Genomic DNA, 70,520 nt, shown 5'->3' on the forward strand with positions numbered 1-70,520 from the left:
GAGTCCTGCACTTTGGCCACAATAACCCCTGCAGTGCTCTAGGCTGGGGATGGTGTGGCTGGACAGTGCCCAGGCAGAAAGGGACCTGGGGGTTCTGGTCATCAGTGGCTGAACATGAGCCTGCAGTGTGCCCAGGTGGCCAAGAGGGCCAATGGCCCCTGGCCTGGATCAGGAATGGTGTGGCCAGCAGGAGCAGGGAGCTCATTCTTCCCCTGGACTCAGCACTGGTGAGGCCACACCTTGAGTGCTGTGTCCAGTTCTGGCCCCTCAGTTTAGGAAGGACCTTGAGACGCTTGAACGTGTCCAGAGGAGGCAACGAGGCTGGTGAGGGGCTTGGAAAACAAGCCAGAGGAAGAACGACTGAGGGAGCTGGGGCTGTTTAGCCTGGAGAAAAGGAGACTCAGAGGTGACCTTATCACTCTCTACAACTTCCTGAAGGGGGGTTGGAGACAGCTGGGGGTCGGTCTCTTTGTCCAGGCAGCAACTGACAGAAGGACAGGACACAGTCTTCAGCTGTGACAAGGGAAATATAGGTTGGATAGTAGGAAGAAGTTTTTCACAGAAAGAGTGATTAAATACTGGAATAGTCTGCCCGGGGAGGTGGTGGAGTCACCATCCCTGGATGTGTTTAAGAAGAGACTGGATGTGGCACTCGATGCCATGATCCAGTTGAGGTGTCAGGGCTGGGTTGGACTTGATGATCTTGAAGGTCTCTTCCAACCTACACATTCTGTGATTCTGTGATGGGACCCTGACTGGGGTTACTGGGAGCTACCAGAGCCACACAGGAAACCAGCTGTGCACACACTGGGATGAATTGGAAAAAACTGGGAATGACAGGATGCATACTGGTGACAACTGGGAGGTTCTGGCAGGGACTGGGATAAAACTGGGGGCAACTGAACCATGCTGAGGGAACTGGGAGTGCCAGGCAATGACTAAAAGAAGACTACAAAACCTCCTTCCCCCCAAAAAAACCCCAAAAAACAAAACCAAAACCAAAACCAAAACAAAACAAAACAAAAATTCACCACAAACCAAAACAAAAAACAAAACAAAACAAAACAACCTCCAAAAAACAACAACCACAAAAAAAACCCCCAACAAACCAAACAACCACAGGGAACCAAAAATCCCAAAAAACCAAACAAAAACCACCAAAAACCAAACCAAAACACTTTAGACTGACACAAGTACTGCTGTACAGCATTTACTTCTACTATATGTTAACCTCATTCCTCAAAATCATTCCTTTCTTTTCCAAGAAATACCTGTGGGAACAGAAATCTCTCCTTCTCTGTAGGACATTCTGTATTAAGGATGAGTTAATGCGATTAAAGATTTATTGGCTTCTTTTTCTCTCAAACATACCAAAGGAGGGAGAAATATGAAAACAAAGCTCTAGTAATGTCATTTTGTAATTCTGACACAATTAAGGATTTTTTTTTTAAATTTACCCCATCCACTCTGCAAAGCACCATTCTCAGGCTAAGCCTAAGGGATCCATCTTTTTTAATTTGCTGCTAATGCTATTTGTACAGCTCCCAGCCCTTGTTATGGCCATGGGGGGCCCAGGGCTGATCCTGGGAGCCGCCACTGCCGGCCCCGGGACCCCCGAACCCCTTTCCCGGCCATCCCACCCCTCCAGCCCCAGCGCCCCCCAACGGGGTCCCGGCAATCCCAGGGTTCCCCCCCTCTCGGGCTCCCCGCTTTGGGCTCCTGGGGCTCTCCTGTCTCTGGGCTCCCGCTCAGGGGCTCCCCAAACCCCGGCCCTCTCCCGGGCTCCCCAAACCCGGGGTCCCCCCGGCCCCGCCGGGGCTCTGCCCACACCGGGACCCCCCAAAACCACCTCCCGGGGACCCCCCCATGTCCCCCCGAGGGCCATCTGCGCCTCGCCTTTGGAGCCCTGCCAGCTCCAAACATCCCCCCAAAAACCCCAAGCCCAGGGAGCCCAAACCCGGGATATTTGGGGCGAGCTCCCCCTCCCCGGGCACCTGCGGGATGGGGCCGATGGTCCCGGGGCTGCTGCGGCTTCAGGGAGCGCTGGAGCCGCCCGCTCCCTCCTCTGCTCTTCTTCCTCCCGCTTCCCGCGGCCGCTCCGCCTCTTCCTCCCTCCCTCCTCCTCCTGCCCCGTTCCCGAACCCCTCGCAGCCCGCGGGACGAGCGGGGATGGAGCCGGGAAAGGTCGGAAGGCAGAGAGGGCCCAGGGGGATGCCAGGACTGGCAGTGACTGGGCTGTGCTGGGAGCACCTCATCACCCCCATCAGGTGACATTTTATAGGGGACCCCCATTCCAAGCCCCTCTGGGGGATGTTTTGCCCCCCCTCTCCCCCGGGGTGGATTTTTGGGATTCTCTCTGCCATGGCCGCTTAAAGAGGCGCCTGTTTTGGGTTCCCAGGAAAACTCCCCTTCAAAGGGCAACACCACTCCCGGTGATTCCGGCAGCGGAGCCCCAGGGGGGCCTGGGGGTCCCAGGGGGGATTTGGGGGTCCCGGGAGGGTTTGGGGGTCCCTGGGCGGGGCCGGTGACAGAGCTGGGACCCCGAGCCGGGTCTGAACCTTCTCACTGTGCCCGGGCAGCGTCAGCGTGTTCAGGGAGATCCTGGGGCCCGGGGGGTCACCCCAAATCCCAGGGGAGCCCAAATGGCCAGGGAGCCCCTGCAGTGCCCCCAGCGCTGGATCTGCTGCAGGCAGGGGGGCACCAGCACTCGGCCCCCACCCCCCACCATCACAGGGGGGCAGAAACGGGGGAGGGGCACGGACAGGTCGGGGGGACCCCCAAAGTCCTGGGGGAGGGGACACGGGGGGACTCCCAGGAATCCCCGTGGGGGGATGAGGGGGGACCCAGGAGGAGTTTGGGGGGGCCGGGGGGGTCATGGGGGGACCCCCAGGAGTCTTGTGGGGGGTGGGGAGGGCAAAGAACAGGGCGACCCCCAGGATGGGTTTGGGGGGGATCTGGGCTGGAGCTTCCCTGGCAGTGGGATGGGGATGGGATCTGCCCATGGAATTCCATGGGAATGGGATGGCAGTGAGATCCAGCTACAGAATTCCCATGGCAATGGGACAGCAGTGGGGTCCATCCTTGGAGGCCCCACGAGAATTCCCATGTTCCCAAATTCTTCCCTCCCAAATCCCACATTTCCCAATCCCACATTCCCATGGGAATTCTGCCCTCCCCCCTTTATGCTCCAGTGCCTCCCGCCCATATCTGACACATTTCCGGAGCCATTCCAGGCAGGAGTGCCCCAGGGCATTTGTCAATTCCTCAGCCTGGATCTCCTCCTGTTCCCGGCGCCTCTTGGTGACCTGGGCAGCGCCGTGGCCACCAGGAATCCCCCGGATCCCCGGGGGCTCGGGGGGAATGCCAGGAGTGGGAGTGACTGGGCTGTACTGGGATCCTACTGGGATCCTGCTGGGAGTGAGCAGGAGCAGCGGGATGGCTCCAGGGCTGGGGCTGGGGGCGCTCCTGGGGGGGCCAGGGGGAGTGGGACCCCCGGCCCCGGGACCCTGACCCGCCATTCCCGGCCCCGGGACCCCCCTGCTCCCCTTATCCTGCACAGGGACCCCCTGAATCCCCCATTTCTGAACTCCAGCACCCCCTGCTCCCCTTTTCCCAGCCATCCCATGGCTCCCACCCTCCAGACTTCCCGTGTGCTTGACTTTGGGATGGTGTGGAATGCCTTGGACCCCCATTCCTGCCTTTCTCAGCCCCCAGCCCCACCTTTCTTCAAAACCAGAGACCCCCTGAACTCCCCCTTCCCAAACACTCTGAGTGTCCCCACCCTGGTCCCCGCTGTTTTGGGAAAACCTAAACTTTCCTTTCTTGGGCTCAAGGACCCCCTGGAACTCCCTTCTACCTCTCCAAGTCCCTGCTCCCCATTTCCCTGACCCTGAGACCCCCCTGCACCCCCATTCCTGAAAACCCAGGTGCCCTTTTACCCCTTTGCCCTGCCCTGAGACCCCCCTGCACCCCCTGATCCGGCACCAACACAACCTTTTCCCGGCCACCCCGCCTCTCCCAGCCCCCAGAGCCCCCTTTTCCTTCTCCCTGGGACCCCTGGGCCCCCATTCCTGCATTTCCCAGCCCCTCCTTTCCTCACACTGAGGAGCCCTGGCACCCCCTTTGCTGGGCACAGGATTCCCTGGACACCCCATCCCACCTCTCCCAGTCCCTGCACTCCCTTTCCTTGACTCTGAGCCCCTGAACCTCCTTCAGCTGTCCCAGCTCTTCCAGTCCCCCCTTTCCTTGGCCTTTTGACCCCCCTGGATCCCCAAACTCCCACTTTGAACCCCCCAGCTCCCCCAAATCTCCGTGTCCCCCCAGTTCCCCACTCCCTGCAGTCCCTGGAAGTGGTGCTGTCGGAGCCCGGCCCGGGGGTCCCCCAGTCCTGGATTGTGGGGACGGGGACGGGACCCCCTGCGAGCGCTGAGACAGCGAGCGGGGCCGGATGGAGCCGCAGACACCGGGGATGGGAGCGGGAGCTGGGCTGGGATATTGGGATAGCCAGGGCTGGATATGGGATAGCCAGAGCTGGGATATTGGGATAACCAGAGCTGGGATATTGGGATAGCCAGAGCTGGATACTGGGATAGCCAGAGCTGGATATTGGGATAGCCAGAGCTGGGATATTGGGATAGCCAGAGCTGGATATTGGGATAGCCAGAGCTGGGAAGGTGGGGGAGCAGCCAAAGAATTAAAATTTTTAGTTGACACTGGAGCAACATATTCTGCTTTGAACAAGGGTTTAGTACCTATAGAAGATGATTATGTCAGAGTAGTAGAAGCAACTGGCCCATCTGAAAAATCATATTTTTTAAAACATTAAAAGGTTGAGAAACATAGGGCATTCATAGATTACTGCTTTGAGCAGGAAGGGATTTCCTGGAATTACTAAAGGTAAATATTTAATTTTTAATTTTAACATGAAATTTTTTAATGCCAACAATAAAATTTTGTGGGATAATCAGACCTGGCATATTGGGATAGCCATAGACAGGATATTGGGATAACCAGACCTAGGACATTGGGATAACCAGGGGATGGAGGGAATGGAGGACTCTGAGGGGCTGCAATGGGATCTGTGGGAATGGAGGACTCTGAGGGGCTGCAATGGGATCTCTGGGAATGGGGGGGATCTGTGGGGCTGGGATGGGAATCCAGGGGGCTCCAAGGGGCTCTGTGGGGCTGGGACACGACTCCATGGGTCCCTTCTCTCCTCGTTCCCAGGTCTCCACAGGGTGCAGGTGGTTTCCAGCTGTGACCTCCTGTCCAATGGAGAATCCATGGATCCCACCGGTACGGCTACGACGGGGGGGATTTCACGTCCTTCCAGCTGGGATCCAGGAGCTTTGCAGTGTCCCACGGTGCCACTGGATCACCCAGAGGTGCTGGGAATGCAAAGGGATCCTGGTGGAGCAGATGAAGCATTACCTGGGACACACCTGTGTGGAAGGGCCCCCAAAAGACATCAGATATGGTTGGGAGGCTCTGGAGCACAAAGGTGAGTGTGGGAGGGAAAGGGGAATTCCCATGGGAATGTGGGATTCAGAAATGGGGAGACCAGGGAATGCAGGAATTCCCATGGAATTTCCATGGCTGGATCTCACTGTCATCCCAGGCAGGTGAGAATTCCATGGATGGATCTCCCCCCAGCCCAGTGCCATGGGAATTCCATGGGGAAATGATTTGAATGGATGACCAGTGCAATGAGAGCAGTGAGGTGAGGAGCAATCCCTGCTGGGATTCCAGGGGCCATCAATGCCAATGCTGTCCCCAGGCCGGCTCTGCTGTGCCCGTGGCAGCGCCAGGGGAGTGCCCTGTCCCTGCCCTGAGCCCAGCACGAGCCTTTCCTTGGGTGTTCTCTGCCCTGCCCGGGGCAGGAGGGCACTGCCCCAGCGGCTTTGGTGGCCCCGGGCACCCGGCCGGGCTCCAGCCCCTGCAGGTGGCTCCTTGGGGATGTTCCAGAGCAAAGCTTAAAGCCAACAACAGTTTCTGGAGGGGATTGTCCCCCCTTGGCCTGTGCTGGGAGCCCAAGGGCAGCAGCCCGGGCACAGCAGCCCAAAGTGCTGGAGCTCAGTGTCCCTGGGCCAGGCCGTGCTGATGCCTTGGGAGGCTGACCTGAAATAGAGACTGGGCAGGGACAGAGAATAAAGTAGGGATTTATTGAATCCAGGATCCCCCCTGGGCAGGACAGGAGCCCCACCAAGGCTGCACCCCGGGTGGGCCAAGAACAGTCACAAAAATTGGCTGCCCAGTCACCAGATCTGACACTTTTATAAGTTTTGGTGCATTTGCATATTGGGGTTTAATTGTCCAATTTCAGCGTCAGGTTGTGAGGTCTCATCCTTCTTGTTCCTCCCTTCAGTCCACCCTTGTTTGTGCTTTTGGGCCTGAAAGGTGTCCTTGGTTCTCTACAGAAAAAGGATTTGTTTTGTCTCCCTGCTCTGTGAAGAGCTGACTGGCACTGAATATGAGGCTCAGAACTACATCCCTGGGCAGCACAGAATCTGCAAATACGAAAACTAAAGCTTCAGGCACCATTTCCCCCCTTTAGAGGCTTGACAAGGCCTTTTCCTTGTGGAGTCTCTATCCTAAATATTTACTAATAATAGGTATTCAATCACAAATAAGTAACTAACAATAGTGAACAGCCAGCAGTAATTAACATTTAACCAGAGATAAATATCTAGCCATAAAAAAATACTAAACCCCAGTAATAAACATCTAACAGTAGCATTGTCTTGTACAGTTAGGTGTCATGCAAAGAAGAAGAATGATTATTGTGCACAGTTCTTTAAGTACAGAGGAGAAATCATTTAAAGCATGTTTTTGTCTGCATCAGTCTCAGTCTGTGTTTTTACAGGAGCAGGAGCTCTCTTAGCTCTGGAATAGCCAATCCAGGTCCTTTGCCAGCAATGGTGACCGTGGTGAGAGTGGTCAGCAGGACTGGCTTGTAGAGGATCATTGTCCCACCACTGACACAGGCCAGTCTCCAGGCTGGAATGGATGCACAGCTGTGTCCAGTCCTGGGGGTCTGGTCAGCACCAGGTAAGTCTGGAGCTGCTGCAAAGTGCAATCTAAAACCATTAGACATCTCTAGAAATCAAATTTCTCCTTCAAGTGAATTTCACCAGAAATATGTGGGATCTGATCTGGTCTGCCATATAGTATTTCACAGGGACTGATGTTATCCCTCTTTGCATGGTAACTCCACAAAATCTATTTGCCAGTGATCTCCAGGGAGATCCCCTGCTTTTGTTACTCCTAATACAACTCTTTTCCTCGTGTCAGGGTTGTTTTTCCAGCAGATTTCACATGTGCTCACTACTGATTGTATCATGTCAGTCATTCCCTTTCCTATTACTGCCTTTTTCAGCTGTTTCAGGAGGTTTTCAACACCCAAATGTGTGTTTTCATGTTCTCTTTGAGCCAGCTCTGGCAGGATCAGGGGTGAGACTACAACCTGATTTGTGGTGTAACAGCCCACCCACCTTCTGTCATCTCAGCTTTAGGAAACTTGATTAGTTTGTGCTCTGCCTGGTCATATTTTGGGGTGACCCCTGACAAATTAATCTCTTTCTGTGGAATTACTGCAAGAATACCTTTTTCTGCAATCCCTCTTGCCGCTTTTTCAGCAAAGCAGTTTCCCAGTTCTGGAGTGGTTTTCCCTTTTTGGTGACCACTACAAGGCATCAAAGCTACTTCTTTGTGGTTTTTAATATTCTCTAAGAGGGCAAGTACCTGTTCAGCAGGTTTGATTTGATTGCCTTGAGCGTTCAGAAGTCCTTTCTCTTTCCAGATGGCTCCATGGGCGTGGACAGCACTAAATGTATATTTAGAGTCAGTTCAGATATTTTTATTTACCTTTTTCCCTTCCTTCAGGTCCAGGGCTCTGGTTGGTGCAATCAGTTCAGCTTTCTGTGCTGACACATCTGCTGGCAGGGCCTTTGCCTCCATCACCTTATCCTGCCTGGTTACTGCATAAACCCTCATCCTTTGGCTGTTTTTCATAAAGCTGCTCTCACCTGTAAAAGGCTCCCAGTCTGGATTTTCCAGGGGCACATCTCTCAGGTCCCATTGACTGGAACAGACTTCTCCAATTGTCTGTAAACAGTTCTGTTTAGGCTCCTTGTCAATGAAGGTGGAGGACAAAACCATGGCAGGGCCAACAACAGAAGTTGTTTTCAGGGTAACATCATCCTGCTCTAATAACAGGGCTTGATGTTTAAGCATCGGGTTCCCAGGTAGCCAGTGCCCCCCTTTTGTTCCAGTACAGCTGGAACAGGGCATGGGGTACAGACACTGCAGTGTGTCGCCCAGGGAGGAGTTTTTGGGCTTCCTGCATCAGGAGGAGTGTGGCTGCCACAGCCCTCAGGCATCCTGGGCAGCCCTGGGGAACATTGTCTGTCTGTCTGGAAAAGTGGCCCCAGCCCTCCGTGGATTCCCGAGGCTGTGCTGGTGCCCCCAGAGCCAGATTCCGTCTGTGGGCTGTGAAAAGTTCCAAAGGCTCAGTTAAGTCTGGCAGTGCCAGGGCTGGGGCTGGCCCTAGAGAGTGTTTCAGCTGTTGAAATGCTGCTCTGGTGTTCTCAGTCCACAGGATAATTCTTTTCTCGGCTGCTTTTCCTGCCCCATGTTGGGGTTTTTCCAGCAGTCCATAATTAGCCCTCCACAAAAGACACCACCCCCCCCATTCCCAGGAAAGCTGCCTCTCTTTCCCAGTGTGGGGCTCTGGGAGTCCACAGGTGGCTTCTTTCCCTTCTTTGCTCAGCTGCCCGTGTCCACAGGAGATCTCCAGGCCCCAGTAAACTCCTGCTTCCTTGGCCATCTGTGCTTTGTCTTTGGAAACTTTGGACTCACTCCCTCCCAAAAAGTGTAATAAACTTAGGGTAAGTCGTGTACAACCATCTCTAGTTTTGGCTGCACTCAGGATGTCATCTGCATATTGAAGAATAATTCCTTCTGGTTCTTGTTTTTTCCAGTCTTTTAATTCCTTTATTAGCTGGTTTCCAAATATTGTGGGGCTGTTCTTGTAATCTTGTGATAGAACTGTCCATGTGAGCTGAGTTTTCCTCCCTGTCTCAGGATTTTCCCACTCCAAAGCAAAGAGCTCCTGGCTGTTTTCATGCCCAGGAATGCAGGAAAAGGCACCTACAACAGCAAACCCCCCTAATTCGTCTGTCAGTGTGGTCAGAAGGGTGTAGGGATTGGCCACTATTGGGTTTATGTCCTCGGTGTTTTGTTAATTGCTCTTCAATCTTGTACTAATGGATAACTCTCCCCATCTGCTTTCTCAATGGCCAAAATTGGGCTGTTGGATTTGGGCTCCCATTGCACTAACAGACGGTGCTGCAGGAATGTTTTAGTTGCAGGTGCCAATCCCTTCCAGTTCTCTGATTTCCAAGGGACTTGTTTTTGCCTTCCCTTTGCTGTGGCTCCTGGTTTGAGTGCAATCCTCACTGGTTCTGCTGCCTTGGATCTTCCTGGGACACCCCTGGCCCCCACTATTGGATTGGCCACATTTTCCACTTGGGCAGGGATTGCATCACATTTTTCCTGTCAAAAACGTGCAGCAACTTGGACAAATTTAGATTCAGGAATCCCTTGTACACCCAGGGGTGGGAAAAGGGGAGGCTGGAGGTGGGTAGGGGTGGGATGGGTGGGGTTAAAGCGGTTCCTGTGCTTAGGAAAGGGAGCTCCAAGGGTGCCCGGTGTCCCCACTCCCATCCAAAGGTGGGAAAACCCGGGATGGTTGGGAATGGGGGTCCCGGGTGTCCCCGGTGCTGAGGAAAGGAGGGGCCCAGGGGGTCCCGGGCAAGGCAGGAATAGGGGCCCAGGGGGTCTGTGGGCCAAGGCCAAGGGGGCTCTGGGGGCAGGGAGAGGCGGGATGTCCGGGAAAGGGGCGCAGGGCTGTCGGTGCCGGGTCAGGGGGTGCAGGGGGAACCCATGGCCGGGAATGGGGGTCCGGGGCTCCCCGGGCTGACGGGAACAGGGGATGCCGGGGCTGGGAGAGGAGGATCCCCGGGCAAGGGGCTGCGGGGCGGGGTCGGGGCAGGATAAGGGGGCGCGGGGGGTCCCGGGGCCGGGGAAGGAGCTGCGGGGGGGTCCTGGTGCCCGGGAATGGGGATTCCAGGGGCTCCCGGGGGGCTCCCCAAAGCCCCTCCCAGGGGGGAGCAGGAGCCGGCTCAGGAGCTGTGGGGAGAGAAATGGGGCCGAGCCCGGCACAGGGGAACACGGGGGAGTAACTGGGTCTACACTGGGGGAAGTGGGATGCATGGATTCTCCGTTGGACAGGAGGTCACAGCTGGAAACCACCTGCACCGTGTGGAGACCTGGGAACGAGGAGAGACGAGACCCATGGAGTCGTGTCCTGGCCCTGTTGGAAAGCAGATAGAAATCTCCCAGGACCCTGGGCACACAGGCTTAGAGGCAGAAAAGAATGCAGGGGCTGCTTTGAAACCCTCGGGGAAACTGAGATCCATAAAGTCACACAGACATGAAGTGGGAATGTGAGTTTTAGTTTTAAGTGTGTAAAACTATGCCTTAAGTGCCTGAAGCAAATAAGAGACTGTATTAGTTGATAGAAAGGCCCTAAAGACCAGTTTAAAGTTCAGCAGTATTACCCTGTACAAGTTAACTAAGTCCTAGGCATAATATAAACATAACAGAGCATTGCTGACATTGCCTGACAGAATAGACAGGCTGTAGGCACAGGCCTTGTGTAAGAAATGATTCCCATTGTCACACAACTCGGTTAGACCAGGAGAGGTGCAAAAAGACAGGAACAGCATCGTGTTTGTGGCTGGTTGGATGATTTAGGAATAGAATTCATTGTATCGGGGCTGCTGCTGCTGCTTCTGCTTGGGCCATGGGGACTCTGTGCTGGAAGGCATTTTGCATGATGGCCCGGACTGTAACAGCCTGACCTTGGTGAGGCTGATCCAGCCGTGCCATAAACTCTTTTCCAAGCAGCAGCACCTCTCTTGTTCCTGGGCTGGCCGCTCCAAGTTGCCAGCTGTCCATCAGCTGCTCCTGCCTGCTGCCAGTCCTTCCCTGGCAGTGACAGCAGGAGCTGCTCCTGCCGCCGGCAGCTCCTGTGCCTGGAGTCCCTTCCCGTGCTGGCAGCACCAGCTGCCTCTTGCCTTCAGCCCAATGCCTGCCTGCACCTCGGCCTGCCTTGGCCAGCTCTCTTTTCCCAAGCCTTTGACTCCCAGGCTTCTGCCCCAGCCCAGGGACATTTGTTATTCCCATCACCTGCTGCTTTGACACCATGAACCATTCTGGTTTGACCTAAGAGGTGAATCATGAAGATTGTGGTGCTTTCTTGTCCACAATGTCCTGTTAAGACCGAGAACACGCTGTTCTTACAGCTGGGATTGTGGCTGTTCCTACACCATTTATTCCACACTGCAGGACTAAAGGAAATCTCTCCTTTTCCTTACTAAGTTGAAGCTACAGCTTAGTGCAAGTGTGTGGTAAAAGAGAATGAATGCCATAATCCCTTTTTTTTCAGTCACTAGTGGATAGCTCCCTGAAGGCTACAGAACAACTCAAAAATGTTGTGTATACAATGAAGAAAAGACAACACAAAATTCCGTCTGGATGATGAGGTAGGAAAACCTGTTTTAATCTGTGTCACTGTTTCTTACCACATCTACTTAAAGTGAGAAGAAATTGAGCTGATTTTCTCCACACTGAGGCAGTTTTGCAATGAAGCAGCAGCGTGTCATGATGCTAAATAAGAATCTGGCCTTACCTCTAATGGTCACTGCTGCAAAGTGTATCAGTGCACAGCAAGGCAGACTGGGTTATCCCAGTTATTCCTCCCCTCCCCTCCTGCACATCCCATTGTCTCCTCTGCAGAAGATACAGGCTATGAAAACAAGACAAGGTTGCTCCCTCTTTTTCTTCTCCCACAGGACTTGTTAGACACCATGTTTTTTCAAAGGACTGCATGTGCCTCTCCCCAGCTTGCTTATTTCTCATTCTCCAGAAGAAGAGAGCTGAAGGAGTTGGAGGCATGTGAGTGCCTGATCTCTCTTTCCCTCCACAGGCTCTGCCTCCCCAAGCCCTGGTTCCCTGCTGTGCTTTGGCATGAGAGCCATTCCAGCCCGGAACACAAGGGCAGTGGAGTTCAGCTGCAAAGCCTCTCTCTGCACTGGGATTGCTTTGAGCCTGCAGCCTCCATGGGCAAGGACTTTGTGGGAGCAGGGCCAGCACAGCCTGTGCCCTGCACACAGAGCCAGGAAAAGGAGCAGATCCTGCTGCCTTCTGCTGCTGCTGATCCCAGCAGCAACTCCCCTGGCAGTTCCTGCAGGGAACTCCACACCAAGGGCTTCCATGAGTGTCGTGCCTGGGAGAACTTGTTGCTTCCCAGTTGTCCCCCATCCCTGTGGATTGTGGAGCATGTCAGCACAAGTGTCCCTGGCCCTTCCTCCCTGCCCAGCCTGCAGCAGTCCCAGTCCCTGTTGCCTCCCCCTTGCTGCAGCTCCTTGGCCAAAGTGCTGCCAAAGGCAGCGGAGCTGGCTCAGGATCCCTGTTGGCTCCTGGGCTCCAGGATGACCTTCAGAGGGACACTTGGAGCGCTTCCTGAAGAGCTGCCCGTGGCCTGGGGGGTGGATTTGTCCTCCCTGGGTGGCTCTGCATGGAGTTGGACGCTGCGTGGAGTCCCGGAGTTTTCTCAGCAGCCTTTGCAGCCAGTTCTTGGCCAAGGTGTGGCTCTGCTGCCATCCCAAATCTGTGCCTGCCTTGCCCAGCCTGAGTGCAAGTGGGGCATGTGCTGGGCATGGCTGGAGAATTCCATGGACAAAATCCTCCCCCATCGTCACCTTTACATCTGCTCATTGCTCTGGGCAGCACAAATCTACACTTCTTTTAGTGAAAACATTGAATTGCTTGCAGATCATGACATCTGCAGTACTAATGTACAAATACAAAAAAATCAACTTTGGTTTAAAAATGAAATTTATTTTAAATTACTACACCCACACTGCTGATATAGAAACACGCAAATATCAAAGTTTAGAAAACTATTTTTTTGTTACAATTGTGCTATGTAAATAAATACAAATATAACCTTCAGTTAAAAAAAAATGCACCCCTTTACAACCACTCACTATACAGAAATGTCCATTGAAATTTAACTGTGTAATGTATTACATATTATTCCAACTGTACAGCCTATATAGAAATACAGAAATATCAGTATCCCTCTCTGAAGGATCTTAGATCCAGTACTAAAGAAACAGAATTCTATAACCAGACAACTCAAGATATATTTCAATATTTGTACACACATAACTATACAATATAGAGATGTAAAACTGCAGTTTATATTTCATATGACATAAAGAAGAGCATATAGAAATACACACACAAAAAAACCCATCTGGAAGTATACAAATACCAATGTACCAATATAAGAACCCTTACAACCCCATCAACAAAACTCTACAGCCATACATCTGAACAAGTCTGTCAGTATAAATACAGATGTCAGCACATCAATATACATGCATCAAGAGAACAATAGACATACATATATACCTGTACAAATACCAGTCCACATCAGGCTATATAAGTAACCATCAACTTCTAAATCTCAGTCCCACTGTGACCATCTCTAACTCCAAGTCCATCAGCAGGAATTGCAGCTGCCCAAGTCCCCGGGCTCTCCCTGGGTCTCTTCCTCCCGTGCAGAGCAGCTCTCCTGGACAGGGACAGCAGATGGGACCCGTGGGGAGCAAAGGGAACACTGAGTCAGGATGGGGCCGTTTCCCTTGGCAGCAGCTGCCCTTCAGTCAGGGCAGGGCAAATGGCAGCGCCTCCCCAGGAGGGGGAGAAAGAACAAGTTTGTGCAAAGGCCAGGGCCAAAGGCCAGGCCACCCTCAGCCCCAGGCTGCCCGAGCGGCCCTGCGGCCTCAGCCGGGCTCTGGGCTGGCAGCAGCAGCTCCCTGGGCACTGCTGGAGCTGGTGGCCTTCAGCTTCTCCCTGCTGCCTCCTGTCAGTGCCCGCCTGTGCTCAAGGTCTGCAGGGCAGCTGTGGCCAAAGTGGAGCCTCTGCAATTGGTTCCAAGGGCTGGCAGAGCTGCAGGCGTGGAGCCCTGTGTGCTCCCTGCTGGCCCCTCCATCCCCTGAGCCCCAGCGTGCCCTGGGCAAAGCCCCGGCCCCCTTCAGTTTCTTCAGCCCCTCACAGTCCTCTCAGCCCACTCCATCCCTTCGGAGCCATCCCGGGGCCTTGGAGCCGCCAGCGCCCTCAGCCTGTGCCACTTCCCTGTGCCCTGAGTGCCCCCGTGGCCCTCTGCTCCCCCAGAGCCCTCAGTGCCCCCAGCAGCTCAAGGGCACCGTCCCTGCAGCGTCAGCGCCTCCTCAGCCCCCTGAGCCCCCTGTGTCTCACTGTCCTTCAGCAGCTCCTCAGGGGACAGTGCCTGGGGCCACCGGCAGCTCCCAGCGCTCCAGGGACACCCGGGGCTGGAACTGCTGCTCCGCCCGGCCCGGCCGCCAGCTGGGACCCAGCACAGACACAGGGGGCACAGGGGGCACAGGGGGAAAAACAAGAGCTGAAAAAGGCAGCCCAGGGGGGACAGAGGGAAAAATGCAGCCTGGGCCTACACAAACATCACTCCATCCACCTGCACCAATTCACAGACCAGCACAGAGCCTTTGCTTTGTGATGTCAGGGCATGGTTGCCACGTGCTCGTGGTGACATCACAAGGTTGCCTTGGAGACCGGGAGGCCTCAGGGGTGTCAGAGCGGCTCTTGAGTTTGCTCAGAGCAGAAGTGTCCTTCTGCACTCGACGATTTTTTCAGCAGGCAACCGCCTACTGACATTAGACTTGTTTTTTCTTCTTTTTCAGCAGTCTGAAAACTTGCACAGCAGTTCCCAAAATGATTGGGCAACTCGCTGCTGCAGTTTTCACTGCTTATGGAATAGGTTATTCAACCTATTTCCTGACTAACCTGGCAGGTAAGTAGAGGTTTTCCCTGGGTGTCACCTAGCCTGGCTTTTGTGTCTCCCTGCTCTTTCAAAACAGAATTATCATTTGGATGCCACTTGGGTAAAGCTCCTCCTGCCAACACGTTCAGCTCAAAAGGGGGTGTCTGTGGCCAGGGCTGTGCGGGCAGCATTTGCAAGGGAACCTGCAGGGGTTGTGTTCCCTCCATGGGACAGTCTGTGGCAGCAGAGTCTGTCATTTCCTCCCTTTGCTGGGCCAAGCAGCACAATGTTGAAAATGTGGACTGCGAGACCTTCTGAAAATGCTCTGGTTGTTCGCAGTTTCCTCAAAGAATCTGGTTCATTTTCCCTTGCCCACTGCAGGTCACCTGAGCCGGGTATTCAGAGGGGCCGATCCGGAGGTGAGTGAGAAAGGAACATTTGATGTTCCTGGTGTTTAAGAATTGTGCAGCAAGCTGTGAGCTTGGCCTGGGGCAATAGAGAGTAGAGGCCCAGCTGAGTAGGCTGCAAGAAAATCCATTTCCATGTCTGCAGCAGCAAGAGCAAAGGCATCACTGGCTATTTCCTAATTTTCCATTGCAGAGCTTTAAAAGAACTAAAAGTCCAGTTTTGCAGAGAGAATGTTGCCTGCCCAGAGTAGCCAGGGGGGATTATCAAATTCAGAGCAATTTTCTGTCCAGTTGAATCAGCCCATTTGAATTTAGTCTGAGGGACTTAGAATCCCATTGCTATCAAAGATGATGATTTGTGCTTAGTAGAGCTGGCTCTAGAGCTGAACAGAAAGAAGGTTATAAATGAGAGGTAATGGCCGGTGTCTCACACTCCTGTCTGTCCACAGAACTCAGAACCAAGAGAAGATTCTTCTCTGGCTCCCTGTGCTCCTGGAGAAGAGGCCAGAGAGGAGCCCAATGACCACCAGGCTCCAGCTGTGGTCACACCACAAATGGAGCCAAATGACCACCAGGCTCCAGCTGTGGTCACACCACAGCCACAGCTTTCCCAGACAGTAAGTGCCAGTTCTGGAGGGTGCTGTCTTTAGTTCAGGGCAGAGCTGCAAGTTTCTGAGCAGCCAGCTCTTGCTGTTGGTGGCTGAGGATGCTGAGTGCTGGAGTCCTGCCAGGAGCCAGCCATTCCCCTCAGCCAGTGACCCCTGGAAAATGGGCTTTGAGCTGTCCTGTTTAGGCCCCAGCTTGCTGGGATTCTGATAGGGGCAGCATCTCACAGTCACTTGCTTTGCATTTGTGTCTACAGAACATGGAGGCAGAGGCACAAGTAGAGCTCACTGTATTTCCCAATGACATCATGGCAGTGAGGAGGAGGAGCACAGAAGACATCAGGAGACTTGAATACCACTGGAACATCCATAGACTGAGGCACAATCTCCAAAACCAGGTGAGTGGAGGAGTGGCAGCCACTCCACTCATAGAAGTGTTTCCTTGTTCTTCACAGAACTTTGGTGCAGAGCTGCAGGCAGAGATGCTGAACACCCAGGCTAGGATCAGGACGACGGACGAGAGGCTGGAGGAAGTAATGATGATTCCAGGAGAAAGAGAAGAGAGCATACATCTCCCTGAGGAGCAAGAGGTTCTAGAAGAACCAGTGAGTGAAAGAGCCATAGCCACTGCAGTCACCAACCTGGTGCTTTCTGCCCTTCTTGCCTTTCCCCAGCAGAGCAGCAGGGGGTGGGGTGATGCCTCTGAGTGCCCTCCTGCTCCAGTGTCTGTCACAGCCACTCTGAAGGACACTCCCTGCTGGGCTAAATCTCAGCTGCTGCCCTGGACAGGGGACTAGTGCTTTGGCCTTTTGGCCAGCAGTCATGGGAAGGCATTCCTGCTGGCCTCTTCCTGCTCTCCTTGCTTCTTGAGGGGTTCTTGCAGGTGAACACGGTGACCCAGGTGGATCTTGAAAGAAGCTGTCTGTATCCCTTGTGAATCTGGTCTCTCCCTTTCCTCACAGTCCATGACTCTTGGCTGACAGGGACAAGCTGCACTCTCTGACTGCTTTGTTCTCTTTGACTCCAGGTGGGAGTGTTGACATCTGGCCTGGCAGCCTGCAGAGATTTCCATCAAGGGACTGGCAGCGAGGAGCCCCGAGATTCCTGCGAGGACCAGAAACTGTCCCAGGCAGAAGCGCTGCCAGTTGGGCACGTTCTGAATGTGGTGAAACGAAAGAGGACTCCATGGGAGGAGGTAGAACATCTGAACAAGGAGCTGCAAGTGTGTCTGCAGCCCTTGGAGGGGGAAAAGAGTTCTTTTGGAGAAATGGAATGGTCTTTTTGGAAGTCATCCTTCAGAAAATCCATGCAAATGGATTTTGGAGAAAATGGAAAATGAATCTGGCCATGAACTTGAGTAAAACCAGCCCTTGGGATTGTCCCATCCAGTTAGAGAAGTGAACATCAGAAAAAACCCATGGCAGAGCCCTGCATGTGGCTGAGAGCACCTCCCTAAGGGCTTGCATTTGAAATGGGATCTGGGGCTAATCTCTGCCAGCCACTTTTCTGACACAAACTCCTTTGTTGTCTCAGATCTCCACAGGCTCTTCTGTTGAACCTGCAGCAGCAGCAGCAGCAGCAGCAGCAGCAGCAGCAGCAGTGTCACCTAAAGGAGCCTTTGCTGCCCCAGCTCAGAAGTGGAGCCCGGGCAGTTGGTTCCTCTCCAGCAGTGACACAGCTGCTGCTCAGCAACAGGAGGTGGAGGATGACTCCCTGGAGCTCCTGAGTACGTCTGGTGTCTTTCTTCTCCGAGGGACAGTGCACTGTGTGCACGTGTCAGCACAGCTGCACCAAATGATCCTCCTCACTGTGGTGTCCCAGGGGCATTTAGGGCTCCCCACAGGAAATGCTGTGCTCCAAGGCAGCAAGAGAGTGCTCTGGGTGTTGCTGCTGCCTCTGAGGGCAGCTTGGACGTGCTGGGCTTTGCCTGAGCTTCCCTGTCTGCTGAAGGCAGAAGCAGGCCTTGTTCTTGCATCAGCAGAAGGCTGTGACCTAGGAAATGATGTGGGCAAGTCCGGTGTGCTGATGGGCAAACTGGATAGAATGGTTAGCTTCCTAAATTCTCCTTAGACTCCTGACTTCTCACCCATCACCAGAGAAAAAAACTTCAAAGAAATTGATCGGTTTAGGTGTTTTGTCTCTTGGTTGTGGTTTTGGTTTTAGTTTGGGGTTTTTCTGGATTTTTTTGGGAAGACTTTTTTTCTCCATCCTGAAGGAGCTCTTCTGCCCCATGTGTCTTTCTGGTGTCATTTTTATGACTGTTCTTTTTACCACTACTACATTTACAGGGGTTTTTTTTTGATAATATTTTATATTTGTCAGTGAGAACTCATTTGAAAGAACATCAGGTGACACCAAGAGCCAGATGTGTTCTTTTAGAGCCCCCATTGAAAGGACAGATAATTTTATCACAATCTGTATTTAAAATCCTGGTTTTGTTCTTAGAAAGATGTGTCCAAGTAATACATCCCTGGGGCTTGATCAGATCAAAGTGCACTGTAGGCATTTCTCAGGAGCAAGGCTCCAGCCCCTCTGCTGTATATTCCTCAGATCCATGGCACTTTTCCATCCCTGATTCCCAGTCATTCCCATGACTGTTAGAATGCTGCCCATTGACCCAAGCCCTGCTCAGATCAGTCTCGAGGAACACACATCAAGTCCTCTGTGATTCTGCAGCAAAAGTCATTGAATCTGCTGCTTGCCCAGAAGAGCTGCCAGTGCTGTGCTCTCAGATAAGACCTGGGGGGGCTGAGAACAGAGCCCAGGTGACTCTGTGTCTCCCATCCCCTGTTGGCACAAAAAGGGCCTTGATGTGCACCTGGGTGTGTCTGAGCTCAGAGCCGATCCTGCTGTGTCCTGAATGGGGTCCCCGGCTTGGAAGGGGCTGGGTGTGGCCGTGCCTTCTTGCCATGGCTTGTCAGGGCTGGTGCTGGGGCTTTGGCAGCTTTGTTGTGGTGGCTGCCCTGGCCCTGAGGGCCGGTGTGAGTGCAGAGGCTGGAGCCTTGCTGAGCTGGGAGAGTCCCACTGCCGCCTGGCCGCTGCAGCGCGGAGCTGCCCCGAGGCAGCAGCCCCTGCTCTGGGCCGGCTCCTGCATGGCCTGGGCTGGGCTCAGCCAGGGGCAGCATCTCCTCTGGGCAGCTGTCCGTGTCCCGCCGGCCCCTGAGGAGGGAGCACTGCTGTCCTTGCTGCCCTTGCCCGCTGCGGGAAGATGGGCACGTGTGCGGGGCTGAGAGGGCCAGTGCAATGGCAGGGACTGATCCCTGCTCTCAGGGGGAGGAGGAGCACTGTGCTTCTCCACCTGGGCCATGGCCAAGGGCGTCTTCCAGCTCAGCCTGCTCATCACGGCTCAGGCTCCTGCTGCTGCTGGAGGCCCCCTTGGCATTGCTTAGAGCATCAGCTGCTTTGCTTTACAAAGGGAAAGGCATTCTCTTGGCCAACTGCTGCAAGGTGGAGAAGCTGCCCTCCTCTCCTGGGAATGCATCTCCCTCTGCTTTGTTTTCTGTCAAGAGATCTCTTCAAAGGCCTGTGGAAAATCAGGCTCTGTGCTGGCCTGCTTGTACTGCAGAGCTGCCTGTCTTGTTGTGCTTGTTGGTGTTACCCAGCTGAGCACAAAGGACTCAGAAGCCCAGAGTGTACAGCCCCAGTGGGGCTGCCTTTTGTATCTCTTGGATGGTGGGATCTCTGCTTTCAAGTGAGCATCTTGCATTTTGTTTCCTTCAGGGAAAATGGTGAACATGGAAAATCCCCGGAGGAAATACATTGAACTGGAAAATGTTGGCAGAGGGTGAGTCCAACCACAGTTTGTTCTCCACAGTCATGGGGCAGGTGATTTGCTGCTGGAATATCTACCAAGTGTGAAGTCAGGCATGCTGCAAACATATTCAGACACTGGGTTAGTCTGCCCCATGTCTCAGTACCAGCCAGAATTTGTAAGTGTGGTCAGGAGGCATTGTCAAAGACACTTGTATTTCATTGCCAGAAACAGCATCCTACCCCGAACCACAGCAGTGAGATAACAGTTCTCAGGAATATTTCTTCCCAAGTGTTTGCTGAAGGAAATACTCTGTGCTCAGGATAAAAACTGCCCAGTTTAGAAACTGAAACCCGAGATAAAAGAATCACCTGGCCTGTTGAGCTGAGGCACTAAAGCCCAATGCTTCAGGAACAGGCCCAGCGCCCATGCACTGGAGAGGAAAATGCATCATCTGCCTTCTGGCAGAGCCCTCCTGCATGCTGCAGGTTTGAGGCATTTCCAGCAGACATCTCCTGTCTGGGCTGGCTTTCACTCCAAGATCTAAATGGCTTCTCCTTTCTTTGCTGCTCTTTTGTTTCCAGGGGATTTGGAGATGTTTGCAGAGCGGTCGACACTGCCACAGGAGGAGAGGTAAATGTCAAGAGCCTCTGCAGATCCTGCTGCTCTCCAGGGCTTTCCTCTCTTGTGTCAGCTGGGGCTGGAGCTGTGGCTAGAGCTGTGCTGCAAAGGCACAAGAAGCACAGAGTGGTGCCAGCCTGCCAAGTGCATTTGGGACAGTCTTTGTCCTGCTCAGCTGCCAGGAGGAAGGCAAGGAGGGCAGCGGTTCCTTTCAGAGAAGGACGCTCTCCCTGGCTCTCAATTGCTCCAACAAAGGTGGTGCCTTAGAGCATCTCACTGCTCTCTGGGCTGACGGCTTCAGAGTGCTGAATTCTCATTTCTGGCTGCCAGCAAATACATCTGAATGTTCCTGGCAGTTCCTCAGCCACCTGCAGTGCTGCACGTGGGAACTGCACGTAGGGAGAGATCTGCAAGGCCTCCCTAAAAGCCCCAAGCCCTGCCTGTAGCCCAAGATGTATCCACAGAGTACCAAGGCACGCTTTACTTCTTCTGAAGTGCAGACAGAGAAACAGAGAGTGTGCTCAGAGCTTTGGGGGTGATAGTTGAGACATGATTGCTAACAAGTGGACAAGGCAAAATGTCAGTGGCCACGTGTCCTGTAAGTGGCCCCCAAAGGAGCACAGAAATGAGCTGTTGGAATGTCAGTTCCTAATGACTCCTTTGTCTAATCCCAAGGCACTTTGGCAAGGCTCACCTGTGTCATTGCAAAATCACTCATCCCATGTGTGTTGTGGTCTTGTGCCAACAACTTCTAAAGTTGTTGATTTTCAATGTCATTCTAGGTGGCCATCAAGAAAATTGATTTTCAAGGACTCATGATAGAAGATATTGTTACTGAAATCAGGGTCCTGAAAATGAATACAAGTCCCCAAATCGTCAATTATTTAGACAGGTGAGTGATCATGGTCTCATCCCATGAAAGTTTGTTTACATACTAAAAGCATGCAAGGTTAAAAACCCACTTTGGACATGGGCGGAAAAGAAAGCTGGTAATTATTGGGTAATAGGAACATTAGGTGCTTATTTCCAAAATGACGCCGTGTGACAGGTTTTTCATCTTGGCTGTTACAAAACTGCACTTTTTGCCTGCTGGCCATCTAAAACATCTCCTTTTTCACAGATGTGCTGTTCTCCTTGAGACTGCACAGACTGCAAACAATGCACAGCCTGGAGGGAATGTCTATTCCTTTCATTCTGTCCTTGTCACAAAGGGATCCAGAAACAAGAATCAAGCAAAGAAACCAATGTATGCATGTTCATCTGCATGGCCTTGTTCCCTTCTTTCAGCTACCTTGTGCATGAAGAACTCTGGCTGGTGATGGAGTTCATGGATGGAGGCACTCTGTACAATGTTGTCGAGTTCGAGATGACAGAAGACGAAATCGCTGTCGTCTGTCGGGAGGTCAGTCAGGGATCCCAGCTGTGCTTCCCAGGGCTGGGGCAGGACTGTCTGGGAAAGGGGCTCAGAACAGGAGCCATTCCATGGGCCAGGCTTTGTTTCTGTGTCGCTGGAATGCTCTGGGCAAGCAAGAGCATCCCACATGAACTGCCTGCCAGTGCCCCTGCACTCACTGGACTCTGTTCTTGTCCTCTTCTCTCCTGCTCTTGCATTCTCACTCTGGCTCTTGTAGTTGCTCTTCTCCATCTTACCTCTTTAAACTTTGGCCTGCACTGCATTCCTTGCCTGTAAAAGCAAAGCTGGTGGTGGCAGCATTTGAAAGGAACAGCAAAGAAAAAAGAGAGACTCATTTCTCTCAGTGCTCAGCTGAAAAGGTTGGCAGTGCAGCCAAAATGCTCTTGACTTGTGAGCACCTCCACTGCAGCAGCATCATCCTGGCTGGTTTGCAGGGCAGAGTCTACACCAGCAGTTGCTGTGGCTCTTTGGGAAGCTGACATGCCTTTCTTTAGAAGGATGCTGCTCTGCCAGTGTTGGAGCAGCAAGCTCTTCCTCTCAATGCCGCTGTGTTCTGCCATTCCTCCCCATTCCCCTGGAGAGGGAATCTTGGAGAGCTGTTTCCTTTCTTGTGTGATGAAATCCCATCCCTGATTTTTGCCCTCCTGTTTCTGGTTCCTCTCTCAGTGCCTCCAAGGACTGAATTACCTCCACTCCCACCACGTGATGCACCGAGACTTGAAGAGCCCCAACATCCTCCTCAGAACCGATGGCTCTGTCAAGCTGGGTCAGTATATTCTTGGTCAGGTGCAGCATTCCAGGGATAGGGGGGGTGTGGGGCTGCTTTGGAGTGACTGCCAGCTCCCCAAAAATGGTGCTGGTGGCAGTGCAGGGAGCCCTGCTGTGAGCTGACCACACGGTTGCAACGTGCACAGAGCTATGGCAGGGAACAAGCAGTCCAGAGTGGCATTGCTCTGTGTGTGTCCCTTCCAGAGAGAGGGAGCTACAAGTCTAAAGCTTCAGGGCAACAAAAGCCACTGCTGGAGGCAGTGTAAAAAACTGTGGGGATTTTTGAAGTAGCCAATGCCATATTTCCTTGGCTAAAGTCCTGAGGAAACAAAGCAGGGACTGTTGCAGGAGATTCAACAGCACATTCTCCAACTTCTACTGGGCAATTCTTTTGCTTGCTTTCCTAATTGCACAGGATTCAAATCAAAACAGTCTTTTGCTTTCTCCCCAGCTGATTTTGGCTTGTCTGCTCTACTCACCCCTGAGCAGAGTAGACGCAGCTCAGAGGTCGGCACTTACTGGTGGAGAGCACCTGAGCTGGTGAAAGGTCACCCATATGGCCCCAAAATTGACATCTGGGCCTTTGGGATTGTGGCCATTGAAATGGTGGAAGGAGAACCTCCTTATTATAATGAAACTCCTCGCTCGGTAAGGTGTAAATACTCTCTGATCCCGCTGTCTTTCTCTCCCAGCCCACCTTCTGTGTGCCATTGGACAAAATCCCATTGCCATCTGCTGGAGCTACTTCCACCACGGCCCCTTTCTGAAAATGTCCCTGCAGCACATCAGCATCTGCTGGAGTTTTGGTTGCATCACTGGGGCAACTCAAGCCTTACCCCATACAAACAATCTCCCTTCTCAGGCAACAGTTTGCTTGGGCTTAGAAGTCATTCCAGCTCTTTTGGTCACATAGATGGCCCTACTAACAGGAAACAATCATCTTAGAGCTGCTGTTCTCTTTCCTGAAATGAAGGCAAGAAACCCAAACCCAACCAAGTTTCTAAAAGAGTGGTTTGGAGAGAAGAAGTGCACCCTCATTCTTCTCACAGGGAAACTTGTCTGAAACCTGGACAAGAGGCTGTGAAGGCCACACAATCTTGTATGCTTCTTGTGCAGTGGTGCTGAAACACTTAGTGATCATCCTTCTTTCCTAACCCAAACCACTTTCTCCATGGCACCCAGCTGAAGCCTGGCCATGTGGAGAGCCTGCCAAAACCACCGCTTTGCTCCCTGGCACTTCCTAGGATGGCCATATTATTAATGCATTGACTTGAGGATCCAAATCAGCAGAGGACTACTGTAGGGATGGCATTTCTCCCTCTTCTGATTTGACCACCAAAATTTTCCTTTTGCCATAAAAGGGAAGCTGAAATTTGCAGTCTGCTGAGAGACAGAGCTGCAGGTGTTTCCTGTGTGCCCAAACAGGCATTTTCATCCCAAAATTTGTGCATGCATCTTCATGTGTCTGTGTTGAAGATGAGATTCCAAATGTTTGTTTCCTGATCGGAGGAATAACTGAGGGATTTCCTTTCTTTACTTGCAATTACCATTGTTTTCAAGAAGCAAGCAAAAAGCTCGATGACTTTTGTTTGATGGCAGCTGTGCTTTGGGGACCAACAAGCACCGCAGAGATGCTTTGCACGTAATAATCCTTGGAAATAGTAGAGTGAGTTAATACAGCAAAGTCCCTCTTCCAAACAGTCTGTCAAGCTGGTCAGGTGAATCCTCAGAGAAGCAAAGGGGCTTTTGCTGATGTAGTTTCCACTAACAAGGTCAGTCAATGAAATCAGCTGCCAAGGCAACATCTGCTGCATGTTGGAAAAGCTGTGGCTGCATCGGGCTTTGGGTTTTTGTTGGTCCAGGAAAGTCCTCTCTACCTCTGTGCCATGGCAGAAACTGCCACTGCAGAGTGCAGCTTGAACAATGGGATCTGGGAGAGCAGTTCCAGAGGTGAAAGAAGCAGCTGAGAGACTGGTGTTTCCTTTTTCTCCAGGCTCAGATCCTAATAGCCACCAAAGGGACCCCAGAGCTGCAGCAGCCCAAGCTCCTCTCCCCTTTGCTGCGGGACTTCCTGAGCTGCTGCCTGCAGACAGACGAGGCGCGGCGCTGGTCTGCCCAGGAGCTGCTGCAGGTAAAATGCCAAGGGGCTGCAGGGAAACAGTGTCCCAGGGATGGGCTCCTCCTCCACTCAAGTGCAAGGCATCAGATGAGCCCCCTCCTCCCCACCTCCACTCTTGGTGCTGTTCAAATGGAAACAGCCAGGAGTCCTAGACTGGGCTGGGCTGGCAGGGACCTGGAAAGCTCATCTGGTCCAAGTGCCCTGCAGTGAGCAGGGGCATCTTGAAAGAGATCAGGATGCTCAGACCTGAAATCTTTCCAGGGCTGGGGCACTTAGCAGCTCTTGCAGCAAACTCTGCCACTGCTGCCCCAGTGTTGGTCCTTAGACCTACTCTGTCTCAATCCCCTTTTCATTTAAAAAATATTGGACAGTAATGGTTCATTGTTGTTTCTTTTTCCTTTGTGCAGCATCCATTTGTAACATTAGCCAAGCCGACATCCAGCCTGGTGCCATTGATCATGATGGTGAAGGAGTGGAAGGAGGAGAGAAGATTGAGACAATGACAATAGAACAGTTTCATCCATCACCAGCTTAGAGAATTATAGAGTAGGATTATAGTTAGGAATTGTAGTTCAGATTCAAGTGTAGGACAGTAGCGTAGGAATTTCACGTAGGATATTAGCATCTATTGTAAACAAATAAATTTTGTGAAATCTCAACTCCTTTCAAAGATTCCCCTCCTTCTGAGCCTCTCAGAAAGCTCAACATTTCCTTCCGAACTTAGAGGTGGAAAATGACATTTAGGGCTTCTTTGGTACGGTTGGAAAGTGGGGAAGGCTCTTCTTCAGTCATCCTCTCCAGACCACAGGGCCTTTGGAATGTGGCCCACCGGCTGGGTTTTACCCAGCTGTGGCACTTGTGTTTGAGGCAGAAAGGGCAGTGGCATTTGCAGGCAGAACCAAAGGACGAGTGGGGCAGCCCAAACACCCTGTGCATCTGCAGGCCTTGAGCTCTGACTGGAGAGCATTTGAGTTGCTGCCCCTTGGATTTGTATCCCTAAGTGCAGTCTCTGTGTGTGGAGGAGAGTTTTGCCCCAGTGAGAAAGCAGCAAGGTCAGGGAGGCTGCTGGGAAAGGCGCAGAGCTGGTGCAGAGCTGTCAGCGGTGCGAGGTGAGAGCAGACCCTGCCTTGGCCAGGCTGGAGCCCCAGCAGAGCCCTGGCAGAGCCCGGAGCAGCCTGAGCCTGGGCAGGGGCAGGCTGGAAGGAGGCCCTTGGAGCTGCAAGAGGCAGCAGCCCGGCCCTGGGGGCCTCTTGGTGGCCCCGGGCAAATGCTGCGCTCTCAGAGCCCAGCTGGCAGCCGGCTGCTCCCGAGGGGAAGCGCAGCCGTGCCGGGCACAGCACAGACTGGTGGCATTGGCCGCCCACAGTCTGCACAGGAGGAGAGAAAGGCACAGCACAGCCCAGGGCTGCAGGCCTGCCTGAGGATTCCTACTCTTGTGCTGCCTGCCCTGGCACTCCTGGCAAAGGTGAGCAGTGTGTGCAGCACTCTGGGCACAGGGAGGGAGCCGGGCTGCTCCGCAGGCTCCAGCACAGGGCAGCGTCCTTCAGGCACGGCGCTTCTGCCTCCCGGGGGAACCGAGGCCAGCGGGAGGCAGGGACAGCTTGGCAGGTCACATCTGCAGCACAAAAGGGCCTCACACAGCTCTGCCAGGAAGCGCCTGCACTCCTGGAGCTCTGCACTCAGCCACAGCAAAGGGGTGAAATGCAGAGTGCTCTGCAGAAATATTCAGGGGCACCAGCCCAGCCTGCTTTGTGCTCTCTGGCACACAGCAAGCGCTGTGCAACACAGCCCTGAGCTGCTGGGAGAGAGGTGTTAGAAAGGAGCCAACTCTTGGATGAAATTAAATGGGGACAAAGTCATCAAAGCAAAAGAGAACTGTTTCTTAGGAAGGATTCACCTGAGCTGGGTGTGTATCTCGCTCTCCCAAGAGCCAAACACACACACAACACACACTCACACAGAATGCTGCTTTTTATTGCCTTGCCCAGCCCAGGGTGAACCGTGTCCCCTTTCCCTTTGGCTGGGTACTAGGGAACTTATATTCTCTCCCCACTGTCTCCTTTTCTGACCCCTTCCCTCTTATCCTACTTCCCTTTTGGTCTGGTCTTCAACCTGGCCCCTCTCCCAGCTCACAGCAACACCCAACAAATTAACTAAAACAAATACAAACCCTAAATAACAACACCTAGGACCAACAACTTTCATTCTTTTTTCTAGTAATCTTTTGGCTGCAGCAAAATATGACCTCCTATCTCACTGAGGGAATGGGGATGAGCCTATGCCTTGTGCTTGAGCAGTGAACTGTTTTGGAAGGGAGCAGAAGAGTTTCAGGAGGCAATTTGGGTTTTCTTTCTAAATTGCTGAAGGAAAGACACAATGTGGCTTCAGAAAGCAAAAACACTTTCACGGTAAATTGAGGAAATGCTTGTGAGCAATTCCCAGAGAAGGAAGGTGTTGAGAAAATGTTGAACTGTAACAAATCATTAATTCCCTTCGCATTAACAGACAGTGTTGAGCCCTCTATTCCCCCAGCACAGTGACTGATGTGTGCAAGTGGCTGCCTTAGCCTTGAGAATAGAGTAGTCCTCCTAAGAAGGGAGCTGGAAAACTACTGGTAGGGGAAGAAAGTGGTTGTAGGAGGCTCTTGAGCATCAGAGCAGAATTGGAGGAATGGGATGTTCCCCAAATGACCACCAAAGACCTCAAGAGAGCCCTACTCTCCTGTCAGGAACTTCTGAGAAGTGATTTAAATATGTCAACTAATTGGAGGGAATGTTACCCTGTGAGTTTCAGCAAAGTAATGAGTAGGTCTTCTTTCCATGGTTACAAATTAATAGGTGAGATTTCTGAGTGAGCACCTGTGTTAGAAAAGTGATTCCCCATGCACCCAGCACTGAAATAAAGTCATGCCTCCTTTCTCCCACTGAGCTGGCACCAGGGAGCCAAAGCTCTGTGCTGCAGCTGGCCCGGGTGTGTGCAGAGCAGTGCAGCCTCCACAAAGCCCTTGGTTTCCCCACAAGTCATGGGGATTTGTTGCCAGCTGTGCCCAGCTGTGGCAGGAGAAAGAGCCCGCAGTGCAGTGGGCGCCGTGCCCTGCCCAGCCGGGACTCTCTGGCACAGAGGAGCAGCAGCACCAGCACCTTTCAACCCACTCCTGCCTTGGCCTCCCCTGGCACACAGAAGCCTCTGGAAATCAGCACCACCTGGTGCCTTCCCAGCTTGGAGCAGCTCCTGCTGCTGGGCACATCCTGCCACTTCTACTGCTCCCAAACAGGAATCAAGGCACAGGTGGAGACGGACATACAGAGAAGCCCTGGGCTTGTGCAATCAATGGGCAAATGCATGGGGGAATGTCTTAGGAATTATTTCAGCTCTTATGCCAATACTGCCTTCTCTCCTTTTCTCTCTTCGCATTTCCTGCTCTTTTCCCTCTCACATTTCCACTCCTTCCCCCTCTTGAGTCTCACAGTTTTCCTCTCATGTTTGCCTGCCAAGTTTTACTCATTTTCCCCACCCTTTTCAGCTCCTTTTCCTCACACTTGACCTCTCACACTTCCCCACCTTCCCACTGTTTCCTGCTCTTTTTTTCCTCATGTTTCTCACAATTTTTCCCTGACATATCCTGCCCTTTTCTCCCCTCATGTTTCTCTCCTTTCCTCAGTCATTTTTCTCCAAGTTTTCTCCTCAGGATTCTCACTTTTGCCCTCATGATTCTAAACTTTTCCTCTGACATTTCTCATACTTTTCCCCTCACATTTATCATTCTTTCCCCCTCATGTTCCTTATAATTTTCTCTCACATTTTGTGGCCTTTTTTCACTCCTGTTTTCTGACACTTTTCCTGTCAGACTTCCCAACCTTTTTTTCCCCCCTCTTGTTTTCTGCCTTTCTCTGCCCTCTGGTTTCTCACTCTTTTCCCCTCAGGATTCTCACAATGTTCCCCTCACATTTGCTGCCTGTTTCTCTCTCTCTGCCAGTAAAGTTTCTCACTCTCTTCTCTTCACATTTCTCTCCATTTCCCCCTATATTTTTCACCCTTTCCCACTCATATTTCTTAGAATTTTCCCATTGTATTTCCTGCCTTTTCCTCGTCTCACCTTCTTCTCCTATTTTCACTCACATTTCTCACCATTTTCCCCTCAGTTTTCTCACCCTTTCCCACACAGGTTTCCTACCCTTTTCTTCCCTCACACTTCTCTCCTTTTTCCACTCCCATTTCTCACACTTGTCACCTCACAATTTCTGCCTTTTTCCCCTCACATTTCTTAACCCACTGGTTCCTGTCAGTGACTGCTCCTCTTCAGTAGTGGATGGGCTTCTCTTGTTTTTCCCTGCAATCCCCTACTCCAAAGAACGGGTGCCAGAGCAGCGCTCCAAGGAGCCCCTGCCTGTGCGTCTGCTGAACAGAATGGCCGTGCTCAGCTTGAAGAGTCTCATGGAGAACAACCTAAAGTGCACTGGGCTTCCTGCTGCAGTTTTGGTTTGTATTTCAGTTCTCTGTAGTCTTCATGGTGTTCTAAAGAAATAGGTACCCAGAGGGATACACATTGCAGGTGAGCAGCCACTGCACCATCCGCCTCAAGCAGATCCATCTCCGTTTTCATCCCCTCACAGTCACTGTGACTCCTGCCTGGACCAAACCACTTGTGATGCTTCTTGATGCTAAACAAAGTCCATCTGCACAGGAAATGCTTTTGGCCCTCTTTTGAAGAAACAATAAAAGCCTTTATTTTAAAATGTTCAGTCTCCAGAGATTTTTTCCTATTTTCACCAATTCGAATTGCCTTGACATCAAAATACTGCCAGCTGACATTCCAAACTGGCTGGTCTATGTTTGTGTGCACAGAACAAATGTGCCACATCGTGCCCATTTCCCGGGTGTCTGTTAATGTCCTGTTCAACAAAGGGTGAAGGGAAGGACTCTTGCTGCCCCGCGCGGCTCTGGGGCTGGAGCTGGGCTGGCAGGGGCCGCAGACCGTGCTGGGAGGCCCCGCCTCAGCCCCATCCGCCATCGTGTGTGTGTCTGCCTCAGCCCCATCCGCCATCGTGTGTGTGTCTGCCTCAGCCCCATCCGCCATCTTGTGTGTGTCTGCCTCAGCCCCATCCGCCATCTTGTGTGTGTGTGTCTGCCTCAGCCCCATCCGCCATCTTGTGTGTGGCTGCCTCAGCCCCATCTGCCATCTTGCGCCTCAACCCAGTCCAGCTCTGAAGTGAATGTGTTGCTGTTTTGTCAGCAGTCAAGGTCAGCACCAAAAACACCAACACCAGCAGGACAGTCTACAGGGAATGGCACAGGTTTGGCTTAAAGCAGCCTGTCCTAACTTGTCACTGTCCTTTACCCATGAACAAGTCCCCAGGGCCACACACAGCAAATGTCCAACAGCAGCTCCATCAGCCACTTCCTCCTGCTGGCATTGGCAGACACGAGGCAGCTGCAGCTCCTGCACTTTTGCCTCTTCCTGGGCATCTCCCTGGCTGCCCTCCTGGCCAACAGCCTCGTCATCAGTGCCGCAGCCTGCGGCCACCACCCGCACAGCCCCATGTTCTTCTTCCTGCTCCACCTGGCCCTCAGTGACCTGGGCTGCATCTGCACCACTGTCCCCAAAGCCATGCACAATTCCCTCTGGGACACCAGGAACATCTCCTACACAGCATGTGCTGCTCAGCTCTTTTTCTTTCTGTTCTTCATCACAGCAGAATTTTCCCTCTTGACCATCATGTGCTACGATCGCTACGTGTCCATCTGCAAACCCCTGCACTACGGGACCCTCCTGGGCAGCAGAGCTTGTGCCCACATGGCAGCAGCTGCCTGGGCCAGTGCCTTTCTCTATTCACTGCTGCACACAGCCAATACATTTTCCCTGCCCCTGTGCCATGGCAATGCCCTGGGCCAGTTCTTCTGTGAAATCCCCCAGATCCTCAAGCTCTCCTGCTCACACTCCGACCTCAGGGAACTTGGGCTCATTGCTGTTAGTGCCTGTCCATTTTTTGGCTGTTTTCTGTTCATTGTTTTCTCCTATGTGCAGATCTTCAGGGTTGTGCTGAGGATCCCCTCTGAGCACGGATGGCACAAAGCCTTTTCCACCTGCCTCCCTCACCTGGCCGTGGTCTCCCTGTTTGTGAGCACTGCCCTATTTGCCCATCTGAAGCCCCTCTCCATCTCCTCCCCATCCCTCAATCTGGCCCTGTCAGTTCTGTACTCAGTGATGCCTCCAGCCCTGAACCCCCTCATCTACAGCCTGAGGAACCAGGAGCTCAAGGATGCCCTGAGGAAAATGATGCCTGGATCTTTTCAGAAGCAATAAACTCCCTCTTTCCTGCTCCAGAGGCTTCAGAATACAACTCTTCACAGTCTCAGACATTTTTTCCTATTTGTATATTTTTTCATTGGGACCTTTCCTGTTTCTTTTTCTCATGTTACTACTTTGTGATATCACATCCCATTTTCTGATGTCACAGACTCACCTTCTATGAAGTCACAGCTAGCTCTGTGATGTCACAACCCATTCAATGATGTCACACTACTCACTCAGTGATGTCATGCAGCCACCCTGGAATGTCACAGCCCAATCTATGACTTCACAGCCCTATGATGTCATATAGCCACAGCAAAATGTCACATCCTGCTCTGCAATGTCACACACTCCCCTGTGATGCTGTAGCTGCTCAATGACCTCACACAACAAACTCTGTGATGTCATAGCCCAATCTGTGACCTCACACAACCCACTCTCTGCTGTCACAGAGCCCCTTTGTGACATCACAGCTGCTCTGTGGCTCTGTGACATGGATTAGAGCAGATTTTGGCCATTGTACCTCCAATTTTCCTCGGATTTCTTTCTCTGTGTATCCCAACCCTTTTTCTAGCTTTTCCCCAGAAATCCCAGGAATCTCCCAGAGCTTGGGGACATTTTTGGGTGTTGAAGTGCAGATTTTGGGTATTTTAGTGCAGATTTTGTATGTTTAGGTGCAGATTTTGGGGCTCTTGGGCCACTTCCCATGCAATTTTAGAGCAGATTTTGGCCATTTTACAGCCAGATTTTCCACAGATTTTTTTATTACTAGTCATTCCCAGCCATTTTTCCCAAGTTTTCCCCCAGAAATTCCAATAATCTCCTTAGGTTTGCTACCATATCTGGGTGGTTTTTTGCAGATTTTGTGTGTTTAATACAGAGTTTGGGGCTCCTGGAGCCAGTCTGCATGAAATATCTATTGTGAATTTAAGGGATTTTTCAAGGAGCTCTACGAGGCTCCTGTACTAGATTATTGTGCTGTCTTTTACTGAGCTCCCTGATAATGGTTCTGTTGATCAGTGAAGAGGATTTCACACTGAGGGGCAACAGTGCAGCCTGTTCAGTGGCCCAGCAGCCTCTGGGGGAAAAACCTTTTCCTGAGATCCAACCCAAAGCTGCCCCGAGTCAGCTCCAGCCGTTGCCTGCAGTCCTGTCCCTGGGCCCCAGAGGGAAGAGGTTCCCACAGCCCCCAGCCAGGGACCCGCTGCCAAGGCTGTTGCCAGGGCAGCCAGGGCTGGCACCAGCTGTGATGCTCGGTTTCCCCGGGCCGGGCTTTAGGAATGGGATTCCTCAATTTCCTGCTCCTGCTAAAACCGTGCCGCCCCTGGCTGCCCTCCAGCCTCCCACTGAAAGTAAAAAAGGCAAAGACTCCAGGCTTGGATAAGAACAATTTACTGGGCACCGCAACAAGAAAAGGAACAAACAGGAACAGAAACAACAGAGATAAGAGAAGGGGATAACACAAACTATATACAGGGAAATTACAACCAATTACCAACTGGCTCACCCAGCAACGTACTTTATCCTGCATGGGAAGGACACCCTTCTCCTTGGGGGAGAGAGAGAGTCCCTTCCCTGACCCCAGCAATGACCTGATATGGGATCAAATACAATGACAGGGCCATGGCCAGACCATGACGTTCTTCAATCCCACCTCACATCATTGCCAGGGGCAGGGAAAGGGACAGGTTTCCTCCCAGCATGGATCACAGTGCTTGTGGGTCACCAGGGTTCTTCCCAATGTGAGTCCTCTGATAGGGGATGAGGTTGGAGACTCAAATTATGCACTTGCCACAGTCAGGACACTCACAGGGCTTCCCTTACAGGTGACTCCGTTGATGCTTGGTCAAGTGAGAGCTCTGAGTGAAGCTCTTCTCACACTGAAGACACTCGTGGGGCCTCTCCCCAGTGTGGATGCGCCGGTGGGTGACGAGGTTGGAGTTTTGCTTGAAACCCTTCCCACAGTCGGGGCAGCGGAAGGGCCTCTCCTCTGTGTGAATCCGCTGGTGCTGGAGGAGATCTGAGCTGGTCTTAAACTTCTTCCCACACTCAGAACACTCATAGGGCCTCTCCCCAGTGTGGCTCATTTGGTGGATGATCAGTAGGGACCTCTGGTTGAAGCCCTTCCCACATTCCCCACACTTGTGTGGCCTTTCCTCAGCGTGGGTGTTCTGGTGGCAGATCAGATTGGAGCGCTGGCTGAAGCTCTTCCCACACTGCACACACTTGTAGGGCTGTTCCCTGGTGTGGATCCTCTGGTGGCTGATCAGGTGGGAGTTTCTGCTGAAGCTCATCCCACATTCCCCACACTCATGGGGCCTCTCCCCAGTGTGGATGCGCCGGTGGGTCACAAGGTGGGAGTTGTGCTTGAAGCCCTTCCTGCAGTCGGGGCAGCGGAAGGGCCTCTCATCAGTGTGAATTTGCTGGTGCCTCAGGAGAGCTGAGCTGGTGTGAAACCTCTTCCCACACTGGGGACACTCGTAGGGCCTCTCCCCAGTGTGGATCCTCTGGTGTCTGATCAGGTGGTCTCTCCGGCTGAAGCTCTTCCCACACTCCAAGCACTTGTGGGGCTTCTCCCCATCATGAAGCTGCTCATGGACCAGCTCAGAGCCCTGGCTGAAGCTCTGTCCACCTTCCTGGAATTGGGTGGGTCTTTCCTCCTCAGAGCCCCCTGAGATGGCTTTAGAGCTCCTCCTCCTGTGGGATCTCTGCGGCTTTTCCTCCCTGTTGGATTCTTGTGCTGTGGATCCGCTCAAAACAGCCTCTTCCACGAGGTTCTGCTGTGTGGATTTGTCCTCCCTGGTCTCCATCCTCAGCTCCCTGTCTGGAGGAGGAAGGACAAGGAGAGGATGAGATTTGCCTCCGTGCCAGAGGGAAGGGGAAGGAGTTTCCCCCCAGTCTATCCCCGGCATGAAGGCGTTGGCAGCAGGGTTGTCCTGCAGCCAGGGGCCGTGCTGGGCTGGGAGATGGAGCAGGAGAGAGGGGGAAAGGGGCACTGACTTCCTTCTCACCTGCCTGGCTGTCCCGGGGCATCTTCCAGTTCCTTGCAGCCTAAACTTAAAAATTAAGAATTAAAACTAAAAATGCAGTAGTAAAAAAAACCCCCAAAACAACAGACAGAGTCAGAATACAACCTGACACCCAGTTAGGGGTGTTGGTAGCAGTCCAATCAAACTGGTGCGGCAGTCCTCCTGGAGTTACACTTGTGGTTTTCTTGAAGCAAAGATCTTGTAGAAGGGTGTAGTTTTCCTCTGAAAATCCAGTGATGGTGCAGATGGGTCCAGTGCTCCTCTGGGAATCCAGTGGAAACAGGCTGCTTCTGGTGTGGTAAATATCAGATTATATCCAGATAGGAATGCTTGGCTCCTCCCTCTGGGTGAAGCATCTCCCAATGGGATGATGTTATTTTATCAGTGATGCAGTGAACATCAATGGCCCATTAACAGAAGATAAGCCCCTGGAGGGAGGATGGGTTGTGGAAGAGATAAAGAACACTGCAACACCTGGTTTTAACAACTGGCCTATTAACAGAAAATAATCCCTGGAAATATGAGGTATGGGCCATGGAAGAGATAAAGAATACTGCCCCACCTGGTTCTCACAGATGGCAATAGAATACATTGTTTTGGTTCCATCTTGGATTGCATTCTCAGAATGGGCTCCAGGCTCCTTGCCCAGGCTCTCTCCAGAACACGCCCAGGCCAACGCTCAGCACAGAAAAGCCCCGGGAGCAGCCCCAGGCTGGCCCTGGGCAGGCTGGGGGCAAACAGCAGGGCTGGGGCTCTGCAAGGGCCCTGGGGGAGACGGGAAGGAGCAGCAGAGCAGGGGCTGATGCATCCCCACTGCACTGGACACCCCAGGGCAGCGTCCCAGAGCGTCCTCATGCACCTGCCAACAACATCCCCCCTGGGCAGCCCTGGCCTCTCCCCCAGCTCACACAGGGGCCGCATCCTTGCAGGCACAGCCACGGCAGCACTGCCTCAGGAGCCCCTGTTTGCACTGCCCAGAGCAGGCCTCAGCACCCCCATGCTGTTGGGGTGGGGAGATGAACCTGAGGGAGCACAAATGCCATCAGCCCCTGGGGCCAGGAAGGGCTGGGCCACAGCAGGGAAACCACTCAGCTTTGGCGTGGCCTCTCAAGTCACACAGAGAGTTTGTTCCCATCAGCTCTGAGTTTCCTGTGCCTCTGCAGACGTTGTTGCTCAGAGCCAGGGCTGCCTGGCAGCCACCCCCAAACTGCCCTCAACATTTCCTTTGCTTCACCTTGGCTTTCTTTACCTTTCCCTGGAAAATATTTCTTCCTGTGGCCTTCCCTTGTTCCCTCCCCTGCAAACAGCCCATCCCTGGTTGTCCTTTCCTCTCTGGCCCCACTCCCCATTGCAGTTCCTGAGTTGGCACCATGGGAACGTCCCTTGGGGAGCAGGATCATCCTCCAAGGGCTTCAGGAATTGTCTGCAGGCTCCTGCAGTGCCTGGGGCTGCTCCCTTGCCAGAGGCACCCCAGGCCAGGGGGGCACATCTGGGCTGCTGTGTCTGGCTGTGGGGCTCCTGTTGTGGGCCATGAGGAGGAGCTGCAGAGGCTCTGCAGGACTGACAGGATGGGCTTTGGGGCTCTCAGGAGAAGCTGAGGGACCTGGGCTGCTGCACCTTCTGAAGAGTAGGCCCAGGCCTCATCCTGACACTGCTGCAAGGCTGCTTTCAGAGAATCACACAATCAGCAAGGCTGCAAATGACCTTGGACATCATCAAGTCCAAGCTGTGCCCTGACACTGCCTTGTCTCCCCTGAGCCTCCTCTTGTCCAGGAGAAACAAGCCCAGCTCCCTCAGCTGCTCCTCACAGGACTTGTGTTCCAGAGCCCTCCCCAGCCTTGTTCCCTTCTCTGGACACGCTCCAGCCCCTCCATGTTGTTCCTAAATTGGGGGGCCCAGAACTGGACACAGCACTCGAGGTGCTGCCTCAAGCAGTGCCGAGCACAGGGGAAGAATCTCTGCCCTGCTCCTGCTGGCCACACTGTTCCTGATCCATAGGAGTGCCAGGGCTTGGATGAGGGACATGGTGGGCAGGGCCTGGGGACAAAGTCGAATTTCTGTCAGCCATGAAGGGTGTCTTGGGATTTCTAATAAAAATAAATGAAAAAGTTTATTCTATTCCATCTTTTGGAACCTGGTTGGGGAGGTGTTTTTTCTTTATCTGTTGTATCTCCAGGAGGGAGGGTGCAAGTGCCTTTCTGATAACAAGCCAGCTGTTAAAACCGGGCGGGGCATTGATTCTTATCCCTGTTCACCCTCCCATTCCCTCCATGGGGATCTCTTCTGTTAATGGGCCATTACAGCTCAGCAATGACAGTTAAAAAAATTTTTTTGGGTATTTTTGAATTGTTTTGGTAACAGTGTAGGGATATTTAGGAATAATTTGGGAATGTTCTTGGGAGTATTTTGGGGACATTTTGAGAAGATTCTGGAAATATTTTAGGAACATTTTGGAGACATTTTAGAAACATTCTGTGAATATTTTGGGGGCAATTAGGAATATTTTGGGGATATTTTGATGAAGTTGTTGGCATATTTCAGGGACATTTTGGGAATGTTTTGGGAACATCCCAGCAATATTTCGGGAACATTTGAGACATATTCCAGGGATATTTTGAGGATATTTTGGGGATGTTTTGAGAAGATTCTGGGAATATTTTGGGAATATTTCAGGGGCATTTATGAACCAGTTCACGCACATTATTGGGATTTTTTGGGAAACATTTCAAGGACATTTTAGATACACTCCATGAACACTTGTGGGAATTTTTTGGGAATATTTCAAGGGATTTTAGAAACATGCCATGCACATTTTTGGGAATATTCTGGGGACAGCTTGGGGAATTAGAGTATCATTCCCCACACATTTTTTGGAATTTTTCTGGAATATTTCGGGGACATTTTAGGCACCCTCGCTGCAGAACTTTGGGAATTTTTTGGGAACATTTCTGGGGAATTTTCTCTCACCTGTCTCCAAATTACCCCAAAATATCCACAAAATTACACAAAAATTACCACAAAATTCCCCAAAATATGTACTCACAAAATGCCAAATTTACCACAAAACATCCTCCAAACTTCTCCCAAAATTACACCAAAATTAGCCCAAAATATCTTGAAAATATCCCTAGAATTACCCCAAACATCCACAAAATACCCCAAAATGTCCAAAAAATTACACCATGAACCTCAAATTACCTCAAAACATCCCCAAAATTACCCCAAATTAACCCAAAAAATCTCAGCAAAATTATCTCAGACCAAAATTAGCTCAAAATAGTCCCAAAATATTGCCAAAATTACCCCAAAATATTCCTCAAATTTACTCCAAAATTTTTTGAAAATAACCCCCAAACATCTCCTAAGTTACCCAAGGGGGTCTGGGAGGTGGGGGGAAAGAGAGGAGGAGGGGCAAAAATAGGTCTGGGGTGTCACAGGGGGATTTTGGGGGGTTCTGAAGGTTCCAAAATGGGTCTGGGGGTGTCCCAGGGGGGTCCTGGAGCATCCCCAAATGGGCCTTGGGTCTCTGGGTGTCCCCAAATGGGTCTGGGGATTCCCAAGTGTGTCCCACCCAAGTGTCCTCACATGGGTCTGGGACAGAGTCCCAAGGGGTTCCAGAGAGGTTTTGGGAGTCCCCAAATGGGCCAGGGGTCTCAGAGGGTCCTCAAATGGATGTGGGGGTGTCCCAAGGGGGTCTTTAAGGAAATTGGGGGTGTCCCAAAGGGCTCCTCAAATGGGTGTGGGGGGGTCCCAGGTACCCCCAAAGGGTCTGGGGTGTCAGGAGTGCCCCAAATGCGTCTGGGGGAATCCCAGGGGAGTCTTGGGGGTCTCAAGTGTCTCCAAAATAATCTGGGGTCCCCACGAGGTACCCCAAATGGGTCTGGAGGTGTCCCAAGGAGGGCCTAGAAAAGTTTGGGGGGGTCCCAAGAGGGTTTTGGGGGGGATCCCAGGGCGGTTTTGGGACTCCCCAAATGGGTCTGGGGGTTCCCAAGTGTCCCCAAAAGAGTCTGGGGTCTCCCAAAGAGATTTCAGGGGCTCCCAGGTGTGTCCCAGGTGTCCCCAAAAGGCTCTGGGGTCTCCCCCCCTTTACCTTGGGTCCCCTGGGCAGGGGCTTGGGCAGGATCTTTCAATCACTTGCTACACTTGGGACTTGGCCCCTGCTTGACAAAAAGGCTGATGGAGCTCACAGGCTCCTTCTGGAGAGCAGCTGGCCCTGCAGGATTCCTCTGTGCAGGAGAGTTCCTGCAGTCACAGACTTGCTTTTGATAAATATCATGGCCTGAGCATGGAGTTGGCTTTTTCCCTGCAGTGAATTTATTATTCTGGGTTCGTTTTCCAAAACTCTCTGTCAGAGAGGGCTCACTGAAATGATTTCTCTGCTCCCAAGACATCCAAATTACTTTCTTTTGACATTTTTTTACCCTTTTCCCTCTTTGTTGTTTATACAAGAGTTTGGTTTTCACTGTTGAGGAGCAGGCTATCCCAAAATATGCCAGGACTTTGGAGGAGTGGTTTTATGGAGATGATGGCTCTGGGCTGGGAGCCACACTTCCCAGCTCTGGCCCCAACTTTAGTACCTGCTCTACAGAAATCAACGTTTTCCCAAACAGACACCTTGGGTTTGGAGTTGCCCAACTTGAGGCCATCAAATGCTGCTCTTCAGAGCCTGCACATCTTCCCCCTAAAATCAGATGGAGATAAATGGGTCAAATCTTTCCAAGAATCTCTTTGAACACAGCACCTCAAAATAGAAAGCCTTACTTTCCCTAAGAGAATCTATTTCCAACTAATACCTCTTTCCCACAATGAAAATAATCTGATGATCTATAAAAAGCAGTTTTTTGTCCAAAGTATTGCCCTTTAAATTTTGTCAGCACTACCACTGATAAGAAAAATATAAGATAAGAGATAAGAAAAAGTTCAAAAGGAATTACTGTAAATTTGCTGAGTCATCATGGAGTCAAAAGAACTGGAACCAGATTTGGGGTGAACGAATGGGGCATTAAACTTCCAAATAAATTTTTGCTGAAAAACAGACTTTCACCTTAAAATACAATTATTAAAAAAAAAACAAACCCAAAACAACAACAACAACAACAACAAAAACTAAAGGAAGGGAAAATTGACAAAATTAAGACCTGCAAAACTATCAATGACTCTGCTGACTGAGCTCTCCATTTGATCTATCCTTTAAGTTATTTTCCCAAAGGATCAGCACAGAGCCTGCCAGCAGCAGTAACCTCCTGTGACACACAAAATTATGTTGCAATCAGGAATTCTTTCAAGGGCTGCAGCCCAAGCACGTCCGTGGTTTCAAAGGAAACAGTGCAATTCAACTACCTACAGGTACTAAACAGAGGGGTGGGGTTTTAATTGTGGGACACCGTGATGGCAGGAATAAGACCTTTCTTATATGAAAGGAGATGGAAAAGAATACTGTTTAAAAAATGCTGATGAGGACTTTGAGAGATCAAGCTCTAAGTGACTGTGGTGTTTGACACCTTGATCAGAGCTATATCCCCTTCAGATAATCTGGAAAATCTTTGAGGCTGATTATGGGCTGTGATAAATTCATCTGAAATACACTGTTCCGACATTTAATACTGATAAAATACTGATAAAAGTCATGTAATGAAAACAGTATTGAAAAAGAAAACTGCAAAATCATCAGAGACAAGCATATGCCTCAGCAGAAAACTGAGAAAGTTCTCAAAGTTAAAAAACCTTTACTGACATGGGAAGAAATAAAAACCAACTTCATTCAATTTTACGCTCTTGAATGGTTCAAATTCAAAATTCAGAGTATAGGTTGGAAAATCAATCAAGAAAGTCTGTTCTGGTCAAACTCCTGGAGTTCAGCAAGCACCTAGAGACTTTCAGCAATCCATCCACAGGTTTTGAAAACCAATCCACAGGGACTGAGAAATCCAGAGACAAGTCTGTTCCAGTGTCTTTGCAGCCTTTGCTGGGAAATCCATGGCCAGCCCCAAGGCCCTGCAAGACCCAGTTATCAACCATCTAAAATTCACACCCTCAACTTGCAGCTGCTCATTTCCCCAGAAACTGAGTTCATTTCTCTTCAGTGCATGCACAGACAGTCATGGCAATGAAGCATTAAAGAGAAGAATATCTCCCAAGAACAATCAGACAAGTCAAAACCACTGCAGAACTCCAAAGTGAGGAAGTGCAGAGTGGTGCCCTGAGCCAGGCTGGCTGCTGCAGGGCTCTGGGACACAATCACAGAACAACTTGGGGCAGGAGGGGCCTCAGGAGGTGCCGCAGCCCAACCTCCAGAGCACGGCAGGGGCAGCTGAGGGATCAGACCAGGCTGCTCAGGGCTTTATCCAGCAGGGCTCTGAGCAACCCCAGTCATGGAGACGGCACCACCTCTGTGGGGAGCTGCTGCAGTGCTGAGCTTTCCTTGTGCTCAGCTTCAGGAGCAGCCTGGACTGCTCTGATTTCTATTTATGCCACTTCAGTTACGGCCCCCAAGCCTCCATCTTAAATCTATGGTTCTAAAGAATTCATCTCTTGTATGTAAACCACAAAGTTTACATTTGCGTTTTAAAATACAGTACTCGACACAGACACCTGTACACTGGAGCAGAAAATGCCCTGAGTACAGAATAATTTCCTCTTCATACTGCTCCTGGGTCTTGTGGCTGAGCTGACAGACTGCACTGCTGCCAGACTTCCAGTCTAGTTGCTGCTCGGGCCACCTCTTTTCTCAAGAAACAGCTGGATGCAAATGGCAAGAGATGAGGCACATTCAAAGTGCTGCAAAGACAAGTGAAGTCATTTAGTAACTTTCAGGTTAAAGAAACAAGAGTCCAGTCCTGTGAAATCTGCCAACAGCTGCTCATGTGCCCAGGAATTCTGAGCTCGTCTCCCCCTGCCCTGCTGGCCCAGCCCCATCCCGCTGCCGCCGTTTCTTTGGCGCTGCCTTGAGGCTTTTTGCTGCTCTGTGACCCCACACTGCCCTGCCCTGCTGGGACATCCCTGCCATTCCAGCTGCCACTGCACAGCTTCTGATCCCATCCACCAGCCTGGGATTTTTTCCACTGTTCCAGCTTGGTGCTCTCAGGGTCCCAAGAGATTGGACTGCCCTGGGCTTTGTGAAACAATGCCTCCCAAGGTTCCTGGTTGTGTTTGCTATTAATGCTGCAGTTGTTGTTGTTTGTTTGCCTTGTTATATAGACTAGTAAAGAACTGTTCTTCTTAACCTCATCCCACTGCCTGAAAGCCCCTTTCCTTTTCTAAATTATAATCATTTGGAGGGAGGGGGTTTGAATTCTCCATTTCTAGGGAGGCCCTGCCCCTCCCCAGCAGATCCCTGTCTTTCAAACAAAGACAGCCTTTCATGTGTCCTCAGTACTCCTAGCATGCATCCTTGTAATTCCTTCAATCTGCTCATTTAGCACAGTCCTGGTGTTCTGTTAGGCCAGGAGACCTGTTAGAAATAACTGTGTAGTTCTTGGCTTTCACACTTATATCTTGGCTTTCGTGAATTATTTTGACAGAGTGCAGTTTGTAATCTCTTTTAAACTGCTTTTGATAGAGTCTAATTTGTCAGCCTTTAGCAGTTAATACCCTAATCCCTGTGGAGATTGCATATTTCAGTGTGATAAATGTATTACAGTTTATGGTATTGCAAAATATTGAAATAGAGTATATTATAAAACTATAAATATATAGTATAAAGACAATATTCATAAACAGAAATAAATACAAATATAAACAACAATATAAATATACAATTTAATAGATTATATAAATACTAAAAAATTAAAATCTGCTAACTATCTTTGCAGAAGTGACTATAGTTAGGAAATAATGACTGATGCCTGTATTTCTGTAACTGACTGACAATAGTGAAATGGCGAATGTTGATTGAAAGAAAAACGTTGGCTAAAATGTCTGGATGATAAGATAAGATAACATTGAAAAAAAAACCCTGGCAAATAACACAGAAAGAGCCAGGAGGAATCCACCACCGACCCTTTGGCCATCAATAACTGCCAAACCACAGACCAGGTGACCTCGAGAGGAAATAAAACACAAAAGTCTCAAAATCACATCTGAATCATGGCACATCCTTTAGAAAGATGACGTCAAGGGTCGAACTAAGCTAAAGAATTGCCAGAAAATGTGCACACAAAGGAATGTTTAAATGTGTATAGTCTTCATGAATATGCATTTGACCAATAGCCTTGGGTTGCAATGCAAGATGGAACCAAAATTATTTTATTCAATTCCCATCTGTTAAAACCAGGTGGGGCAGTGTTCTTTATCTCTTCCATGACCCATCCGTCATAAATCCAGGGATTATCTTCTGTTAATGGCCCAGCTGTTAAAACCAGGTGGGGCAGTGTTCTTTATCTCTTCCACAACCCAACCTCCCTCCAGGGGCTTATCTTCTGTTAATGGGCCATTGATGCTCACTGCATGACTGATAAAAGTAAATCATCCCATTGTGAGATGCTTCTCCCACAGGGAGGAGCCAAGCATTCCTACCTGGATATAAACCACACCAGAAGCAGCCTGTTTCCACTGGATTCCCAGAGGAGCACCAGACCCATCTAGATCACCCCTGAACAGGAAAATTACACCCTTCTACAAGGTTGTTGCTTCAAGAAAAGCACATCTGTCACTGCAGGAGGACGGCAGCCACAAACACCCTGACTAACTGGGTGTCAGGTTGTATTCTGACTCTGTCAGTGTTGTGTTTTGGTTTTTTTTTTTTTGTTTGCTACTGCATTTATAGTTTAACATTTTACTTTAGGCTGCGATGAAGAGGAAGATGACCCAGGATATCCAGGCAGGTGAGGAGGAAGTCAGTGCCCCTTTCCCCCTCTCTCCTGCTCCATCTCCCAGCCCAGCACGGCCCCCGGCTGCAAGAGAACCCTGCTGCCAACACCGTCCTGCTGGGGATGGACCGAGGGGATCTCCTTCCCCTTCCCTCTGGCACGGAGGCAAATCCCATCCTCTCCTTGTCCTTACTCCTCCAGACAGGGAGCTGAGGATGGAGACCAGGGAGGATAAATCCCTGCAGCAGAACCTCATGCAAGGGGCCGTTTTGAGCCGCCCCACAGTGCAAGAATCCAATGGGGAGGAAAAGCCCCAGAGATCCCGCAGGGGGAGGGGCTCCAAACCCATCCCAGGGTGCTCTAAAGAGGAAAGACCCACCCAGTGCCAGGAAGGTGGACAGAGCTTCAGCCAGGGCTCTGAGCTGGTTCATGAGCAGCTTCATGATGGGGAGAAGCCCCACAAGTGTTTGGAGTGTGGGAAGAGCTTCAGCCGGAGAGACCACCTGATCAGACACCAGAGGATCCACACTGGGGAGAGGCCCTATGAGTGTCCCCAGTGTGGGAAGAGGTTTCACACCAGCTCAGATCTCCTCCAGCACCAGCGCTTTCACACTGATGAGAGGCCCTTTCGGTGCCCTGACTGCAGGAAGGGCTTCAAGCAAAACTCTCACCTCGTCACCCACCGGCGCATCCACACTGGGGAGAGGCCCCACGAGTGTGGGGAATGTGGGATGAGCTTCAGTGACAGATCCAGCCTGATCTGCCACCAGAGGATCCACACCAGGGAACGGCCCTACCAGTGTGAGCAGTGTGGGAAGAGCTTCAGCCACAGATCCGCCTTGATCCGCCACCAGAACACCCACGCTGAGGAAAGGCCATACAAGTGTGGGGAATGTGGGAAGGGCTTCAACCAGAGGGGCCACCTGATCATCCACCAAATGAGCCACACTGGGGAGAGGCCCTACAAGTGTTCTGAGTGTGGGAAGAGGTTTCAGACCAGCTCCAATCTCCTCAGGCACCAGCGGATTCACACTGATGAGAAGCCATTTTTCTGCCCCGACTGCAGGAAGGGCTTCAAGCACAACTTCACCCTAGTCAGGCACCGGCACATCCACACTGGGGAGAGGCCCCACGAGTGTCCCCAGTGTGGGAAGACCTTCACTAGGAGCTTTACCCTGACCCAACACCAACAGAGGCATCGGTGAGGGAACCCCTGCGAGTGCCCTGACTGTTTGCACTTCATGTAGGTCCCCAACTCCCTCCCCCATCAGAGGACCCACATTTTTCAGAGCCATGGTGACGCACATTTACCATGACCCATGCAGGGAGTACACCTGTCTCTTTCCCTGTCCCTGGAATTGATGGGAGTTGGAATTGAAGAATGTGAAGGTCTGGTCATGGCCTTGTCATTGTATTTGATGCCATCTCATGTCATTGCCAGCATCAGGAAAGAGACTGTCTCTCTCTCTCAAGGAGAAGAGTTGTCCGTTCCAGGCAGGAGGAAATACGTGGCCGGGAAGTGCCAGTCGATGCTTTTGTAATTTTCACTGAATATGGTTTATCTTATTCTTTTTGTTTCCACTATTGTTTCTGTTTCTCTTTGTTCTTATCTTGTTGCTGTTCCCAGTAAATTGTTCTTATCCCAGCCTGGGGTCTTTGCCTTTTGTACTTTCAGTGGGAGGCTGGAAGGCAGCGAGGGGCGGCACGGTTTTAGCGGGAGCAGGAAATTGGGGAATCCCATTCCTAAAGCCCAGCCCGGGGAAACTGAGCATCACAGCTGGTGCCAGCCCTGGCTGCCCTGGCAACAGCCTTGGGAGCGGGTCCCTGGCTGGGGACTGTGGGAACCTCTTCCCTCTGGGGCCCAGGGACAGGACTGCAGGGAATGGCTGGAGCTGCTGCCACTCCCTGCTCCAAGTGCCTCCTTCCAGCCGGGCTCTGGGGCTGCTGGGGCTGCTCTGGGCTCTGCCAGGGCTCTGCTGGGTCTCAGCAGATCCTTTAGAGGAACATCTGACCAGCCCCTGACCCCATTCCATTTTATTCTCTCCACTTTGGAGTTGGCCTGCTGGGTTTGACATGGAAATTGGCAGTGTCTCCCCATTCTTCACTCCACCCCTCATTTGTACCACATATTAACACCTGCAAATAGCCTCATTTATCTGGTGGGGAAAATGTGAGGTGGAGAATGTTAATAGGATTTTGTTTTCACAAACCCTGCGATGGTAAAGAAAAGTGAGGTTTGTCATTTTGGTGTGGTACTAGGTGTTGGGATTTGAGGGTTTATTTCTTGTTCTAATTATTCATTAGTATTACTTTTCATTGGTAAGACTTTTAAATCTTAGACATTCTTAAGAGTGGCTGGATATCACTCATTGGGAAAATTCCCGTGCTTTTCCCACCAAGATTAAACTGTACAAGCAACTCCATGTAGCCAGTGGATTCTAAAGATGGAAAATCCTGTTAATGGTGGGTTTGGTGTGGTTTGGAGCTGGGGAAGGGTCTCATCCCCTCCCGGAGGTGCCCCAAGCCCGCTCTGCTGCCACGTCTGCACTGGCGGCCCCTCAGGGCTGCCCTGCCCTGGGGACATGGTGGGACCCCCCTCCTGCCAGGGCTGAGGCTCCTCATGGCCCCTCACAGCCCTTCATGGCCCCACAGAACCTCTCCTGGCTACTCATGGCATCTCACAGCCCTTCATGGCTCCTCATTTTCCCTCACAGCCCCTACACTCCCTCAGTTTCTCACAGTCCTTCACATCTTTTCATGGCCCCTCACAGCCCCTCATGGCCCCTCACAGCCCCAGGCATGGGGCTCCTCCCAAAGGAGGAGGGGTCGGGCCCTGCTTGTTCTCCTTTCATTTCGGTCCCTTCCCAGCCCTGAGGAAAGAAAGGCTGCAATGGAGCCTTTCCCCAGCCTTTCCCTCTGGGTTCATTGTGGCTGAAGCTCTGTGCTGGCGCTGGCCCCAGCGCCAACATCCCCGCAGCCCCGCAGGCCTTTGGTGTCCCCCCGTGTCCATTCCCTGTCCCCGAGTCCCGCCCGGCTCTGGCAGCAGCAGGAGCCGCAGCGCAGCGGGCGCCGGCCCGGCCCAGCCGGGGCTCCCGGGCAGGAGCAGCAGCAGCGCCGGCCCCTTCCCACCTGCTCCTGCCTCGCCTTCCAAGGCCTTTGTCCACCTCAATTCAGCACTAGAGCAACAATCACCCACCAACAGCCCTCATTGCTCAGGGCCCGCCTGTGCTGCCCTGACCCAGCCTGCAGAGAAAGAAAGGATCGGCTTCCAGCGCTCTTTTCAGCACTGTTTTACTCCCCCTGAGGTGACAGCAGGAGGTGCTGCGCCTTTGCCTTGGCAATTGTAGATTATAGCTGCTCTTGCCCCTCTTCTGGTGGCCACTTGAATGTTATCAGTAAAACTGCAATTGCCCTTTTTGATCAGTGCCACCCAGAGGTGCTTTTATGATAGGAAACTCTGGCATCATGAGTAGCAGAACTCCAAATGTTCACAAGTCCCTGAACACAAAGCCGAGGAGAATTAAAGCCACACAGGCCACATTTGCAGCACTCAAACACAGCCCTGTTGCTGCTGCAGCTGCTGAAATAGAATCAACTGGCAGAAGCCATCACAGAAATTGCCTGTGCGGTGTCAAATAAAATGAAAAAATCCAGGAGAAAGAGAAACCAGAAATCCTCGACTCCCTTCATTGCTTCCTCCGAGCAGCAGCAGCAGCAAGTGGAGATGGGCAGAGGTATTTGCAGCTGCTGCTGATCCCAGCTGGAGCCCAGCCTGCTGCCCAGGGCCAGCGGGAACCTGAGCCCAGCCCGGGCAGCTCCCGCAGTGTCGGGAGCTCAGCGCAGGCGGGGCCAGGCCCAGAGCCCCGGGCACGGCCGCCCATTGCGGGGCAGCGGCGCAGGCGGAATGTCCTGCGGCCCAAACCTCCTGCTCCTGCCACACAGCAGCGCCCATCCTTCTCCCCCTGCTCCTCCTCTCCCAGCACGCCACCAATTCCAGCTCCCAGGAGCCTTCCCAAGACAGGCCTCAGACTCCTGTGTCAGCCTGAGTGTCCCTGCAGAGGAACAGGGCATCTTTCAGGCACTTCCACAAGCTCAGGCTTCTCGTTTCATGAGGCATCTGGGATGAAAATGGTCTTTTTCAGAAAGACAGCAGCAGAGGGAATGGCTGAGAAATTATTAGAAAAAATGACCCTTCTTCCAGACCAAGTTCACCGAGTCATTCCCTATTGCATTTCTCCTTTTCAGATTCTTTCAGTCATCTCCTCAGAGTGGTTGAGTTTGTTCTGGTGCTTTTCATGAACTGATTGTGCTCTTGATTTAGATCAATGCATGACACGTAGAATCATCTAAACTTAAAACAAAAAAACACTGTCAGCACATTTTCATGTTCTAGATCACTATCAAGATGTCGTTGGGCATATTGGAATGATTATCACACAACTCTCCCCTCCTGGCTGCAGCCTCTGGAGATTCTTTCTGTCATTCAGCCAGACTTGTGTTCTCTAACAACTCCTGGTACCCCGGCATGTTTCCTTAAGGTTGAACAGCAACAATGACAACCTTAAAAATGGCACAACTCCCCAGTCTTCAGGGAAAAAAGAAGAAGCTGTAAAGTTCTCCAAACATTAGTCCTGCTTTGCTGCAAGAGTTGTGCTGCACACACAGTGTGGAAAGCCAAGAGAAGCTGCGGTTGGTGGCACATCTTGTGACAGAAGTTTGACCTCATTCTCCAGGAAAGGTTCTTGAAAAGGGCAGACAAGACTATGAAGAAGATTCCTGGAAACCTGAAAAGGCTTTCCAGAAGTGAAATGAAAATGGAAAAAAACAATCCAAGATCTTTTTCTCTATTTGTTTCTATTCTCCCCTTTCTTATGTTGCAGTATTTCTCCATCCCATTCATTCCAAATGGATCTCACCTCTAAGACCAATGACTTAGCCAGTTTTAGACACTGTAAAATACCATGAGCTACACACAGTTTGCCTTCCCCTGTTCTTGTTGGAAAGCAATGCTGGAGCCATAAGTGCAGGGCTTGGGTCAGGCACGAATCCTAAAGGCAGGGAATGTGCCCTGACAGTGTGTGAGCCTGAGCAGGGCCAATGCCCAGCAGCGTTGCTGTGCTCGGGTTCCATGGAAGCATCCCAGGAGCAGCTGCTGAGGTCAGGAGCCATGGCAGGCACCAGGCTGCTCCAAAGGCCCTTGGCAGGGTGGGCTCCTGGCCTGGCTCTGTGTGCCAGGAGCCGGCAGCGCTGGGTGCAGGGAGCCCAGGGAGGGCACAGAAATGCTGGGCTGGGAAATGCTGGGGGGGACAGCAAGATGGGCGTGTGCAGCCGGCCAGGGCACAGCAGCAGCACGCACAGGGGGCACAGCCTGCAGGCCACATGGCCAAGGGCTGGGCAGGGCTGGCAGGGCCACAGGCACCCAGGCCTTTGTCCCCTGGGCTCTGGCAGCGCCTCTGGAGGCCCCACAGGAGGAACTTTCCTTTCAGGGCCTGCACTTTGCTCCTCCCTGGCCCCTCCCTGAGGAGGCTGGCAGGGCTTGCAGTTTGGTGACATTTGTCCTTGCTGCCCCTGCCATCCCACTGGCCCACAAAGAGCCCCGAGGCACCCGGGAGGGACAGGCCCTGCTGTGCCAGGCCTGGGCTCAGGGCTTGGCCTTTCTGCTCCCTCCAGCCAAGGCAGGCCTTGCTCAGCACTGCAGTTCCTGCTGCTGTGCCCCAAGCTGGCTCGGCCGCTGTTGGAAAGGGACTTGAGGTACCTCGATCCCCTCAGGGGGCACATGGGAGAAAACAACAAACTTCTCACCAGGGTGGAGAGCAAACTTTTAGTTGCAAACTACAGAGAATGAAATAATTGGGAAATCTTAAAGCACCATGGAATTCCAGTAAATCACTTCACAAAGCACTGACTGAGCAAACTCTGACCTGTCCTACTTACAGTTCTCCAGATTTCCAGAAGTAGTCAGGAGAAGAGAGAGAGGGAGAGAGAGATCCACAGTCCCCCTTGGATCCAGCACCATCTCAGCTGCTGGGAGCTCTGGTGCCATGGGTCGTGTCAGTGTCACAACCGTGTCACAGCCTCACCTGCTCTGGGCCCTCTCACAGGTGGGGTTTTTGGGGTGCCAGGGGCTTGGCAGCCACTCTGGGGCTGGAGCAGAGGCTGCAGTGGCTGGGGCTGGGGCAGTGACCGCCCCACCTACACAGAACTTGCCCTGGCCCCCAAACACACCCTGGAGATGTCTGGGGCCATTCATCATTTCTCTGCTCTCCAGCACTGAGGCAACGGACTCTGGCTGCAGCTCTGAGCTGGTGCCCAAGGCAGCCACCCCTGGCAATGGGGCTGCAGGGAGCTGCTCTCAGGAAACCCCTCCAAAGAGTTGAGGAGTGCCCCACAAGTGCCTCAGAAATGTGGAATACCCCAAAATCTCTTCAGGAACGTGAAATATCCAAAAACTCACTCAGTATATGGCTCCCCTTCCTTTCATCAGTCCCAAACTTGGCCTATCTCAATCCAGACCCCACCCCACCTCCCCAGTCTCAACACCAACTCATCCCGCCCCCGCCGCACATCAAGACCCCCTTCCCAAGCCCTATTTCCCCCATTTCACACCTCCAAAACCCCCTCCCACCAATCCTGCCCCAGCCAATGCCCATCTCACCCCTCCTGATTTGCAGCACACTTTGCCCAATCCCCTTCCAAGTCCATCCCACTCTGAGGGGCTGTGGAATCAAGTAATTTTGGGGTGGGATTGAGTAGTATTCAGTGCTATTGAGTGGTTTTGAGGTAACAGATCAAATTCTCTTGTCTCTTTGAGTGCGAAGAAATGGAGACAATCACACGAAATACCACCACAACCCCCAAGTCCTCCAACATACCCTCCAGAATCTCAAATTCTCTAGTAAAAAATAAGGCTTTAGTTACCTTTAGGAATTTATTGAGTTTTACCAAATTTTCTCTGGTTTAAATGAATAAAGATGAATCAAAGAATATTTGAGACCACCAAAGAAAAAAAACAGACTAATGTCATCCCACTGCAGATCATAGGGAATGTGGGTCACCAGGGCTATGCCAAATGAGGATCGTCTGACATAAGATGGAGTTGGAGACTGACATGAACATCTTCCCACAGTTGGGGCACTCTCAGAGCCATTTCCTTACTGGTGACTCTGTTGGTGTTGGGTCAAGATAGAGCTCCTGGTGAAGCTCTTCCCACACTGGGGACACTCGTGGGGCCTCTCCCCAGTGTGGATGCGCCGGTGCCTGATGAGGTGGGAGTTGCGCTTGAAGCCCTTCCTGCAGTCGGGGCAGCGGAAGGGCCTCTCCTCCCTGTGAATCTGCTGGTGCCAGAGGAGAAGGGAGCTGGTCTGAAACCTCTTCCCACACTCAGAACACTCATAGGGCCTCTCCCCAGTGTGGCTCATTTGGTGGATGATCAGGTGGCCCCTCTGGTTGAAGCCCTTCCCACATTCCCCACACTTGTATGGCCTTTCCTCAGCGTGGGTGTTCTGGTGGTGGATCAGGCTGGAGCGCTGGCTGAAGCTCTTCCCACACTGCTCACACTCATAGGGCTGATCTCTGGTGTGGATCCTCTGGTGGCTGATCAGGCTGGATCTGTGGGTGAAGCTCATCCCACATTCCCCACACTTGTAGGGCCTTTCCCCAGTGTGGATGCGTTCGGTGGGAGACGAGGGCGGAGTTGTGCTTGAAGCCCTTCCTGCAGTCGGGGCAGCGGAAGGGCCTCTCCTCTGTGTGAATGCGCTGGTGTGAGAGGAGACTGGAGCTGGTGTGAAACCTCTTCCCACACTCATAGGGCCTCTCCCCAGTGTGGATCCTCTGGTGTCTGATCAGGAGGTCTCTCCGGCTGAAGCTCTTCCCACACTCCAAGCACTTGTGGGGCTTCTCCCCATCGTGAAGCTGCTCATGGACCAGCTCTGAGCCCTGGCTGAAGCTCTGTCCACCTTCCTGGCACGTGTTGGGTCTTTCCTCCTCAGAGCCCCCTGGGACGGGTTTGGAGCCCCTCCTCCTGCGGGATCTCTGGGGCTTTTCCTCCCTGTTGGATTCCTGTGCCATGGAGCCGCTCACAATGGCCTCTTCTACAAGGTTCTGTTGTGGGGATTTGTCCTCCCTGCTCTCCATCCTAAGATTCTTATCTGGGGGAGGAAGGACAAGGAGAGGATGGGATTTGCCTCCGTGCCAGAGGGAAGGGGAAGGAGATCTCCTCAGTCCCTCCCCAGCAGGACAGTGTTGGCAGCAGGGTTGTCCTGCAGCCGGGGGCCGTGATGGACTGGGAGATGGAGCAGGAGAGAGGGGGAAAGGGGCACTGATTTCCTCCTCACCTGCCTGGCTGTCCCGGGGCATCTTCCACTTCCTCGCAGGCTAAACTAAAAAACTAAAAATTAAAATATAAATGCAGTAGAAAAAAAACCCCAAAACAACAGACAGAGTCAGAATACAACCTGACACCCAGTTAGTCAGGGTGTTCGTGGCTGCAGTCCTCCTGGAGTGACAGATGTGGTTTTCTTGAATCAATGACCTTGTAGAAGGGTGTAGTTTTCCTCTGAAGGTCCAGTGGTGGTGCAGATGGATCTGGCGCTCCTCTGGAAATCCAGTGGAAACAGGCTGCCTTTTGTGTGGTGAATGTCAGATTATATCCAGGTAGGAATCCTTGGCCCCTCCCTGTGGGAGGGGCATCTCCCAATGGGATGATTTACTTTTATCAGTCATGCAGTGAACATCAATGCAGCCCATTAACAGAAGATAAGCCCCTGGAGGGAGGATGGGTTGTGGTGGCAGCAAACTCTTCCCACAGCAAGCAGCAGCCTGGCTGTCCTCTCCCCGACACCAAGAGCAAAAGAGAGAAGCTGCCCCCAGCCCTGTCCTTTTTCCTGCCCCAAAACTCACGTTATTTCCCCCTCCTGACTTTTGGCCACCTCTATATTTTGGTCAAGCCCCCAGAATCACTCAGTACTTAGTCTCCCAGCAATTTATGGAGAAAAAAATATCTGTAATTAAAAAAGGATCAAACCGAACCTCCAATAATCTCCAACTCCTACTTCAGGGAACTTGGGCTCTGTTTTGGTTTGAATAGACAGGGATCTGCCAAGGAAGACTGGAGTCTCCCTTGGAATGTAAGCCCCCTCTCCCCTTTTTCAAATTATTGTAAATTTGCAATTACAAGGATGTTAGAATAAGCAAGCAAACAAACAAACAAGGAATCTCAGAAAACAAACAAACTAATAATAATAAAAAAAAACCACAAAAAAAAAAAAAAAAAAAAAACAAAAAAAAAAAAACAAACAAAAAAAAACAAAAAAAAAAACAAAAAAACCAACCCAAACAAAACAAACCAAAAAACTAAACTAACAAACCTAAAACTTGACTCTCAGAAATACAACCTGACACCCTGTTAGTCAGGGCGTTGGAGACAGTCCAAAGTCAGCCCTCCTGGGGTGGCAGAGGTGTCCTGTTGGAAGCAGAGATGGTCCTGTGGAGCCAGGGGTCCTGAAGTGGGTCCAGACTTCCTTTGGGAGTCTCATGGGAACACCAGAGTGCCTGATGACACCTGTGGCTCTTTTTTATCTCAGTAGAAATGGTTTGCTTTCTGCTCTGTGGTAGAGCATCTCATAATAGGGTGATGAAATGTGTCATGCCATTGCTGAGCTTTAATGGTGCATTAACAGAAGATATTCCCATGGGGGTGGTGAAAGACTGAGCAGAGATAAGAGATAATACCCCACCCGGTTTTTAACAGCTGGCTTGTTATCAGGGAAAGCAGTTACACCCTCCCTTCTGGAGTTACAACAGATAAGATTAAACCTCCCCAACCGAGCTTTTGGCCATCTCTTTGATTTTGGTCAAGTACTTTTTATGTATCCAACATTTAGTCTCTTTGGTAACTTATGGGGAAAAAATTCTTTAAAGTAAAAAGGAGCAAACCTAACCCCCAAGAAGCAGCCAGCCTGGCTCAGGGCACCAGCCTGCACTTCCTCACTTTGGAGTTCTGCAATGGTTTTGACTTGCCTGATTGTCCTTGGGAGATAGTCTTCTCTTTAATGCTTCATTGCCATGACTCTCTGTGCATGCACTGAAGAGAAATGAACTCACTTTCTGGGGAAATGAGCAGCTGCAAGTTGAGGGTGTGAATTTTAGATGGTTGATAACCGGGTCTTGCAGGGCCTTGGGGCTGGCCATGGATTTCGCAGCAAAGGCTGCAAAGACCCTGGAACAGACTTGTCCCTGGATTTCTCAGTCCCTGTGGATTGGTTTTCAAAACCTGTGGATGGATTGCTGAAAGTCTCTAGGTGCTTGTTGAACTCCAGGAGATTTATCAGAGCAGACTTTCTTGGTTGATTTTCCAACCTATACTCTGAATTTTGAATTTGAACTGTTCAAGAGTGTAAAATTGAATTAAGTTGTTTTTTATTTCTTCCCATGTCAGTAAAGTTTTTCACCTTTGAGAACTTTCTCAGTTTTCTGCAGGGGCATATGCTTGTCTCTGATGATTTTGCAGTTTTCTTCTTCAATGCCAGTTTCATTACACGACTTCTATCAGTATTTTATCTGTGCTAAATGTCAGAAAAGTGTATTTCAGATAAATTTATCACAGCCCATAATCAGTCTCAAAGATTTTCCAGATTATCTGAAGGGGATATAGCTCTGATCAAGGTGTCAAATACCACAGTCACTTAGAGCTTGATCTCTCAAAGTCCTCATCAGCATTTTTTAAACAGTATTCTTTTCCATCTCCTTTCATGTAAGAAAGGTCTTATTCCTGCCATCACGGTGTCCCACAATTAAAACCCCACCCCTCTGTTTAGGACCTGTAGGTAGTTGAATTGCACTGTTTCCTTTGAAAGCAGGTACATGCTTGGGCTGCAGCCCTTGAAAGAATTCCTGATTGCAACATAATTTTGTGTGTCACAGGAGGTTACTGCTGCTGGGAGGCTCTGTGCTCATCCTTTGGAAAAAAAAACTTCAAGGATAAATCAAATGGAAAGCTCAGAAAACAGTCATTGATAGTTATACAGATCTTAATTTTGTCAGTCATTCCTTCCTTTAATTGTTTTTAAAAAAATAATTGTATTTTAAAATGAAAGTCTCTTTTTTAACAAAAAATTATTTGAAAGTTTAGTGGGCCATTCATTCACCCCAAATCTGGTACCAGTTCCTTTGACTCCATGATGACTCAGAAAATTTAGAATCATTCCTTTGAACTTTTTCTTACCTCTTATCTTATCTTTTTCTTATCAGTGGAAGTGCTGACAAAATTTAAAGGGCAAGGCTTTGGACAAAAAACTGCTTTTTATAGATCATCAGATTATTTTCATTGTGGGAAAGAGGTATTAGTTGGAAATAGATTCTATTAGGGAAATAAGATTTTCTATTCTGAGGTGATGTGTTGAAAGAGATTCATGGAAATATTTGACCCATTTATCTCCATCTGATTTTAGGGGGAAGATGTGCAGGCTCTGAAGAGCAGCATTTGATGGCCTCAAGTTGGGGAACTCCAAACCCAAGGTGTCTGTTTGGGAAAACGTTGATTTCTGTAGAGCAGGTCCTAAAGTTAGGGCCAGAGCTGGGAAGTGTGGCTCCCAGCCCAGAGCCATCATCTCCATAAAACCACTCCTCCAAAGTCCTGGCATATTTTGGGATAGCCTGCACTTCAACAGTGAAAACCAAAGTCTTGAATAAAGAACAGAGGGAAAAGGATAAAGAATGTCAAAAGAAAGTAATTTGCATGTCTTGGGAACAGAGAAATCATTTCAGTGAGCCATCTCTGACAGAGAGTTTTGGAAAACGAACCCAGAATATTAAATTCACTGCAGGGAAAAAGCCAACTCCATGCTCAGGCCATGATATTTATCAAAAGCAAGTCTGTGACTGCAGGAACTCTCCTGCCCAGAGGAATCCTGCAGGGCCAGCTGCTCTCCGGAAGGAGCCTGTGAGCTCCATCAGCCTTTTTGTCAAGCAGGGGCCAAGTCCCAAGTGTAGCAAGTGATTGAAAGATCCTGCCCAAGCCCCTGCCCAGGTGACCCAAGGTGAAGGGGGGGAGACCCCAGAGCCTTTTGGGGACACCTGGGACACACCTGGGAGCCCCTGAAATCCCTTTGGGAGAGCCCAGACTCTTTTGGGGAGACTTGGGAACCCCCGGACCCATTTGGGGAGCCCCAAGACCTCCCTCGGATTTCCCCAAAACCCTCTTGGGACCCCCCCAAACTCCTCTAGGCCCCCCTTGGGACACCCCCAAACTCATTTGGGGAACTTCCTGGGGGACCCAAACATTTATGGGGACACTTGGGGACTCCCAAAATCTCTCTGGAACCCCTTGGGACCCTATCCCAGACCCATGTGGGGACACCTGGGACACATTTGGGAGCTCACAGATCTATTTGTGGACCTCCAGAGACCCCAGACCCATTTGGGTTGCTTCAGGACATGCCTGGGACACCCCAGGCCCATTTGGGAACCTTCAGAAGCCCCAAAATCCCCCTGCGCTACCTCAGACCTATTTCTGCCCCTCCCACTCCCTTTCACCCACCTCCCAGACCACCCCTGGGTAACTTAGGGGATATTTTTGGGTTATTATGTAGTAAATTTAAGGAATGTTTTGGGGTAATTATGGCAATATTTTTGGACTATTTTGAGCTAAATTGGGTCTATTTCTGAGGTAATTTTGCTGAGATTTTGAGGATAATCTGGGGTAACTTTGGGGATGTTTTGGGGTAATTGGCGTTAATCATGGTGTAATTTTTTGGGTATTTTGGGGTAATTTTAGGGATATTTGGGGAAACTGTTGAGATATTTTCAAATATTTTGGGGTAATTCTGGTGTAATTTTGGGGTAATTTTAAGGGATGTTTTGTGATAAATTTGGGGTAATTTTGGCTTTTTGAGAGTACATATTTTGGGGATATTTTGTGGTAATTTTTGTGTAATTTTGTGGATATTTTGGGGTAATTTGGAGACAGGTGAGAGAAAATTGCCCAGGAATGTTCCCAAAACATTCCCAAAAATCTGCAGAGAGGGTGCCTAAAATGTCCCTAAAATATTCCAAAAAAATTAAAAAAAATGTGTGGGGAATGTTTCTCTAATCCCCCAAGATGTCCTCAGAATATTCCCAAAAATGTGCATGGCATGTTTCTAAAATCCCCTGAAGCATTCCCAAAAAATATTCCCAAATATGTGCATGGAGTGTTTCTAAAATCCCTTAAAATATTACCAAAAAATTCCCAGAAGTGTTCCTAGAGTGTTTCTAAAATGTCATAGAAATGTTCCCCAAAAATTCCCAATAATGTGAGTGGATTGCTTTTGAAATGTCCCTGAAATATTCCCAAAATATTCCCAGAATTTTCTCAAAGCATCTCCAAAATATCTGTGATGTTCCCGAAACATTCCCAAAATCTCCCTGAAACAGGCCAACAACTTCAAAAAAATATCCCCCAAATACTCCTAATTCCCCCAAAAGTATTCAAAGAATGTTTCTAAAATGTCTCTGAAATTTTCCTAAAATATTTCCAGAATCTTCTCAAAATGTCCCCCAAAAGCTCCAAAGAACATTCCCAAACTATTCCCAACTATCCCTACACTGTTACCAAAATATCTGAAAAAAATCTCCCAAATATTTTTAAAATGTCATTGCTGAGCTGTAATGGCCCATTAACAGAAGAGATCCCCATGGAGGTAATGGGAGGGTGAACAGAGATAAGAATTAATGCCCCACCCGGTTTTAACAGCCGGCTTGTTATCAGAAAGGCACTTGCAACCTCCCTCCTGGAGATACAACAGATAAAGAAAAAACACCTCCCCAACCAGGTTCCAAAAGATGGAACAGAATAAACCTGTTTAATTGTTTGTCTGTTTGTTTGTTTGTTTTGTTAGTAAACCCAAGACACCCTTCATGGCTGACAGAAATTTGACTTTGTCCCCAGGCCCTGCCCACCATGTCCCTCATCCAAGCCCTGGCACTCCTATGGATCAGGAACAGTGTGGCCAGCAGGAGCAGGGCACAGATTCTTCCCCTGTGCTGGGCACTGCTTGAGGCAGCACCTCGAGTGCTGTGTCCAGTTCTGGGCCCCCCAATTTAGGAACAACATGGAGGGGCTGGAGCGTGTCCAGAGAAGGGAACAAGGCTGGGGAGGGCTCTGGAACACAAGTCCTGTGAGGAGCAGCTGAGGGAGCTGGGCTTGTTTCTCCTGGACAAGAGGAGGCTCAGGGGAGACAAGGCAGTGTCAGGGCACAGCCTGGACTTGATAATGTCCAAGGTCATTTCCAGCCTTGCTGATTGTGTGATTCTCTGAAAGCAGCCTTGCAGCAGTGTCGGGATGAGGCCTGGGCCTCCTCTTCAGAAGGTGCAGCAGCCCAGGTCCCTCAGCTTCTCCTGACAGCCCCAAAGCCCATCCTGTCAGTCCTGCAGAGCCTCTGCAGCTCCTCCTCATGGCCCACAACAGGAGCCCCACAGCCAGACACAGCAGCCCAGATGTGCCCCCCTGGCCTGGGGTGCCTCTGGCAAGGGAGCAGCCCCAGGCACTGCAGGAGCCTGCAGACAATTCCTGAAGCCCTTGGAGGATGATCCTGCTCCCCAAGGGACGTTCCCATGGTGCCAACTCAGGAACTGCAATGGGGAGTGGGGCCAGAGAGGAAAGGGAAACCAGGGATGGGCTGTTTGCAGGGGAGGGAACAGGGGTGGGCAAGAGGAAGAAATTTGTAGCAGGAGGAGTAAAGAAAGCCAAGGTGAAGCAAAGGAAATGCTCAGGGCAGTTTTAGGGTGGCTGCCAGGCAGCCCTGGCTCTGAGTAACAACGTCTGCAGTGGCACAGGAAACTCAGAGCTGATGGGAACAAACTCTCTGTGTGACTTGAGAGGCCACGCCAAAGCTGAATGGTTTCCCTGCTGTGGCCCAGCCCTTCCTGGCCCCAGGGGCTGATGGCATTTGTGCTCCCTCAGGTTCATCTCCCCACCCCAACAGCATGGGGGTGCTGAGGCCTGCTCCGGGCAGTGCAAACAGGGGCTCCTGAGGCAGTGCTGCCGTGTCTGTGCCTGCAAGGATGCGGCCCCTGTGTGAGCTGGGGGAGAGGCCAGGGCTGCCCAGGGGGGATGTTGTTGGCAGGTGCATGAGGACGCTCTGGGACGCTGCCCTGGGGTGTCCAGCGCAGTGGGGATGGATCAGCCCCTGCTCTGCTGCTCCTTCCCGTCTCCCCCAGGGCCCTTGCAGAGCCCCAGCCCTGCTGTTTGCCCCCAGCCTGCCCAGGGCCAGCCTGGGGCTGCTCCCGGGGCTTTTCTGTGCTGAGCATTGGCCTGGGTGTGTTCTGGAGAGAGCCTGGGCAAGGAGCCTGGAGCCCCCAGGCCCTGCCCTGAGGCGTCAGCGCTGCCCCAGCAGTGCCCATGGCCTGTCCCTGCTGCAGCCCCGGCACTGCCACCCCCAGCCCTGTGCCCGGCCGCGAGAGCCCTCAGGCCCTACAGCAACACCAGGGCCAGGAGGGCAGCGGGGCAGGGCCACAGCAGCAGCACTGGCAGCACCAAGGGCTGCTGCTCCTGGGCACAGCTGCTGTGCCAGCCCTGATCTGCCCCCAGCTCTGCACACAGACATTGCTGCTGCAGCTGCAGAGAAGGGAACAAAAGGGGATCTCTGCAGAAAACTTGGCTGGGAGATCCTTGAGTTCTTTTAAAGCCACCAAGAGTGCAGCCCCTCAATGACACAGTCTGTGGCGACAGGTAAGGTGGAGAGAGAAACAAAATGAGAAATTGCATAAACAATGACATTGCTTTGTGGACAAGATTAAAAAGTAAAACAAATAAAAAGAACCGCTAAAATGAAACCAACAAGAATTCTCAAAGAAGACTTTTATTATAGGTGATTTGCAGAAATTGGCCAGCAGTTTATTGTTTCTGAAAACATCCAGTCAATCAGTCTCCACACTGCAGCCTTGAGCTCCTGGTTCCTCAGGCTGTAGATGAGGGGGTTCAGGGCTGGAGTCACCACTGAGTAAAGAACTGAAACTGCCAGATCAAGGGGTGGGGAGGAGATGGAGGAAGGCTTCAGGTGAGCAAATGTGCCAGTGCTGAGGAACAGGGAGACCACGGCCAGGTGAGGGAGGCAGGTGGAAAAGGCTTTGTGCCGTCCCTGCTCAGAGGGGATCCTCAGCACGGCCCTGAAGATCTGCACATAGGAGAAAACAATGAACACAAAACAGCCAAAAAATGGACAGGCACTAACAGCAATGAGCCCAAGTTCCCTGAGGTTGGAGTGTGAGCAGGAGAGCTTGAGGATCTGGGGGATTTCACAGAAGAACTGTCCTAGGCCATTGCCATGGCACAGGGGCAGGGAAAATGTATTGGCTGTGTGCAGGAGAGCATTGAGAAAGGCACTGGCCCAGGCAGCTGCTGCCATGTGGGCACAAGCTCTGCTGCCCAGGAGGGTCCCGTAGTGCAGGGGTTTGCAGATGGACACGTAGCGGTCGTAGCACATGATGGTCAGGAGGGAAAACTTTGCTGACATGAAAAACATAAAGAAAAGAACCTGTACAGCACATCCTGTGTAGGAGATGGTCCTGGTGTCCCAGAGGGAATTGTGCATGGCTTTGGGGACAGTGGTGCAGATGGAGCCCAGGTCACTGAGGGCCAGGTGGAGCAGGAAGAAGAACATGGGGCTGTGCAGGTGGTGGCCGCAGGCTGCAGCGCTGATGACGAGGCCGTTGGCCAGGAGGGCAGGCAGGGAGATGCCCAGGAAGAGGCAGAAGTGCAGGAGCTGCAGCTGCCTCGTGTCTGCCAATGCCAGCAGGAGGAAGTGGCTGATGGAGCTGCTGTTGGACATTTACAGTGTCTTGGCATGGGCATCTGTAAAAATAGTGATCATGGAATAGTTCGGTTTGGAGAGGACTTTCAATATCCCAGCACAGCCTGGTGGCACTTTCCCCCCACTGCCTGCCCAGGGCTCTGCTGCCTGGAGCTGTCCCTGCCTGCAGCTGCTTCCCTGTGCCCAGGGCTGGGCCCTGCCAGTGCTGCCAGAGCCCAGCCCAGCCCTGGGGGCTCAGCTCTGCCCTGCAGAGCCCTCCCAGCTCAGGCACTGCCCAGGGGCAGCTCTGGCTCTGCAGGCTCTGATGGCAACCTCAGAGCAACCCTGAGGAGGCTGGAAAAATGACAGTGATGCCTGCAAGGGGCCCTGTGCTGATTTCTGTCACTTCCTGGTTTAGTAAGGTCTGAGAGAAAATTACTTGGTTCTTTTTTCTCAACCTGAACTGAGAGATTAATGTCTATGTGCAATTTCCCATCCAGACAACAGACAACAGTAGATTTATAAAGCAAGATTTCCCCATTTATGCAGCCCCTGCCTCACTGTACTCCCTGGATAATCTACTTGGAAATGTTCGGCAATTAAACGTCATGTTGGGAGCATTCCTCAAAAATGCAGCATCCTCACCATACAAGGAGAACACTTCCAAGCCTTACCAGCTGTCTCCTTCCACCCAGATCTTGTCCCCCAGTGCTGGCAGCAGCTCCCAGGGCTGGCTGAGAGCTGTCCCTGGCAGGCAGCAGAGTCCCTGCCCCAGCACAGCACCCTGGGCTGCAGGACCCTGCTCTGCAGGACAGCCCTGGGCACCCCTGGCTGCTCTACACAGGAGAGAAGCAGAGAATGTACTCACAGAGTCTGTAGGCATTGGCATGTTCCAGCTTTAGGAGAGGACTGCAGGAGCTGCAGCTGCATTGTCCTGCAGCCAGAGGTTCCTGTGCCAAGGGCTGGGAGTGATTCTTCTCCAGGCACTTCTGAGCCCCTTCCCAGCCCTGAGTGATAGAAGCTCTCTGTGCCTGTGTGCTGTGCCCAGGGTGGCTGCAGGCAGTGCCCCAGCCCTGCTGGGCTGGGAGAAGAGCTGCTCAGCAAGAGAAATGTGGTTTTAAGCTCTTCTTGGTTGCCAGGAGCTGCCTCTGTGCCAGGAGCCCAGCCCAGCTCAGCAGCACAGACACAGCACAAGGACTTTAATGACCCTCTTGGGGCTTGGTGATGAGGCCCTGAACATCAGAGGGAGATCATGAAACCTCTCAAGAACTCCAAGGTAAGAATCCAACTCCAAAGTTTTTGGAAATTTTAATGGGTCCCACTGAGGGACAGGAGAGAGAAAATATCCCCAGGCCCCAGGCAGAGCAGAGAACTGCAGGCAGTGGTGACGGGTTTTTCAAAAAGACTTTGGGTTTTGCTTTTGCCTTGGAATCTCTGAGAGTTTTATGCAATCCAATTATCTGCTGTAATTAGTCTCTTGAGAGGCTTTGTCAGTACTGACACTCAGTGGGGCTCATTAATGCTCCAAGATACTTTAGTTATTTTAAGGTACTTGGAGTTTTCCTTTTAAAACTGACTCTGTGAGAGGTTTGTGCAATCATGGCCCAAATTATCTACTTTAACAAGTCCCTTGGGATTCTGAGTCAGTAACAACACTCAGTGGGGCTCATTAGCACTTCACAGTACTCAAAGTTTATTAAGGAACTAGTTTTTGACACTGAGTCTGAGGCTGTGTGTGATAATTGGCCTCCAATTATCTGCTTTAATGAGTCCCTTGGGAGCTTTGCATTGACGCTCAGTGGGGCTCATTAATGCTTTGAGATACTCAAGGTGTTTAAGGTATTTTGGATTTTCATTCCCACACTGAGTCTCTGAGAAGCTTTTGTGCAATCCTGGCCTCCAATTCTCTCCTCCAAGGACTCCATGAGGGGCCTGGTTGGGGATGGACCTCAGTGGGACACACTGATGCTTCAAGAAACTTCTGGGTTTTTCTTCTGACTATGCCTTCTGCAAGGGGTTTGTGCAATCTCCTCTCAGGCCCTGAGGTTCCAGGGCTCAGCACCAAATGCACCACGGGGCTCATTAGGATCAAGCAAGTCCTGACAAACCAGGGCTGTGCCTTGATTTCCCTCTGGTCTGGTGCAGTTCATTAGGAAGGTTTCCTACTGCAGTTATGGAGAAAAGTTTCCAAGAGCTTTTAAGAAATACACATTTCTATTTGTAAGGATGTATTTTATTACTGTTCTTTTTAGAGAAGTGGTGCCTGACGCATTCAGTGACTGATATTAATCCAGGGACTCTCCCAGGGAGGTCTGGCCTGCTCAGAGAAGCTGTGCCTTGAGCTCTGGCCCAGTGTAGACAGCCTTGCTCCACATTCCCCAACCCCATTCTGTCTCACATCACTCACCTGGGACCTGCTTTGCTTGCAGAACTGGCTGCACTCAACCAACATAGGGGTTTTCTTCTGTTATTTTTTGAAGCAGTCTAAAACTTCTGAGTTTCCCCATTGAAAACAAACACACTCCTCAAGTGTGTGTGCCAAGCCCAAAGTGCCACCAAGGACGTTCCCCTTCCCCAAGGCAGAACCATGCAAGGAATGTTTTAGACACACAGGAAATTCAGGAACAAACAAAAATCCGAAGTTGGCTGAAGGCAGAATTAAACCAACTGTTGAAGGACAGACAAGCTTTGAACTCCTTGCAGCTCCAAGCTGCAGGTGGGTTGTTGGGAGGTGTGTGAGTGAGCCCAGAGTGAGGGCAAGGGAAATGCAGAGAGGCCTGGAAGTGCTTGTGAGCAGACAGGCAGTGGGGAAGGGCAGTGCTGGTCAATGCCCCATCCCTGGAAACATTCCAGTCCAGCTGGGACAGGGCTCTGAACAACCTGATCTGCTGAAAGATGTCTCTGCTCATGGCAGGGGTTTGGATGAGATGAGCACTGCAGAGCTCTTCCCATCCAAACCATTCCAGGACTGCACGGGGACAAGGGGCTGCTCACTGCCCTCCATCCACTCCCCTGACTCCTCCTTGTCTCTGCTGGAGCCCACATCCAGCAGCCAAAGGCAGCCCCTGCTCTGGCCTTTCCCCCCTGGCCCAGGGGCTGCCAGAGCCAGGGGGGCACAGGTGACCTTTAGGCTCTGCAGGGCTCAGGCCCAGCGGCTGTGCCAGAGTCAGGGCTGAGGTGACACTCTGTGGGCTGGGGCAGAGGCCAGGCAGAAATGAGCCCTGAAGCAGCAGCTCTGCAGTGGTGGCCACCAGGCCCGGTTGCCAAGGGAGGCTTGTGGCCATGGCCTGGAAGCAGCTGCTGCTGCCAAGATGCCTTTGGTGCCTCAGGCTCTCCCTGGCACAGCTCCCAGCACGGCACTCTGCACTTGTGCCCGAGCCCTTCCCTGTCTTGGGGCTGGCCTGGGGCTTTTCCTGCAGCGGGATCTGCCCTGGGCCTGGCACAGGAAAGGCAGTTCCTGCTGGAGCAGGAGGCTCTGTCTGCAATGGGCTCAAACAACTTCAGCAAAGCCCTGTTTTCTTCAAAATTGGTTCCTAGGGCTGTATGTTCTAATAATTGTTATAGCTCCTATAATGTGGAGAAAATTACTCTCTTTTTTTATTGACTCTGTGGCATAAATGAATCTGTCAAATCCAGATCTAAATCAGTCATAGCTGTATTTATAGAAATATATCTGGTATTCCATCGTTTATCCCGTAGGACAAATTGTATTTAAGTTCAATTCCACCTGTCCAATCTTTCACACATAAACCTTTGACAAAGTCTGTGGCCAGGATTGGATCCAGCCGCTCTCAGTCTTCTCTCTTAAATCAATTTTAAAAGTCTAGACATCCTGGAGGGATTTGAGGATCGATGGTGGCTGTTTGGTGTCATTTCTCCACCTCAGGACTCATCAGGAGTTTCTCCAATGAAGAAATGAAGCTTTTGCCTGAAGCTCCCACTGTGCCCAGGACAGGAAGCCCTGGGAGTGTCTGGGACATCGCGGCTCTTTGGCAGCCCGGGCACTCCTGGGGTGTCACCGTGGAGCCCCCGTGAGTGCCTGCGACAGATGGGTGCCTTTGCAGCCCAAGGTGCCCTGGGATGTGCCCATGGCATGGCTGGGACTGCCTCTGCCCACAGGGCTCTTGAGCATCCCAGCTCAGGCCTGGGGCCAGAGTCCCTTGCCATGGCAACCATTTGCAGTCCCATTGCCAGGGCCAGGGGATGCCAGAAGGGATCCCAGAATGGGCTGAGTTGGGAGGGAGCCATCAGGATCCTGGAGTGCAAGTGCTGGCCCTGCACAGGACAGCCCAACAATCCCAGCCTGGGCCTGGCAGCGCTGTCCAAAGGCTGCTGGAGCTCAGAGAGCCCTGGAGCTGTGAGCCTTCCCTGGGAGCCTGTTGAGCGGCCCAGCAGCCTCTGGGGGAAAAATCTTTTCCTGAGATCCAAGCCAAAGCTGCCCCGAGTCAGCTCCAGCCGTTCCCTGCAGTCCTGTCCCTGGGCCCCAGAGGGAAGAGGTTCCCACAGCCCCAGCCAGGAACCCGCTCCAAAGGCTGTTGCCAGGGCAGCCAGGGCTGGCACCAGCTGTGATGCTCCGTTTCCTCGGGCTGGGCTTTAGGAATGGGATTCCTCAATTTCCTGCTCCCGCTAAAACCGTGCCGCCCCTGGCTGCCCTCCAGCCTCCCACTGAAAGTACAAAAGGCAAAGAGCCCAGGCTGCAATAAGAACAATTTACTGGCAAAAGCAACAGGATAAGCAACAAACTGGAACAGAAACAACAGTGCTAACAGAAGGGATAAGACAAACTATATACAGGGAAATTACAACCAATTACCAACTGGCTCACCCAGCAACGTATTTTATCCTGCATGGGAAGGACACCCCTCTTGGGAGAGTCCCTTTTTTGCCCCTGGCAATGACCTGGGATGGGACTGGATACAATGACAGGGCCATGGCCAGACCCTGACGTTCTTCAATCCCACCTCACATCATTGCCAGGGGCAGGGAAAGGGACAGTTGTCTTCCCAGTGTCGATCATAGTAAATGTGGGTCACCAGGGTTCTGCAAAATTTGATTCCTCTGATGGAGATGGAGTCGGAGATGCACAGAAAGCTCCCAGATTCATGGCACTTGCAAGGCTTCCCTCACCAGTGCCTCCGTTGGTGCTGGGTCAAGGCAGAACTCTGGGTGAAGCTCTTCCCACACTGGGGACACTCGTGGGGCCTCTCCCCAGTGTGGATGCGCCGGTGCCTGATGAGGGTGGAGTTGTCCTTGAAGCCCTTCCTGCAGTCGGGGCAGCGGAAGGGCCTCTCCTCAGTGTGAATGCGCTGGTGTGAGAGAAGATCTGAGCTGGTGTGAAACCTCTTCCCACACTGGGGACACTCATAGGGCCTCTCCCCAGTGTGGATCCTCTGGTGGCTGATCAGGTGGTGTCTCCAGCTGAAGCTCTTCCCACACTCCAAGCACTTGTGGGGCTTCTCCCCATCGTGAAGCTGCTCATGGACCAGCTCAGAGCCCTGGCTGAAGCTCTGTCCACCTTCCTGGCACTGGGGGGGTCTTTTCTCCTCAGAGCACCCTGGGATGGGATTGGAGCCCCTCCTCCTAAGGGATCTTCGGGGCTTTTCTTCCCCATTGGATTCTTGCACAGTGGAACCACTCAAAACTGCCTCTTCTACAAGGTTCTGGTGTGGGGATTTGTCCTCCCTGGTCTCCATCCTCAGCTTCTTGTCTGGGGGAGGAAGGACAAGGAGAGGATGGGATTTGCCTCTGTGCCAGAGGGAAGGGGAAGATCCCCTCAGTCCATCCCCAGCAGGACAGTGTTGGCAGTGGGGTTGTCCTGCAGCCGGGGGCCGTGCTGGGCTGGGAGATGGAGCAGGAGAGAGGGGGAAAGGGGCACTGACTTCCTCCTCACCTGCCTGGCTGTCCTGGGACATCTTCCACTTCTTCCTTGCAGCCTCCTCCCCTTGGCCAATGTTTTGGAATGGGAGGTCCTGATTTGGGGTGAAAACAAGAGATCAGCAAGTTGAGTTTAAGGTTTTGCCCAAGTCCATCTCTAGAAGTCACTGCCCATCTGGACTCCAGAAAAACCTCCCAAATATCAACATTCAGCCCTGAAAATGCCTCCCAGGAGGCATTTTTCCTGTATCTGCTCTGTCCCCTTTGGTGTTCAGGGGTTCCCCCTGTCCCAGCTGCTGGGGGTCACACTTGTATTGGGGGTTCCCTGTCTACTCGGTCCCTGCCCTCCCCAGGCTGCTGGGAGTCCCAGGAATATGAGAAGTTCCCCCCTTTTACACATCCCCACATTGGGATGCTGGGGGGTGTTGGTGTCCTGTGGAGTCCCTTCAGCCACTCAATGTAATACCCAGGGTCTGGCCTTGGCAAGATAAACCCCAGCTACCCTTCCTGCCTGAGGGGATAGTTCCAGTGTGCTCTGTACGCAATAGTTTGGTCGGTTCTGCCCCCCTCAATGACCTTGGCCTCGTGGTTCCTTCCCCCTCAGTGTGTCTCTACTGGCTTCAGGTCAATGCCCTTACCTGCCCTTTGCCCGCCCCCAGACCCTCTACTTGAGGGGAGACAGGAGTGGGGTTCCCTCTCTCGCCCTCTCTCTCAGCTTCTTCTCCCACCTCACCTCGGGGTGGGGAAATAAAATGGACTCTTGTGCTTAACAAAAGAGACTTGTCTCGTCTGTTTCCCTCCCGGCAGCTGTAACCTCCCTGGACACAATGATCACTGTTGCCACACGATGCACCTGGGTCTCAGGGTTCCTCCTCCCCTTATTCTCTGCTTTGGGATGCAGAGGGTCCAAGGAGTCCCCCCTGCCCCTCTCCAGGCTGTTGAGGGTCCCACCAATCGCGGCGCTCCCCCCTCTCTGGGCTCCCCACTTTGGGTTCTCTGGGGGACACAGGGCTCTGCTCCTCCAGGCTGCCTCTGCCAGCAGCTGCCACTGGGACCCCCCAATGTCCCCCCAAGGGGCATTTTCCACTCACCTTTGGAGTTCTCCATTCTCCAAACATCCCGCCTAAAAAAACCCAACCCAGGGAACCCCCAGGATATCTGGGCCCAGCTCCCCCTCCCTGGTCACCTGTGGGATGGGGGGTGATGATCCCACGGGTGGGGGGCTGTGAATTCAGGGAGTGCTCAAGCTCGTGGTTCCTTCTCTGTTAAGGGTAGAAGGTTCTTAGCTCAGGAACTGGCTGACCTCATTGACAGGGCTTTAAACTAGGTTTGAAGGGGGAAGGGGATGCAGCTGGGCTGCCTGGAAGCAGACCCAAGGGTGCTAAGCCTGAGTTAGGGCTGAAATCAGTAGCCCAGCTGAAGGGCATGTACACCAATGCACGTAGCATGGGTAACAAACACAAAGAGCTGGAGGTCATGGGGCAACAGCAAAGCTGTGATGTAGTCACCATCACAGAAACGTGGTGGGATGACTCACACAGCTGGAGCACTGCACTCCATGGCTACAGGCTCTTCAGAAGAGACAGGAAAGGGAGAAGAGGTGCAGGGGTGGCCCTTTATATTAAGAACGTTTTTGATGCAATAGGTATTGAAACTAATGAAGATTCAGTTGAATGGCTGTGGGTGAGAATTAAGGGGAAAGCCAACAAGGCTGACATCCTACTGGGAGTCTGTTATCATCCACTCAACAAGAAGGAAGAGCTGGACAACCTTTTCTATAAGCAGCTGGAGAATGTTTCAGGATCACCAGCCCTTGTTCTTGTAGGTGACTTCAACCTGCCAGACATCTGCTGGGAACTTAATACAGCAGAAATGAGGCAGTCCAGGAATTTTTTAGAGTGCATGGATGATAACTTTTTGTCACAGTTGGTAGGTGAGCCCACCAGGGGAGAGACTATGTTAGATTTGCTGTTCACAGAGATGTGCTGGTGGGAGATGTGGTGGTTGGAGGACGACTGGTGCAGAGTGGTCATGAAATTATAGAGTTCTAGATATTTGGTGAAATCAGAAGGAACATCAATAGGACTTTTACATTGGACTTCCAGAGGGCAGACTTTGGCCTATTTAAGAGACTTATTCAGAGAGTTCCTTGGGAAGCAGCCCTTAAGAACAAAGGAGTCCAGGAAAGCTGGGTGTTGTTCATAACAGAGATTTTGAGGGCACAAGAACAGACTGTCTCTGTGTGCCGAAAGATGATTCAACGAGGCAAATGTCCAGCCTGGATGGGCAAGGAGGTTTTGGATGAACTCAGGAATAAAAAGAGGATGTATCATTTTTGGAAGGAGGGCCAGGTCCTTTGGGAAGTATTTCAGGGGGCTGCTAGAGAATGTAGGAAAAAAAATAGGGAGGCCAAAGGTCAGTTTGAACTCAAAATGGCGACTTCTGCAAAGGACAATACAAAATGTTTCTATAAATACAATAATGGTAAAAGGAAAGGTAAGGCCAACCTTTGCTCTCTGTTGGATATGGGAGGGAACTTAGTAACTGCTGATGAGGAGAAGGCAGAAATGTTTAATGCCTTTTTTGCCTCAGTTTTCAGTGGGAAGACAACTTGCCTTTGTGACAACTGCCCTCCTGGGTTCATTGATGGTGTCAGGGAACAGAATGGTGCCCCTGTTATCCAGGAGGAGGCAGTCAGAGAACTGCTGAGCCACTTGAATGTTCATCAATCTCTGGGCCAGATGGGATCCACCCCAGGGTGAGGAGGGAGCTGGCAGATGAGCTTGTGAAGCCACTCTCCATCATTTACCAACAGTCCTGGCTCACTGCTGAGGTTCCAGGTGACTGGAAGCTGCCAATGTGACACCCATTCACAAGAAGGGTGGGAAGGAGGATCCCAGTAATTATAGCCCAGTCAGCCTGACCTCAGTACCTGGTAAAGGTAATGGAGCAGTTTATATTGAGTGTCATCACACAGCACCTACAGGATGGCCAGGGTGTCAGAGCCAGCCAGCACGGGTTTAGGAGGGGTGGGTTGTGTTTGACCAACCTGGTCTCCTTTGATGACCAGGTGACCTGCCTGGTGGATGCAGGAAGGGCTGTGGATGTCTGTCTGGACTTCAGCAAGGCCTTTGGCACTGTCTCCCACAGCACACTCCTGGATAAGCTGGCAGCCCGGGGCTTGGACAGGAGCACTCTTTGCTGGGTTAGGAACTGGCTGCATGGCCAGGCCCAGAGAGTGGTGGGGAATGGTGCTGCATCCAGCTGGGGACAGTCACCAGGGGTGTTCCTCAGGGGTCTGTGCTGGGGCCAGCTCTGTTCACTATTTGTATTGACGACATGGATGAGGGTATTGAGTCTTTCATTAGTAAATTTGTAGATGACACTAAGCTGGGAACATTTGTTGATCTGTTGGCAGGTGGGAGGGCTCTGCAGAGAGACCTGGAATGGTTGGATGGGTGGGCAGAGTGCAACAAGATGGAGTTTAATGAGTCCAAGTGCCAAGTCCTGCACTTTGGCCACAATAACCCCTGCAGTGCTCTGGGCTGGGGATGGTGTGGCTGGACAGTGCCCAGGCAGAAAGGGACCTGGGGGTTCTGGTCAGCAGCGGCTGAACATGAGCCTGCAGTGTGCCCAGGTGGCCAAGAGGGCCAATGGCCCCTGGCCTGGATCAGGAATGGTGTGGCCAGCAGGAGCAGGGAGCTCATTCTTCCCCTGGACTCAGCACTGGTGAGGCCACACCTCGAGTGCTGTGTCCAGTTCTGGCCCCTCAGTTTAGGAAGGACCTTGAGACGCTTGAACGTGTCCAGAGGAGGCAACGAGGCTGGTGAGGGGCTTGGAAAACAAGCCAGAGGAAGAACGACTGAGGGAGCTGGGGCTGTTTAGCCTGGAGAAAAGGAGACTCAGAGGTGACCTTATCACTCTCTACAACTTCCTGAAGGGGGGTTGCAGACTGCTGGGGGTCGGTCTCTTTGTCCAGGCAGCAACTGACAGAAGGACAGGACACAGTCTTCAGCTGTGACAAGGGAAATATAGGTTGGATAGTAGGAAGAAGTTTTTCACAGAAAGAGTGATTAAATACTGGAATAGTCTGCCTGGGGAGGTGGTGGAGTCACCATCCCTGGATGTGTTTAAGAAGAGACTGGATGTGGCACTCGATGCCATGATCCAGTTGAGGTGTCAGGGCTGGGTTGGACTCGATGATCTTGAAGGTCTCTTCCAGCCTACACATTCTGTGATTCTGTGATGGGACCCTGACTGGGGTTACTGGGAGCTACCAGAGCCACGCAGGAAACCAGCTGTGCACACACTGGGAGGAACTGGGAAAAACTGGGAATGACAGGATGCATACTGGTGACAAGTGGGAGGTTCTGGCAGGGACTGGGATAAAACTGGGGGCAACTGAACCATGCTGAGGGAACTGGGAGTGCCTGGCAATGACTACAAGGGCAACTGGGATATACTGGGAGTACCTGAGACCATGCAGGTGGTGACTGGGACCACACTGGAAGCCACTGGGAATGTGCTGGTGGGAACTGGGACCAATTGTGAGCGACTGGGGCCCTGCTGGGAGAGACTGGCATCATACTGGGAGTGATGGGGGTTTTCTAGGGGTGACTGGGAGAAGTGGGAACACCGCAGACGAAAGAAGGAGGAACTGGGAGCAACTGGGACCCTGCTGGGGGCAAATTGTACCATACTGGGGAATAATTGGGAATGACTTGGCTCATACTGGGAGTGCCAAGGAAACTGGAAGCACACGGGGGTGTGTGGTTATTAATAAACCTCCTTCCCCCCAAAAAACAACCCAACACAAACAAACAAACAAACAAACAAACAAACAAAAACCCAAAACAAAACAGAAAACAAACAAACAAAACCACCTCCCGGGGACCCCCCCATGTCCCCCCGAGGGCCATCTGCGCCTCGCCTTTGGAGCCCTGCCAGCTCCAAACATCCCCCCAAAAACCCCAAGCCCAGGGAGCCCAAACCCGGGATATTTGGGGCGAGCTCCCCCACCCCGGGCACCTGCGGGATGGGGGGCGATGGTCCCGGGGCTGCTGCGGCTTCAGGGAGCGCTGGAGCCGCCCGCTCCCTCCTCTGCTCTTCTTCCTCCCGCTTCCCGCGGCCGCTCC

The 70,520-nt window shown here is 51.7% G+C and overlaps 2 protein-coding genes across 2 annotated transcripts; one reads left to right on the top strand and one right to left on the bottom strand.

Moving 5' to 3' along the window:
* Positions 1-29,988: 29,988 nt before the first annotated feature.
* LOC310918267 (olfactory receptor 14J1-like) lies at positions 29,989-31,023 on the top strand (the record flags this gene model as incomplete). Its single annotated transcript, XM_083877122.1, has 1 exon — positions 29,989-31,023. The coding sequence occupies one exon, from the start codon at positions 29,989-29,991 to the stop codon at positions 30,919-30,921; it is 933 nt and encodes a 310-aa protein (XP_083733248.1). The 3' UTR covers positions 30,922-31,023.
* Positions 31,024-58,523: 27,500 nt separating this feature from the next.
* LOC310918456 (olfactory receptor 14J1-like) lies at positions 58,524-59,550 on the bottom strand (the record flags this gene model as incomplete). The annotated part of the gene is made up of 1 exon (XM_083877318.1): positions 58,524-59,550. One exon carries the CDS (start codon positions 59,548-59,550, stop codon positions 58,585-58,587), a length of 966 nt encoding a protein of 321 aa, XP_083733444.1. The 3' UTR covers positions 58,524-58,584.
* Between the last annotated feature and the right edge of the window lie 10,970 nt (positions 59,551-70,520).

This window comes from Zosterops lateralis, assembly GCF_965231275.1.
Source record: "Zosterops lateralis genome assembly, chromosome: 23".
Classification (NCBI taxonomy): Eukaryota; Metazoa; Chordata; class Aves; order Passeriformes; family Zosteropidae; genus Zosterops; species Zosterops lateralis.